Genomic DNA, 71,510 nt, shown 5'->3' with positions numbered 1-71,510 from the left:
AAGGTCCTACCTGAAGTTTTGCCCACTTCCCGAATTAGTCCCAGCCGCTGGGAAGTTTGTGGTTTTAATGAAGAACAGTTGAAGTACGTGGATACTGAGCGCTTGAGCTACAGGAACTGAAAATGAAATCCTTCTGTGGTGGGGCTGGAAGTGGGAGGGGCTCAGGGGAAGAGCAACTGTGTTTGTAGGGAAAGCATCCACAGTTGTGTAGCTGAAGAAGGCAACACTCAGGGTTCCCATGTTGGGGAAGAAAGTGTTGAAGGGTGGAGACCGGGAGTGAAGCGGAAGGTCTCAAACCAGGCTGCGAGTTTTGGGTTTAGTCAGATGGTTGGGGAACTACTGAAGGGTTATAAAAGGGAAGACACGCTTAGTTATGTTATGGTTAAACTCACCTTCAGGTGGAAAAGGTCAGAGAAAGAGCTGACGGGGCAGAGGGACTTTGACTGTCATCAGCGCCATTTTGGATCAGGAATAGATGTGGGTGGTGCGAGGAATCCAGAGGACCCAATAAGGGAGCAGGGCGGGAACCAACAGCCTGCTCCTCACAGGAAGCACCTCCCGCATGCACTCAATGATTGGCTCAGTGTTTCACAGTTCTATTAGACCAAACTGATAGGATGAATGCGTCTCAAAAGAGGATTTACTAGATTGACTTCCACAGCCCGGCCTTAGAAACAATGGCCATCTTTATACTGAGAGGCTAGTGCTTAGCCTCAAGGAAGCCTCAGTAGCCCTCATCTGCGGCTGAAGGATTCAAGAGCTGCTTGTCATTAGTTCAAGCCGGCAGGGTGAAGAAGCCGAGTCCTGGTGGCAGCAAAGAGCTGTAGAGGCAGCAGCCAGAGCAAGTGCATTTCCAGGCAAGAGGCTAAGGCAAGCAGGCAAAGATCAAGAGTTTTCCCCGGGGATCTCCTGGTATCTGGGCTGCTACTGGAAGGTGCTGTCCACAGAAAGGGAAGGTTCTTTCCTTCAATTAACCTGACAAGGAAAGCCCCTCATGGGCATGCCCAGGGGCAAACATAATGTAGATAGTCTCGCAGGTGTGCCTGGGGCAGTGGTTCTCAACCTGTGTGTCGAGACCCCCACAGGGTCGCATATCAGGTATTTACAATATGACTCATGACAGTAGCAACATTACAGTTAGGAAGTAGCAACATAAACAATCCTGTGGTTGGGGGCTGCCACAGCATGAGGAACTGTACTGAAGGGTTGCAGGATTAGGAAGGTTGAGAACTACTGGCCTAAAGGCTTGTCAAGTCAGCCATTGAGGTTAATTACCACAGTGCTGGAAAGGGCTTCTACTGAGCAAGGGTCGATTCTATAAGGGGGTTGTCTCCACTGAGACTTCAGGCAGCCTTTTACTTTCAAGTCTTTGTAAAATGAAAAAAAAAAGCTTAAAAATGATTCCAATATACAAAGGTATACAGTAAACATCCCAAAAGGGAAGAATGGGCATAATAAGAATGGGCCAAAATAAGACTAAAACTTGTTAGGAAAAACACCAAACTGAAAACGGAGAGAAGCTGCACTTTTGTTTCCTGGCCTCCCAGACACGAATAACCACACAAAACTATATTAATTACAACACTTTTTGACCAACAGCTCAGGCATATTCCTAGATAGCTCTTACATCTTAAATTAACCCATTTCTATTATTTTGTATTTTACCACGAGACTTGTGGTTTGTTACCTCACATCTTGCTTCTTGGGTGACTACATGGCATCTGCCTGACTCTGCCTTTTTTCTCCTTGCATTCAGCTTAGTTTTCCCATCTAGCTATATTCTGCCCTGCTATAGGCCAAAGCAGATTCTTTATTAACCAATGGTGGTAAAACATATTCACAGCATACAGAGGGGAATTCCGCATCACTAAGCCCTCATGCCAAGTGTCTGAGCCATGTAGTGTTCTGATGTGAACTCCTATGAATTTGGGTAACCCAACTCCTACAGCCCAATCAATTGAAGTTCACAGGGAGACTAATAAGTCGTCCCATTTATTGCTTGTTGGTTTCCTTGGCAAATGTCCAAAGTTCCTGGTATCTACTATCTTAGGATTTCAACTGCTGTGAAGAGGCACCATGACCACAGCAACTTTTATAAAGGGAAGCATTTGATTGGGGTGAGGTTTTACAACTTCAGAAGTTTAGTTCATTATCTTCATAGTGAGACATGGCAGCATGCAGGCAGACATAGTGCTGGAGAAGAAGCTGAGAGTCCTACATCTTGATACCATAGGCAACAAGAAGTAGTCTGAGACACTGGGCATAGTCTGAGCATAGGAGACCTCAAAGCCTACCCGCACAGTGACACACTTCCTCCACTTAGGCCACACCTCCTAATAGTGCCATTCCCTGTAGGTGGACTTTTCTTTCCTACCTGCCAGTTCCCAAATAACCAACACAAAGATTTAATATTAATTATAAATGCTTGGTCAATAGCTCAGGCTTGTTACTAGTTAACTCTTACATTTAAATTAACCCATATTTTTTTTATCTATACCTTGCTTGATACCTTTTCTTAGTACAGCATGTTCATCTTGCTTCTCTCTGCATCTACTCATGACTCCTGATTCTCTTCTCCTTCCCAGCATCCTCAGTTTGACTCTTCTTCTTAACCTTATCCCGTCCAACTATTGGTCAGTCAGTTTCTTCATTAAATCAATCATAGCAATATATATCCACACAGTGTAAAGGAACATTCTACAACTCCTTAAGACCTTACAGGGGCCAATCACATCCCAACTACCACATCTACCATTCTGAAGTCTCTATGACTGCTAAGCTTCACCTTCAAGGGTCATGCACATTCTATCCAGAGTCACCTTGCTACATATTTCCTGGCCTAACAGAACTTTATTTGGAAGTGCAAACCTTTAGGTCCCCATTACTTTGCATTATGTACAAAACCAGTGCCTACTGGGCTTGGAGAGATGACTCAGAGTTTAAGAGCATGTACCGCTGTTGCAGAGGGGCCGAATTCAGCTCCCAGCACCTAAGCTGGGTGGTTCATAACCACATGTAACTCCTCCCTCAAGAGGTCTGGTATCCTCGTCTGGTCTCCTGGGCAAAGGTAATTAGCCTAATTACCTAATTCACATTTCCTGAACATCCCCCTCCTACTTTCCACTGATTAACCAAACACATCTGATTGTGAAGTTGAGCTCCTACAAGAAGAATTAGATGTAGATACTACCTACACAAAAGATGAAAGATAGGCATTGTCATGGTCAAGTCCATTTGTTAACCCATTTTGGGTTTTGTCATACCTTTCCCAACCCCCAGAAATAACTGCCCTTTTGAGCTAATTCTGCCTTGTTTGTGGATATTTTCACTTTTGTGTGAAAACTGAGATTACTCTTTGTTTCTAACAGCTGTCAGATGAAATAAACCTGTTTGTCCCCATGTTGATTTTCGTCACAGCAACCGTAAGTAATATGGAAGTTGTTGCCAGCGATTGAGTGGGCTGTGACTGTGAAGATCCTGAACTTCCCTGGTCTTTGGAGAAATGCGAGCATTCTGGAACTTTGGACTAGAAAAGCAGTTGAACATTGTAGGTGCGGCTTATGGGTCATGAGTTTTGAGGATGTGGAGGTTTTATGTGAACTGCTCAGAACTCTCTGATTCCAAGGCAGGGGGCAGGGAAGGGATGGGGAGCCACTGATATCCTTTGGTGTAAGTCTCATTTCCTCCGGTGAGAAATTCTGGTACCCGGAAGTCTGTTAGCTAGAGACTCACAGACTGTGTGTCAGGAGGCTGCCTGTCAGGACTGCTGTGGGTATTACGGCCTGGGCAGCAGCTGGCCCTCAACATCACACTCTCACAAACACGGGCTGCTAAGACGTTTGGCCTGTCTACCCTGTCTTCCTTCTCTCAAACTCCAGTAAAATGTCTCTTGGGTTTCCTTCCAAGCACAGCTGCAAATTTTACAATCTACTAAGACTAAGGATCCACACAGGGAACTTGGATTTCTCGCCAATGTATTTAGGTGTCAAATCATCTAATTCTTATAACATTATTTACAAAAATATAGTGTTGCTTAGCAGTTATCCCAATGACAAAATCAGCCCATTGTAACACTGATAAACTATGTACTCCAACAGCAGGCCCAGAAAGCGTGTGGAAATATCGCTTCATAAGTTTGCCTGGCAAAAATCAATTTAGAGCCCAGGCATAGTGGTGCACACCTTTAATCCAGCACTCAGGAGGCAGGAGGATTGCAATAAGTTTCAAGGATAGCTTGATCTACAAAAACCAAACCAAAACAATAAAGACAAAACCAGTTTAGTGATTTTTCTAACATTTAATGTAAGAATATTTTAATAATCCAACCAGCCTTTAAAATTGTTTATTTTCTTGGTATTAGTGTTTTGTGTCATATATCTGTGTACCATATGTGTGTTCAGAAGGGGACATAAAATGCCCTGGAACTGGAGTTACAGATGCTGTCGTACAGATGTGGGTGCTGGGAATCGACCAGAGTGAGTGTTCTTAACCAAGACAGCTCTTAAGCCTGTAATCAGTCCTTAATGTAAGGTATTTGTTTATCTCCTTTTGATAAGACTTACAGAAATCAGTCTTTAAGAAAGTTACTACATGCAGAGCAAGCTGGAGAGATGGCCTCTGATCTCTGTGAGCACCTGTACTCACATGCAGTACATGCAAGCAGACATATATACACCTATACATAATTAAAAATAATGAAAATAAATCTCTAAAAAGTTATTATTTGTAGAGATTATATGTCCTGTAATTTTCATTAAAAAAGGAACTTTAATGTAAAGATCTTGGATGCATATACCTATTGCTTTATATATTAATTAGAGCTGTGTATTTATCACTCATATATTAAAAGAATGAAATGATAAGCAATAATCCAAATAACAGATTTTTAATTAAGTTAGAGGTAGTTTTTTTATCAACATAAAGCATTTGGTTGTCATTTGATTTGAAGTTTATCCAGCTTTTGTAATTTCTCTAATAAGATTTTCTCTCCCCATCTCAGTTGCTTGAATCAACACTTAAAAGCACCAGCTTCAAGCATTCCCCTAGCAGGGAATCTCATGATTAACTCTTCCCTTGGTTAGTATCTTACACAGGCCGGCCTGAAGTTCAACTTTTCTTCTAGCTTCAAATTTCCTCTTGCCTTCCAGCTGTCTTCTCTTTCAAGGGGAACCCTCCATCCAGACGCCGTGGGTTCTTACCTAGAAACACTCCAGGGCTTTTTTTCCCTATAAATTGCTTTTTTTAAAAAAAAAGATTTATTTATTTATCAAGTATACAGTGGTTTGCCTGACTGCAGGCCAGAAGAGGGAACCAGATCTCATTACAGGTGGTTGTGAGTCACCTTGTGGTTGCTGGTAATTGAACTCAGGACCTTTGGAAGAGCTGGCAGTGCTCTTAACCTCTGAGACATCTCTCCTGCCCCCAGGGCTTGTTAAAACACTTAAGGGTACAACTCCCCCAGGAGACGCTAAGATGGCATTTTTCATGGATGCAGAAATCATGGCACCAATCTCAAAATCCTTGATTCCTTGTCTCAAATGGTTCTACAGAACCTAATGGTCCAAGAGTCCCAAATCCTTTCCTTTCACATCGCAAACACCCCATGCAGTTCAACGAAGCTACAGATTTGTTCAAGAGAGCTTCCAAATTGAGAGAGCCAGACACACCAATAGCATGGTAGCTCAAATAGTTCAACAAGAGAATTTTCAGAGACAAAGCCAGACACCAAATGGCAGTTGCCAATGGTGGTTCAGATGAATCGCAAGTTGCTCAAAAATCTACTTGAGTGTGCAGTACCACCGCTGGAAAAAAAAATCCAACAAAACAAAACAAACAAACAAACCAAACAAACAAGACAAAACAGGAAAGCAAAACCTGGGGTGCTCCGGCCACGGAGGGACTTTTTCCAAGAATCCGACTTGCCCAACTCAATGTTCATCTCTGCATGGCTCAGAGATCCCATTCTTTGAGATAATAGCTTTTCCTTAAAGGGCCTTCAGAGCTACCATAACAACATTGACTTCAATAGCATTTTAAAGCTGTTTAAGATGTCCAAGTGTCTGCCACTATTGACGCTGCTTCTTAGCAGGTTCAAGTACTGGCTGCTAACAGCATTAGCAATGGAGTTCTACCTCTGGGACCCAGGGTGGAAGGAGAGAGCTGACTCCCATAGGTTGTCCACTGGTGTTTACATGTGTGCACAGCCCCTGCCTCTACTAAACAAACAAGCAAACAGCTAAATAAATGTAATGTAAAAACTAAAAAAAAAATTGCTCAGAATCTTCACTGGTTCATAGATGGTGACAAGGGGGTGGCTGAGTGGACAGAGGTCTGGTTGTTCTGCTCTCCCATGTAAACTAGAGTAAGTCTACTTTTATTCAATTGGAGTTTTATGTAATATTTTTATTTTTTAACAATGTTAAAATATTTTATGTATACAAGTGTCTTGCCTACATGTCTGTCTATGCACCATGTGTGTACCTGGTGTCCACAGAAGCTAGAAGAAGGTACCAGATCCCCTGGAACTGGAGTTACAGAAGGTTGTGAGCAGTCATGCAGATGCTGGAAATTGAGCCCAGGTTCTCTGGAAGTGCATCCAGTGATCATAACTGCTGAGCCATCTCTTCAACCCCAATATTTAATATTTTTAGAACAAAAGCTATTTCTACAAATAATGAAGGGGAAATTGGCCAGGCATGGTGGCACATATCTTTAATCCTAGCGCTTGGGAGGCAGAGGCAGGCAGATCTCTGTAAGTTTGTGGACAACTTGCTCTACCAAGAGAGTTCTAGGACAGTCAAGGTTACATACAGAGAAACCCTGTCTTGGGAAAAAAGAAGAGGAAACTAATTTAGAAAACCTTAACCCAGAAAAAAAGGATATGTGTGTGTGTGTGTGTGTGTGTGTGTGTGCATGTGCACACGTGTGTGCACCAAGATGGCAAATTAAAAACAGCCTTTGTGTGATACCAGGATTGAGAAAAACAAGGGAAACAAAGGCTTGTCTATACTTGTATATACTGAAGAGAGAAGAAACTACAAAAGAGATCATAGTGCAACTGAAGAGTTCAGAGAAATAGAAAAGATAATGAGTTGAAACTTGGAACCAGTCTACCTTGCTCCCTTGCTATCTTCCCCTGGATGGGGAAGCCTATGCTCTTCCACAAGGCTCAGATAACTGAGGAGACTGATAGCCTGGAGCGGAGGGACAGGGTGCCTCAAATTCCACAGCTGCTTCTCTGCCACGCAATTTTCTCTATGCATGGTCAAGGACTATGGTTCAGGTCTGGTGGATGCTCTTGCAGCTCTTCCCTCCCGCAGGGCGTTAAATGCCCAGCATGGTTAGAGCCTTAGATGGGTCCTCCAGTAGCTGATCTCAGTGCTGGCGCACCTGTTCCAGCATACCACAACACACACAGGAAAAACATCCTGGCTCAGATGTTAGCGGCCCCAGTGCTAAAATCAGAGTCTCCGAAGTGAGTGTTCAGGAGCGACTCCCCGTGTGCCAAAAAGGGAAGCCCCCGAAGGCGCAGCACTTACTTAAATGAAGGAAACAGAAGCGTCTCCACCCTCAAATGACCACCCGTATCCCTGTCAGGATCTTAGAGAAGCCGGAAAGAAATTTTGTGAGTGAGCATGTGCCTGTGTTTACATGATTCTGTCCTTCGTGTTTTTCCTTTCGTTATACTCTTATAGTGCTCTTATTTTAAATGTAAGTTTATACATTTCATTTTTATCTTAGGTTTAATTAGTTGAACTTGTGTATTTTTCATTGTGCATTTTTGACCATCCATCCATCCATCCATCCATCCATCCATCCATCCATCCATCCATCCTTCCATCCATCTACCTACCTACCTACTTACCTACCATTTATTTATTTTTGAGGCAGGGTCTCACTATGTAACCCTGGATTGCCTGAAATTCAATCTGTAGACCAGGCTGGTCTGGAACTCACAGGAATGCACCTGCCTCTGCCTCCTGAGTGTTGGGATTAAAGATATTGTGAATTAAACCAAACCAAACCAAACCAACCCAAAACAGAAACTCTTTTTTTCTTGTCTTCTTCCTACAGTGTTTATACCTTTCCTTTTCCTTCCTCCTTGTAATTTAGGTTCTTGGTTCCTTTCCTCCTTTCCCTGTCCTTCTTTTATTTCATACAGTTTAAATTTTTATTACATTCAACACTTCTTTTGCGTGTGTGGGCACATGCATGGCACAGCATGTGTGTGGCACTCAGAAGACAACTTGCAGGTGTCTGGTCTTTCCTTCCACAGTGTGGGTCCTAGAGATTGAACTCAGGAGTTCAGTATTAGCAGCAAGCGCCTTTACCCCTGAGTCATCCTGCCAGCCCTTCATTCCATTCTGGATCAGGCCTCTCTTTTATCTTACTGTTTTCGACACAACCACTTATTGTTGGGACCCACAATGGCTCCAATATTAAATTTCCTGCTGCTCTTTTCTCTTTAAATTATGCATTTTGTGTTTCCTTTCACCTCACTTGCTCTTTTTCACTGTAGACCTGCAAAAGTGTAATTACCAAGAACCATGTAACAGGGTCCATATCAGACTGTTTGGAACTCTCCTTCACTAAGGAAATTAGTCCATTGCCTTTTAACTTAGCTTCAGATAAGTTCTTAGCACAAGGATACAAAGCAGCCATATTCTTTGCCAAAATATCACAAGAATGGTCTCTAGCTCAGTTGCTAATGTTGTTCCCCTCTTAAACCTCTTGCACTGGGCCTCCACAATCCACATTGCTTTAAGAGCTATTGTCTTCTGAGCATCTATGGGGATGGCCCATTAAGCTCTGCTTTCAGCATTCAACTGCCTTCCTAGTCCAAATTCTCAGTCTTCCACAATCTTTCAAAAACCAGCATGATCAGGCCAGGCACAGTAATAGCTCACTCCTCTGTACCAACTTCTGTCTTGATCCACAACCGTATGACTGTGTGTGTGGGGGAGCATCAAGATAGCACTGGGAATGGAATGAATCTTTTGAGAACTCTAGGCTGCCCCCAGTGGTACACCTCCTTGAACAAGGTCATATCTCCAAATCCTTCCCAAACAGTTCCACCAACTGGGGACCAAGTATAGGGGACACTCTCATTCAAACAACCACAGCTGGCCAGCAGGAATGAAATATCCAGGTCAGTAAGAACTTGATTTCTCTATTTCCTATAATTCAAGCATATGGTGTCCTCAGCAATAGGGTATTAACATCAAGTTCTGGAGCAATGGCAATAACAGGAAATATTTGGAAGGACTATGGGACCCTCTGACCAATAACTTGAAAAGATGTAACATATACCTGGCAATGGGCTTCTTATCTGATAGCCTATGGTATCTGGGCGGGGTTTTCCTCCTTACAGGGTACCTCCATTTAAACCCCTGTTCTTTTTTTTTTTAACTTTATTTATTTTTTATTTAATGTACACTGGTGTTTTGCCTGCATGTATGTATGAGTATGCCAGATGCCCTGGAACTAGAGTTACAGACAGTTGTGAGCAGTCATGAGGGTGCTGGGAACTGAACCCAGATTCTCTGGAAGAGCAGCCAGTGCTCTTAACTGATGAGCCATCTCTCTAGCCCCTAAACCCTTGTTCTTATGTATGTATGTATGTATGCATGCATGTATATATGTATGTATGTATGTATGTATGTATGTATATATATATATATATATATATATATGTGTTTTAAAGAGTCTAGCATGGTAGGCTGCCACATGGTGTTCCTAAAGTCTCTAGTGTTAGCTATTCTTTCTTATACTCCTTCCTTGACCCTCTCATTCCCCACCTCATTTAACTCCTTCTGTCCCCTTTCCTCCTTCATACAAATTGCATTTATTTCCCCTTCCATTGAAATTGCCTACCCACTGGTGCTTTACTAGTTTCTTGCCTGTTATGGGTACTCCAGTTTAAAAATATATATCTACAGATGTAAAACTAGAATCCACATATGAGAAAAAAATGTGTGGTGTTTGTCTTTCTGGGTTTAAGTTATCTCTGTCAGAATGACTATTTCCAGATCCATTCATTTACCTACAAATTTATTTCCTTTTATAGCTTTATTTATTTCATACACACACATACACTTTATTTATTTATTTCATATACACAATACGACAACCACATTTTCAATGTCTATTTATCCATGGATGGGCATGTAGGTTGTTTCAGCTTCCTGGCTGTTGTGTCTAGAGCAGTAAAGAGCGTGCATGACCAAGTGTCTCTGTAGAAAGATGTAGGATATATTCCTTTGGGAATATGTTAAGGAGTGGTATAGCTAGGTCATATGGTATGTTTAGTTCTAGCTTTTGAGGAACCTCTGTTGACTGAGGTTTCTGTCCCACCTGGTCCTGCACTCATTCAGTCCCAAATAAACACACAGAGGTCTACAGCAATTATAAACTGGTTGGCCTATTAGCTCAGGCTTCTTATTAACTCATTCTTACATCTTAAATTGGCCCATTATTCTTGTCTATATTAGCCACATGGTTTGGTACCTTTTTTAGTGAGGCATTTTCATCTTGCTTCCTCTGTGTCTAGGTGACAGCTGCAGACTGACTCTCCTCTTCCCAGAATTCTCCTGTTCTCATTGCCCACCTCTACTTTCCACCTGCCTATACTTCCTGCCTGGCTACTGGCCAAACAGCATTTTATTAAAATACAAGTGACAAATCTCTACAAAGTATAAAACCATTCTCCCACAGCACTTCTCCTCTTTTTTAAAGCAAAAACTCTGAATCTAATCACCCTTGTTTAGCTTTCTTTATGACCATTATCCATAACAACTTGTGTAACATGAGGGGCCAGCTTGTTGATGTTTCTATCCTGCCGGTACCCCACAGCCGGCATGCCCCAAAAAGAAAATCACACAAAGTCTACATTAGGTTATAAACTGATTGGCCCATTAGGTCAGGCTACTTATTAGCTCTTATAACTTATTGTAACCCATTATTCTAATCTATGTTAGCCTTACATGGCTCCGTACCTTTCTCAGCTGGGCAAGTTACATGCTGCCTCTTCGGTGGTCTGCGCAGGAGTGACAGAGGGAACTTCCTCATCCCTAGCCTTCTCCTTTTCTCATTGTCCCACCTCTACTTCCTGTCTGGTTGACCCGCCTATACTTCCTGCCTGGCCAATCAGCGTTTTATTAAAATACATGAATGACAGAATACAGATAATTCTCCCGCACCAAACTTGTAACCAACATTCAAAACAAAGACAAACATCCATAATCCATTTTTTTGGGAATGTGGGTTTAGTTTTCCAGGCTACTTCCTGCTGATTGGGAGCAGTGATAATCTTATGGGGACCTAAAGAAAATTTAGAATTATGATCAAGTCCTGACTGGAGTATTCTGTGAGGCTTGATCATCTTAGTCAGCAGTCTTAAAACTGTTCTGGATGTAGAACTCAGATATCTGGGCCATCTGCTTCTATTGGAGATTTCAAGGGGGTCTTCCTTAATCAAACCTGATTTTTCTTAATCCAGAATGAATCCACAGCCTCTCATTTTCTGTGGAAACAAAAGTAAAGCCTCTTTTCCAAAGTAACATATCTTTTGACTTATATTTTAAAGTCAAGGCATTTTCAAAATATATATGTTAGATTAATCCAGTAGCATTTATAATCAAATGTCTTTTAGCAGCTGTTCCTTCCTCAGCTGTCAAGCAGTACAAAGACAGCACAATAATATATAGTATCCAGACTCTCTGTGAAGTTTCCATTTTTATGTGGCTTTATTTTAAACTCTGTTTTTTTTCTTTTTAAATTTTGTTTTTTTGAGACTCGGTTTCTCTGTGTATATTTGGCTGTCCTGGAACTCACTCCATAAACCAGGTTGTCCTTGAACTCACAGATATCTACCTGCCTCTGCCTCTGCCTCCTGAGTGCTGGGATTAAATGTGTGTACCACCACTGCCTGGCAGCAGTTGTCTTCTTAAAGGAAGGCATTGAACAGAACTAGAAAATATTTGTAATCTCTGCTTCTCTTTTTGTTGTCTTTTTAAAAGATGTATTCTTTGTGGCTCATTCGATCTGCTTTTGGTCACTACTTAGTGCTAGGTAAAGTTTTGAGAATTTCCACCTTGTAGGTGATTTGAAAGTGTTACTGTTCTTGTGTGTCTTGATTTTTCATCTCAATGAATGAAGGGTTTCCATAGAGATTATGAGGTAACTATTTATCCAATTTAATAGGTTTTCATTTTGCCAAACTATATGGAAGTTATCACTTTACAAACAACTTCATCTGGTTATTTTTAATAGAAGAATGAATATACATGTATATATATATATATATATATATATATATATATATATATGATCTTTTGCTTTTTGTAAAATTATTGAAATATTTGTGAGTTAAAAACTGAAGGCAATTCAACCCTTATAAAATAAGTTATTTTTTTGTATAATGTAATTATATCCTTTCTCATTTCCTTTTTCTTTTCTTTAAATCCTCCCATATATCCCTTCTCATTCTTTTTCAAATTCATGGCCTCTTTTTTCCCCTTAATTGTTGTTACGTACATAGACGTCTAGAAAAACAACCCACAGAACAATTGGTAGTCAGATACGTCTTAAGGAAAAAGTAAAACCAAATATTTCGTTTCTTTTTAAATATAGGTTTACTAATTAATCCAGAGGGTCGACAAACCCACATTCTCTGATGAATCCGTGTTGCTTGGGGCCTGTTTAGAAGTTGCCATTTTGAAAACCACACACATCAAGGTGAGGACTCCGAGGCCAAAGCTGAAAAGAAAATATCCATTCCTAAATACATAGCTGCAACCTGCTCAGTCCGTGTGATGTCACTCGTATGTACATGCTTTCAGGGCTGACTGGTGCTGGATAACCAACTGGTGTGCCCTTCCCTGGGGAAGGCTGTTTCTCCTACTCTCAGCATTCGCAGTTGCGTGTGGTTCTTTGTGTGTGCTGAAGCCTTGAGCAACTCCACCCTCTCCCCTCACCCACGTTGGCTTGTGTGTATTGTTTTACTTACTCAGCACACATCCGGGCTGTCATGGGTGTAGCTTCTGACATTCCTAGGAGACCCAGTGTCATAGCAAGTTCCCTGTTTTTCTGCCTCTTACAATCTTCCTGCCATCTCTTCTGCACTGCCATCTGAGCCTTAGGTTCATAGTTGTTTTGTAGATGTATTCTTTGGGACCGGGCCCTATAACTCTGCATTTCTATTGCTTGTGGTTTTCATTGATGGTCTCTGTCTGTAGAATAAAGAAATTTCCTTGATGAAAGGTGAGACTTACACTTAATAGACGGAGACTGCACTTTTGTTTCTTGGCTGCCCGGACCTGAATAATAACACAGAAACCCTATTAATTACAACACTGTTTGGCCAATGGCTCAGGCATATTCCTAGCTAGCTCTTACATTTTAAATCAACCCATTTCTATTAATCTATGTATCACCATGAGGCTGTGGCTTACCAGTAATGTTCTGGCATCTCTTTTTTTCCTTTGGCAGCTACATGGTATCTCTTTGACCCCCGTCTACTCTTTCTATATATCTCTCTTTGGATTTTCTGCCTGGCTTTACTCTGCTAAGTCATTGGCTGAAACAGCTTTATTCATCAACTAATACAAGCAACACATATACAGAAGGACCTCCCACATCAATACTTATCTGTAGGCATAAAGACAAATATTTAGGGTGTAGTTAGGGGTTATGTCTGTTTAGTAAAATGGTAGTTATTGTAGGTTCTCCTCCAAAATCCATGATGTCACTAGCCCTGGGTTTCCAGGACCAGGCAGAATTTACCCCTTGTTGAGAGGTTCAACCTTTTAAAATTAAAAATGCAAGCCCAGACTATTTAAAAATTGTCATTTATTCTCATTTTTTATTTAGTCAGCATTCTGTGAAAGGGGGAGAGTTAGGAAGATCTGAGAAGGGTGGCTGCTCAGGTGTGTGGTTTTTGGATCTGGGAGGCTGTCGGAGGAATAATTTGTACTCTTTGTACAATATTTGTTGGAGACTTGGGAAGAACACAAGGCAGTCTGTACCTATGAATTGCTACATGCCATATCCTGACATTTTGAAATTTAAATATGTCATTTCGATGATGCAGTTGACTTTTTCCATACCTCTTCCAAGAATTTGATTGACCTTGAGCCAAGGTTTAGACCATGTTAGACAATAGTGAGAGAACTTAATACTCTCTTCCCACATTTCAAAGATACAGATTGAAAAATTAGAATTAAAACCTAATTTAGGTTTCTAAGCCTTTCCTGTATTCTCAGAGTCGGAGTTCTTCTCCGTTAATGTCTAACTTGTTTGCTTAATGCTTTCAAAGTTGTTTTTCACTACCTTTGTCACAGACACTTTGACAAAGGTAATAGAAGGAAAAAAGAAGTTTAATCTGCCAGATGTGGTGGAGCACGTCTTTAATCCCAGCACTCAGGAGGTAGCAGCAAGAGGATCTCTGTGAGTTCAAGCTCAGCTTAGTCTACATAGAAAGTTCCAGGTCAGCCAGGGTTATATAATAAATCTCAAAAAAAAAAAGTCTTTGATGATTCTCGACAGGTCAAGTCGTTAGAAGTATGCAATCCTCGTATTCAGAAGCACAAGGTAGCAATGGTTCCTAGTCCCTAGCTAGTGAGAAGAGATGTCCTCATCCTCTCACCAGTGTCATTTCTCTTCTGGTGTTCCTGCAGAAGCCACGTGGGATGTGGAGATGGAGAAGTGTGGCTCCCTCACGAAGGTGCTATAAACTAGCGTGATGTGTCTGACTCTTGACTTGTGCCTCAGTGAGATGTGAATTACTGCATGTCACACTTCAAAGAACTGGAAAGCAGACAGTAAATCTGTGATGCCCATGATAAAAATGTGCCAAACCCTACGTTAGCCTGAGTTCCTAGTGCTTCCCTTCCGTCTCTGCTTTTGTCCTCGACACGAGTCCAAGAAACGTCAACTTTCTTTCTTTGCTGGATGCAGTTCATGTAAAGAAACTCTTGTTGGTGTTTTAATTCTGTAGTACATTTGTGTGTCAATCAGTAAAGCAGAGGAAGAGAAAATTTAAGAAAGTCTACCTTTCAAAAAGGTAGACTTCTTACAGGAGAGAGTGATAGTTTGGAGTGGATTTTGAAAATTAAATCATGTTAAGATTTGAAGCCCCATACAGCTCTAAAACCAGGTCCAATAAAGTTTCACGTGTGAATAGCTTCATGTGTGTAAAAAGGAGCTTTGTTTATTTTTAAATTTACTTAAAAATTTTAACTGCATGTACACGTATGTGTTTGAGTGTAAGCAGGAGCACGTGAATGTGCTGTTGTAGCCCAGGCGAGAAAGTTACAGGTCTCCACGCATACAGGGCAAATTAGAGTCCTTTATCTATGCCGGTGAGCAGGAATGGGCTCTTTCCCCAGTGAGACTCAGCACTGAGCTCAGGGGTACAGTGTTTACAAGAGTAAAAAGCAGAAAGACATTACTGTTAGGGGTAGCTTGGGGGGCCGACTGACATTTGTTTTGGTTATACTTTCAGCAAATATTTTGGTTATTCATCTGGACCACAGTCAGGGTCATGGAAAGTCTTGAAAGCGCTGCCAAGGAAGGCATGGCTGCCCAGGGGTTAGGGGTAAAAAATCTCCTGAGCAAACGTAAAGTGGAGTTGGGGAAGAGCAGGACAAGATGGCGTCACCTCAGTCACAGTACAGGTCTGTGGTGTTGGATCTCCTGGAGCTGGGCCTACTGGCAGGTGTGAAACTCCCAGTGGAGGTGCGGGGAATTGAACTTGAGTCCTCCAGAAAAGCAGCTGAGCCTTCTCTCCAGCCCCGAGTTGTTGTTCTAGTGGATCCTTAAGTAAAATTCATCTCAAACCTCCTGTTCCTTTAAATCAAACCATTACTTTGGATATGGATTTGCCAAGTGGTATTTATAGCATAAATAAATAGGAGGGAAAGAATGAACATTGGTGTCTTTGAAATTGGAGTATTCTCTTGGCCTGGGTCCACCCACTGCTGTGCAGCATGGGATGTGCACTGGGAAAAGACATGGTAGTTTGTAGGGGATGTGTGCTGGCTAGTTTTATGTCAACCTGTCACAGGCCAGAGTCATTTTAGAAAAAGGAAGCTCAACTGAGAAGATGCCCCCACTGGGGAGAGCAGTTCTGTTGTTTATTTACTCTTGCTAGAATGAGATATATGATTAGCCTATTATATTTTCTAATATTGCTTTATGGAGTATTATATTTTGGAAAATGCCAAGTGGAAGAAACAAGATTTCTTCCATTCCTTTCCCTCTTTCTCTCTTTTGATCCTTCCAAAATGGATTAGTTTAACTAATCTTATGGGGTATTAAAACCAAGATGACAAGATGTAAGGTGAAGGGCAGGGGTGGAACATTCCAGGAGTAAGGGGGCAAATGGCTGGTGGGTTTGGCTGCAAAACATTATATATGTGTTTGAAAGTCTCAAAGAATAAAAAACAAAACAGAAAAAGCAATTGAATCAAATGAAGTCTTTCACTTTCTAAAAACTGTACAGGATTCTTTGGTTTAGGTCAAGTAACCTTTTATAATGGTTTTATTATATCTAATTAATTTACGTGTGTGTATGTGGTGGGGGGCATGCACATGGGATTCCCAGGAATTAAACCTTGGCCATCTTATTTTGTGGTTGCTAGCAGAAAAAAAGTGGGAAATTTGGAATTCCTTCATGGAAAGTTTAACCATTGATTGGGAGATTAAGCCTGGTAGAAGTATAGAACACCACACACACACACACACACACACACACACACACACAAACAAAATAAACCCTGAAAAAACAAAAAGCCACATCTAAATGTCATATGAGTAAACTTTAAAATGATTTTGAAATGTTTTTCTCACATACTTCTTAAAAAGTTATCTTATTATTATTAATGTGTGTACATCCACACATGTGAGCACGTGTGCCACAGAGTGTCTCTGTAAGTCAGAGGCAAACTCTCAGAAGTTGGTTGTCCCCCGACCTTGGGCTCTGGGTATTGAACCTTTTAGGGCTTCAGGGACAATGATTTTGCTTGCTGGGCTGTTGTCTTCTTGGCCCAATTTCTTCTTCATAGTGTACTTCTACTCTAACTTGGCAGGAAGAAAATATTTGATTAATATTTTATGTAGTAAAGATTTATAAAATCAATTAGACATGCATTTTACGCACCTTTGCCTTTGGAGCTGTCCTATGTCACACTGGACAGAAAGCACTGAGAAGCCTGAGAAACACTGAGCCGGCTCCGTGCAGTGAATTTGCATTGAGGAACCTTCTTGAAATGAAGGATGACCTACAAATTAAAATGTTTATTTATCTAGATGAGAGCCCTAGGATTACATAATGCAAACAGGATAGGATTTAGGGGTCAGAGAACCTGGGGTTTAACTCTAGCTGTGACCTCATGGTAGATCTTTGGAGCCTGTTTTCCGGCCACCTGCAAGTATCACGTAAGTCATTATGTGAAGTAGTTAGCGGTTCTCAGTCCCGATGGCGTCACAGAATCATCAGGAGAGCTTTTCAAAACCATACCCAAGCCTGTCATCGCCGCTCCAGACAACTGATCTCAGGTATGTCAGGGTGGAACGCAAGCACCAGTATGACTCTTTCTGAGACTTATGATCTGCAAATCTCCTTCCTTTATACGAAGGATCCAGTTATCTTTGTGGAGACCTAGAGAACTGAGCAAGCATCACCACACACGGGAAACACACAGTTTTCATCACCTCCGTTCGCTGTTGCTCCCTCTGTCTGCTTCCAGCCCCAAGCAGCCACTAGACGATAGATTAGCCTTTTCTAGTAATACACATTGGGATTTCTTTTCTTAATATTTATTTTTAAATGTACTTTGGGGTTTTGCCTGCATATACGTCTGTGTGAAGATGCCAGATCTCCTGGAACTGGAGTCACAGACAGCTGTGAATTGTCATGTGAATGCTGGGAATTGAACCTGGGTCCTTTGGAAGAATAGCCAGAGCTCTTAACCACTGAGCCAACACTCCGGTCCCCAAGATTTCTTTTTAAGCTCTCAGCTTATTTTAATAGGCAGCCAAGGTGGAGGACCTCAGCTTTAAACTTGGCACGAGCAATCCTATGAATACTAAGCCCTGTGTTTAGTAAGGGATACTGCACACATTTTTACATTTTTGACCCCGCCCAGCTGGGTACAAGGATTTCTCACCAGTATGACCAAGATCATGAATTTGATAGTGGAGCTTATTGGACAGCTCTAGTTCACCTTTATACATCTTAGTATCATATTTCAAATCATCTCTCATTCTCTTTCAAGTGCTTTAAAAATATCTCGGGAATGCTTTCCTGGCTGCTGGTAAGGTAGATGGCGCAGCATTTAAGAGTTAGGTTCCCAGCACCCTTGTCAGGGACTGATAACTGCCTGCCACTCTAGTTCCGTGGATCCAATACTCTCTTCCGGACTCTTCGGAAACACACACACACACCGCAACCCCCCCCCACCCCCCACTCACACACACTGCTACCCCCCACCACCACACACACACACACACACACACACACACACACACACACACACACTGCTACCACCACCACCACACACACACTGCTACCGCCACCACCACACACACACACACACACACATACACACACTGCTACCACCACCACACACACACACACCACCACCACCACCACCACACACACACACACACCACCACCACCACCACCATTACACACACTCACACACACACACTGATATCACCACCACATAGACACACACACTCACACACACAAATGAATCCTTTTAAGACTACCTAGCAGTCCTGGAAGGCATATGAGGAACATTTCTGGCAACTTTTGTAGTAGTAGTCTCTGAAATGAGTGTGGTGTTGCTGTTTGCTGCCTTTGCCCACCTCCACTCCCGTGCTTGTGTGTGTGCCTGTGGTGTGTATGTCCTTGTGGAAGCTGGAGGCTGGACATTAGGTGTTCTCCTGAGTTGCTCTCCATCCTATTTTTTTAGACAATATCTTACTGCATCTAGAACGCTCTAATTGAGCTATGCTGGCTGGCCAGCATGTGCCAGGAATCCTCCTATTTCTGCTTCCTCTGCTGGGATTACGGGTGTGTGTGCTTCCATGCTCAGCTTTTTATGTGGAGTCTGGGGGATTGAATTTAGGTTCCCATGCTTGTGTGTAGACTGTAGGCTGAGCCATCTTTCCAGGTTCCTTGGTGCAGTCTTAAAGTGATATTTCTCTGAGTCTCTTTTACTTTGAAGCTTCTTCGCTGGGTGTTTTGTTAATCAACTTCTTTGCTGAATATGTTTTTGTTTTATAGATGCATTAATATTTCTGAAACTTTCTTTAAAATATATTTCTTTTTTTTTAAAAAATAACAGTGCATGGACATCTACTTTCAAAGTCATGTGGATAAAGGCAGCATTTAACTCTTTGTGGGTCCTTTGCTTTTTAAAAATGTTAGAATAGGGGCCGGATGGTGGTGACACACGCCTTTAATCCCAGCACTCAGGAGGCAGAGGCAGGCGGATTTCTGTAAGTTCCAGGCCAACCTGATCTACAGAGTGAGTTTCAGGACAGGCTCCAAAGCTACACAGAGAAACTCTGTCTTGAAAACAAAATTACTTAAAATACTAGAAAAGTTAAAAGTAATCTTCCACATAAAATTATCACAGTTAAGACTTTAACTGAATTTATATTAAGATTTTAACTGAATTTATATTGAGACAACTTTCTGGACATATTTTTTATGTGTATATGAAAATGTGCATATTTATTATGTGAGTGAGATTCCAATCTATGTACTACTTTGAAACTTACTTATTTTTCTCTTTGAGAACATTTATATTTAAGTACTTATCATTTTAAATTTCATTATATAGAGTCTTGATTTTTATGGACACCGTTGTGAAATATTTTAAGATGTATTATATTTGCTTATGCTGTGGAGCATTTGTTTTAATGATGCATAAGTGTGTTGCATTCTTTTATGTTGCATTTGTGAAGCTGTGTTACGTTGCCTGTCTAAAACACCCGATTGCTCTAATAGAGAGCTCAGCAGCCGATAGCTGGGCAGAGAAAGGATCGGTGGGGCTGGAAGGCAGAGAGAATAAACAGGAGGAGAAACCTGGGGAGAAATAAAGGAGCAGAAAAAGGAGGAGAAAGGACCCCAGGGGCCAGCCACCCCGCTACACAGCCAACCACCAAGTAAGAAGTAAAGAAAGGTAAATAGAATAGAGTACATGAAAGCTCACAGACAAAAGGTAGACGGGATAATCCAAGTTAGGAAAAGCAAGCTAGAAATAAGCTAAGGTTGGGCATTTATAAGTAAGACTAAACCTCTGTGTGGGATTTATTGAGGAGCTGGGTGGGTCCCCACAAAAGAGTACAGAGTGAAAAACAATCAACAACAGGACACCTTGTTTTCTTGTGGCAAACTGGTGTACCATGTTAGGAGTCGCTCTACCTTGGGGTTTTTAAAATAGAAGTTACTGAGTTTTGTGGTGTAAACTTGTAAAATGTTATAATTTCTTATCTTCCTGGCATGTCTAGGATGACTTTCCCTATGAGAAAATTAAACAAGACCCCCTGATAGCTTAATATTTTGAGAGTTTTCTTCTTTATTTACATCTCTGCTGTATCTTATGGCATATTTTTCTGTGCATATTGTTCTGCATACTAGTTATGTGCTTCAGTTCTTTAAATTTTTAAATTGCGTTTATTTACTTTGTATGTGTTTGTTCTCTCTCTCTCTCTCTCTCTCTCTCTCTCTCTCTCTCTCTCTCTGTCTCTCTCTCTCTCCCCCTCTCTCTCTGCATGCCATGGTGTGCATGTAGAGTTCAGAGGACAACTTTTGGGAGTCAGTTTTCTCCTTCCATCACGTGTGCCCTGGGGATTGAATCCAGCATTAGACCGGGTAACAAGTGTCTTTCCCCGCTGAGCCATCTCACTGGCTGGGCTTTGCACTGCTACACTTGTGTATATATAGTCATCCTCAGACTTACACTGTAGATATAACTTGTCATATGTAAATGTGCTCGGCATGTTTGTGGTATTGATGTCTATGGCTAACAGTATTGCCAGAGACCTAACAGCTTCTACCTGAGATATAGAAGCAAAAGAATAAGTTTAAGTTTACACAGTGAGTTTGAAGCCAGCCTGGGCTACGTGAGATCCTGTCTCAGGAATTAGAACTGCAAACAAACAAACAACACGATAACTTACTAGCTTAAAACAAATGGGTATAATAGGAATTGCCTCTCAGAACTTGAATTGGCAGGTTCAGAAATTAGGACACGGCTTTGCTGGGTACTCTGCTTCAGGATTTACAAGGTGGTGGTTAAGGTGGTGTTGGAGGTGTGGCCACATATGAAGCTTACTGGGGAAGAAAGAATCCATTTCCAGGCTTCTGTGCTTGATGGCTGCATCTGCTTCCAGTGGGTTGTTGACCTTGGTTGTCAGTTTTTAACTGGGAAACAGTCAGAGGGCACCTCTGGTTTCTTGACCTCTAAGCTACCTACAACATGATTACTAGAATCCTCAAGTCAGCAAGAGGAAACCAATGTCTTAAAACCAACGTTCCATTCTTATGTGGCATAGTCACACTTACGTAGTCACATGTATGGGTCATCTTTGTCTCATTCTTCATTTGGTTAGAGGCTGTTCACACCAGCTCCCACCAAGAGGAGGTCAGAGGAGGCTGGGAATAGTAGGAGGCCTGGGTAGTGAGGAGCCACTTCATGCTCACACAGTGAGTGTGAGCAATGCATTGCTGTGTGAAGCCAAGAGGAGTGGCTAATTCCCTTAGGCTTCAAATCGATCCTCTGCATACTTCCCTGTTCAAGACTGAGAAGGCAAAGGCTTCATCTTTGTTTTCTAGCATTCCTAAGAGCAAAACCAATCAATTTTCAGTTGAGCTGAGTTTTATAAGCTAGCTGCGATTTGGCTTATACTCCCCTTTGGTCTGTCTCATGAATTTAATGAAACTTGTACTTTCCACCTAGAAAAACAAACATTTCCATGTCTCATCACCTCTACTCTGGCAAGTTCTAGATTCCACAATGCTTTTGCACGCTCTTCCATCTACACCTAAGGGTTTACACCATTTGTTTGTTTGGTGTTCGAGACAGGGTTTCACTGTGTAGCCCTGGCTGTCCTGGAACTCACTCTGTGAACCAAGCTGGTCTTGAGCTCACAAAGATCTGCCTGCCTCTGCTTCCTGAATGCTGGGGTTAAAGGCGTGTGCACCTTTTGTAAAGGATAATTACAGGACTAGACAAAGGAGTCATGTCATGGCCTTTTCATTTCTCTCCCTCCCTCCTTCCCTCCCTCCCTCCCTCCCTCCCTCCCTCCCTCCCTCCCTCCCTCCCTCCCTTCCTTATTATTTTTCTTTCTGTGTATGGCAAAGTTCTTCCTCCAGCTCTGGGTAACTTGGAACTAACCATGCAGTCAAGGCTGGAATTGCGCTTGCAATCATTTCAACCTTTATCCGCGGAAGCACTGGGATTCCAGGTTTGTCACCATGACTGGTGACATCTTGACTTTTAAAATTCACAACGTCCACAGTGTGTGTGGTTAAAAGTCTGCCCACTTGTTTCCTCTCCATATCGTTTTTCTTCTTTTGCAGGTTTCTGCTTTGGGAGCCGTGAACAGAAGTTGCTGTATTTCCCACTCCCGGTTGCTGTTATCAAAGACAGAAATTCGAGGATTCCCTCACTGCTGAAAATATGCTTCCTGTGTATCACGAGATTCTATTTTGCCCTAGGGATGTGTCAGCTGGGTTTAGTAAATTAGTTTCTTGGTGTATAGTGTGTATATACAGGAGGAAGAGAAGAAAGCGAAAGCAGAATTCACAGGTTAAAAATATTTTGCTTCAAGTTTGTGAACTAGTAAATAGTAATATCCTTCCAGCCTAAGATGGCCCCTTCTAGCACTGACAGGCATTAGTAGTTCTTGTCATAGTCACTTACCTACAGAGCCATTTACATTTAGTCAGTGTTGGATCCCTCCCTCCCTCTCTCCCTCCTTCCCTCCCTCTCTGTGTTGCTCTGTTATCTGGATCATATTTAATACTTTACCTTCTCTAAATTTGTGAATTGATATGTATCTCCTAAATCATATCTTAGATCTTACTCCTAAGACTTTAGAGATTCCAAAACATCAATCTTTCCATGCTTCTGCTACCAATAGGAAAGCAACCAAGCCATTTGTAGGAAGACACCCAATGCCTGAACGAAAAGTGTGTGTTTCCAATATGACTAATTAAGCCACCATTACATGGTAAGTGTTTGCTGAGAGATGGCTCCAGCCACGTGGGAGACACAAACGGGCCACCCAGAGGGAGGGGGAATGTGCTGAGCTCACTGAAACTCTAAATTCAAGGTATTTGTTTCTTTGCTGTGTTTCCCAATGTTGTACCTGTATCCTCTAAGAAGAGAGGAACATTTTTTAAGGAGGGCATTTTTTTACATTCAAAAATCTAATAGTGTGAGGTGATAGATGTGTTAATCTTCATTGTGGTAGCCATTTTACTATATCCACACATAAATCCCATAGCATGGAGTTGGAAACTTCAAGTCAATACACTTAAACATTTATTTCTAAAAATACCATGCTAAGAACAGAATTCCATTTGCTAAGGTCAAATTGAAGGAAAAGAACCGTAGACAAAAGATAAAATTAGGAAATGTTCATGGCTGAAAATGGAAGGTTGTAGAAAAAGCTTGAATTAAACAGGTGGACGCATCCTCAGCTCTTTCTTTCTTTTGCTTTTCAAGCCATCCCCTCCCTGTGGAGCCACAGCATCTCTTTGTTGTCTACAGAATGGAGCTGGGCCTAGAGTCAGAACCGGAAGAAACAGCTGGAGCAGAAGAAAGTGAACTCAAGACCAGAATGGAAGGACATGATCCAGGGCAAAATGGAACCCCAGCAGGCTTGTCATGAGGGATAGGGAAAGCCCACAGCTACAGCACAAAGGGGTTGGGTGGTGGGGGTGGGGGTGGTAGCATGGGTGTGTGTGGAGTAGACAGTGAGGAGCCCATGTTCTAAGGACTCAAGTAGAATCCACATCCTGCGATGATATGTCATTATGGCGTCCCACAGCAGAAAGTTTCAGGAGACTACTGGAGTCCATGTTTGAAGCGAAACATTCAGACTGGATGTCTGAACAAGATAGTAATGTGTAGGTAAACCTTGAGAAGGTGGTTTCAGGACAGAATGAGATTTAGTAGGCCCTGAAGTCAGGTAGAAGAGGGGCATCCTACTGATGGAAAAAAGCACGAATCTAAGCATTAAATGTCAAGAGCAGAATTGAAAGGCATCGTGCAAGTGAAGGACCCTGAAACTTAATCTCTGCTGCCCTCCAGACAGCTTTGCCTCGGCTGCTGGGGGCAGAAGAATCTGCTCAGTCTCGACTGTTTCCAGACAGCTTCCTGGCCTTCTCCAGAGCTCAGTTTCTCTCTGTGAAATAGGGATTTTTTTTCCCCTCTAGAGTGTTACTGAAGACTTAAATAAAAGAATGCATGTGAATGAGTGCAACACCTGCCACAATAAAACTGCTCAAACTGATGGCATTCCACAGTCCTGAGTCTGGGTAGGGATGGTCATTGTAGTTAGGACTCCAGGAAGGTGTCTTTAATTGATTTATATCTCCCAGTTATCTGCTGAGTGAGGGCTTGTTCCTAGACTTTAATCTTAAGTTAGATGACAGCATTTTGCTTTCTGAAAGAAGCTTTGGTGGTGTCTAGACAATAATTCGATGTTTGTAATTGGGAGAATAATAATCTTGGGATGACCATGCTGCTGGGAGAAAAGGATTGTGGGAAGCATAAGTAAGTAGAAGGAATGTTCACAGCCTACCTTCTCTGCCTGAGCCTGGGCTCGGCTGTGTAGCAGGACTCAGAGCTGAAGAAAAACCTAGAGGGGAACCCAGTGTTTGTTTGTTTGAGACAGGGTTTCTCTGTAGCTTTGGAGCCTGTCCTGGAACTAGTTCTTGTAGACCAGGCTGACCTTGAACTCACAGAGATCCTCCTGCCTCTGCCTCCTGAGCACTGGGATTAAAAGCATGCGCCACCCGCCTGGCTGGGAACCCAGTCTTATTCTCTCCCTTTACAGGTGAGAGACAGGCCCAGGAAGGCAATGGATCACTCAAGGTTACACTTAGGGTCACATCCAGGACAATTCTCATTGTACAGCTCTGCCTCCCAGGCTAGCTTCTTATTCTTTTAATTTAATTTCACTCTCACCCGTGCCTTTTCATTTTACCCTTCTGCTCTCTGCATTGGCTATCCTGCACAACTCTATTCTAGTGGTCGGGATATTGGGCTATCCTAGGCTTCTCTTGGTCTACTACTCTTGCTTGATGGGTTCCTCCTCCTCCTCCTTTTCCTTCCTTTCTTTCTTTGACAGGTGAATATCCTAGGTTGACCAGGAACTCATGATCCCTCCTGTCTTAGCCTCCTCATAGCTGGGATCACAGGGGTGGGCCACTAAGCCCACCTTCGCATGATGAATTTCTTGACAGAGAGAAACCATGAATGCAGTTGCCTCTAACCTGGCAATGAGAACGTGGCATGAGGCAACTGTGGGGAAGTTTTAGATGCCAGAGATTGACAGGGATGTCAGGATCCTGGACAGCATCCAGAGACAAGCAGTCGGAATTTGGTTCTGGTGGGAAGAGAGTTCAGGAGAAGTAGAAAGGACTGGGGCTATTTGTCTTAAAGAAGCTGAGGTGGTTTTGAAAAAGAATCCAGCTGTAGAACATCCTCCTGTAGGGGACAGAGTGAGAAATTAGCGATCAGAAGCAAGATTTGGGATGCAGAGGTTTTCAGACTTAGCTGCCCAATAGAGATAGCTTTTTTTGTTGATTTGTCAAGTTGCAGTATACAATATTCATCAGATTCTTTGGGAGTGACGGTTTCAGTAAAGTCTTCAACCCATCCCAGGAGATTCTGATGGGTAGGCAAGCTTGAGAACTGATATACAGTAGGTGATGACTATATTTTTCTTAAATTGCTGAGAATTATTATTATTATTATTATTATTATTATTTAGATATGGTCAGTTAGTGTAATGAAATGCCCGAGATAAACAACTGAAGAAGCAGGAAGGTTTACTCTGACTTGCAGCTTCAGAGATTCCAGTGCATGCTCCTTTAGCCCTGTTGCTTGGAGCCTGTGGTGAAGCCACATATTCTGGAAGGATTCATGCTGTGCTGCAACTTGCTGCAACTCACTGCAACTTGCTCTCCCCCATCAGCCAAGAAGCAAAGGGGAAGAAGAATGGGAGCCCTAACAGTCCCTTCAGGGTGTGTCTCCAGTGTCCTGACTCCCTCCTCCTAAGGGTTCTGCCACTTCCCAATAATGCTAGAATGGAAAATAATCTGCTAACATGCAGGCTTCAGAGGACATTCAGGAGCCAAGCAATAACAGTTGCTGAGTGGCAAGTGATCTCACTTGGAAAGGGTGCAAGTGCACCTCTCCTAAGTGCTTAGGCCTTCAGAGGCAAGTACTGAGGTGCTGGCGTTCTTTGACGGCCGTGGATATCAACCTTGGTTGTGCATTGGGCCTTAAGATGTCTCCCTTGCTCTCACCCTAGGGATGCTGAATAGAATGTGAGTTGTGGTCCAAAGTATAAAGTCATATATTGGTTACAAATAATGTGTAGAGATAGATACATTTTCTCAAGACCTTTCTGGGTGAGTCCAGTGACTGAAGCACAGTTAACAGCTCAGGGTCAGAAACTGGGGTTTAACCTGAAGATCTGAAAAGCAAAACAGCCAGCCACTGGTTCTTACCTCAACCTCAGTCTGAAATAGCGATCGTGATTCCTGGACTCTCTGTGTGTTGAGAGCTGTTTCCTCCCATTTTATAATCCTCTCTAGGGCATACACCACCGTCATTAAAGGCCTGAACCACCCAGTTTCTATGGCAGCTAGTGTTATGGCTACTGAGATGAAAGGTGTGTGTTGCCCCATAACCTAGTCTGTGAAGCTGACCAATAGGACTGATTTACTCTCAGATCTTCAGGCAGTCTTTATTTATTAAAATACAATTGAAATGCCACTACAGGTGACCGTCATGCAGAATCGCACTCCAAGGAAAGGCTACAGCTTGCTGCTTTCCTGGGTGACCTGTGCCTCCCTGGTGTCCTCTGAAAGGCACTGCAGGTGACAGCATTGCCTCTGAGATGCTGGGAGAGGTAGGTGTGCTTGGGAGGCAATACATGCTCGCCTTCATCCCTTCCTTTCCCAGAATGCACATCAATGCGCCAATTCATAGTAAAAATCTCATGGCCACCAGCCAGTTGGCGTGTACTGAGCTCCTATGGTGTGCTTAGTTCTGCTGTAGCCTTTGGGGACAGAGACACCGAGATTTTCTTTTTCTTTTTTTTTTTTTTAAAGGTATTCACAAGGCAAGACCACTACAGGCAATCATGGCTTCCGGGTGAAGGAGGATAAATCTTCTCTAGGGATGAGCTTCCTGGTAGGTTATGGAATCCCAAATGGTCAACCCTAAACACAAAGCGGATGAACAACACCAAAAGGTCTTAGCAGTTTACGTGCATATACATATGTATGTGTCCGCCATTGGTGATTAAAGAAGAAGCAAACATTCTGAGAGGGGATGGGAAGAAATGGAAGGAGTTGGAGTGAGGACGAAGGGGTAGAAATGGTGTAAATACTGTACTCATGTAGGAAATTCTAAAAACAACGTCAAGCTCTCTTAATTAAGAAATTGAAAAGGTTCACAGGCTCCCACATGGCCAGCAATTGAAGAGCAAGATGAGGGAGGCGGTCAGATTGTCACAGTTCAGCTGACAGCACGGCCAGCACCGGCTGAATGGATGACCGAGCGCTTCTCAGAAGTGGGGCTTCGGCTGGTTCTTGGGAACCAGGCAGGATCCGAAAAGACAGCGCATGAAGGAGGGCATGGAGGTGACATGCGCACAGAGGGCCATATTTTAGAAAGACCGTGGGAAGCAGAGCGTAGGGAAGACAGGAACCAGACTCCCGGGCTTGGCCAGCGACGGAACCTAACATCTGCAGTAAGGCAGGGAGAGTCCAGGGGCAGGCGAGGCCGCGCGAAAAGCAGAGCGGTAGCAGAAAAGGCCAAGTTCCAGGGTCCATTGGGAGACAGGGCTTCTTCCAGACTCCCGGAGAACACTTATGACATGATTATGAAAGTTAAAATCATTTAGTTTTATGGAAGAATGAAGAGGAAATGGTCCAGTAATGTTAGTCTGGTCTAGAACTTTGCTGTTTTAGTTAAGGAATGTGGGTAAGACAACAGGAGTGAGAGAGTGGCTTAGTCTGAGGAGAGAAGAGAGGGGCCAGAACTGGGGACCCGTGTGCATCACCTTGAGTCATAGATTCTTCTTCCCAGAGGCCGACTGAAGGGCTTTTATCAGTGTGTGTGGTTACTGTGCACGAGAGAAAGGAAGCCCCCACCAGCTGAAAGCTAGATCAATGCTGTTAAGGCCTCAGTGGTGTCAGGAGCTGATCGGACATAGTTGGATCCAGTCTTCTAGTGAATATAAGCCATTTAATGTTCTGTGGTCAGGATGGATCAAGATACAAACAAGGCCATTCTGTGACCATGAGTGAACAGTGGCAAAATGTGAACATTGTTGAAATACACACACACAGATACATACACACACAAACATACACAGACACATACACAAACACACACAGACGCACACAAACACACATATAGATATATACACAGACACATGAACACACACATAGATACGTAGACATACACACAAACACACACAGATACACACAAACACACACATAAATATATACACACACAGACACACACAAACACACACAGACATATAGACATACATAGACACACACAGAAATACACACATACACAAACACGCAGACATACACACACACACGGACAACTTAAGTAACTGTTATTCTTTCTAATCATATCTAGTTTTCTTTCTTTCTTTCCTCTCAGAAGACCCATTGAGAAACCCAAGCTTACAACTACCCTCACTTCTCAGCAGCATTCAGTTCAGAGCACAGCCCTGCTTCCCAGCAGCTCCTCAGAATCATCCCACATAAGCCCATCCTGAGATAAATCCCCACCAGCCCCTCCCCTCTCCGCAGACCATTCTCTGAAGTCCAGAGGAAAGGGAACCAGAGAGAAATATGGCGATATTGCTCTTACCGGTCCTGGTTTCCTCAGACAAGAGCAAAAGACAAAATGTGTTCAGACTGTGTGGGGTCTCTGTTCACCTGCCAGAGGCCGGCACTGACACCCATAGGTGAACGCTTCAGGCTCTTTGTTACAATGAAGGTTGAGGGTAACATGACGTCAGCATATTTTTAAATATGTCTCTCAGCCGTAGTCCCTTCCCGTGACCCATTAGCTGGTCAGGGTATAGGGGCTGCGCAATGGCCTTGCTAGCTTAAACCAGCCAAGAGCTTCCCATGGAGGCTGTTGTGAAACTTTGTAACTCCCTCTCTGAGCTCCGAGAATTGGGTAAGAAATCAGGAACCAGGGAATAGAAGAACTGGAAAATACAGTTACTCTTTTGGCATTAAGAGAAAATGTATGGTTTTCCTCTTTCACTAGAGAAGGCAGAGTGCTGAGGGGAGTGGATTATAGACTACATGGGACATCAAAGGAATTTCTAATGAGATTTAAACTTTTAAAGTTACATTTATCTGTTTGTTTAATGTGTGTGCATGTGCAAGCACCTGCAAGCATGCATCAGAACAAGAGTATGGAGGTCGGAGAACAACTCTGGAAGTCATTTCTCTCCTTCTACCATGTGTCTCCTGGGGATTGAACTGGGGTTGTCAAGCTTGGCAGCAAGCCCCTTTATTCACTGAGCCATCTTGCCAGCCCTCTAGTGAGGTCTTTAAACTACTCTTCAAGTCTGAGTAAAATTTCCAGCAAAAGAAACTTTTTTATTTCTTCTTTCTTGAAAAACTTATTTTTATTGACATGCATGCACATGACCATGTCACAAATGCAGTCTTGAAAAGGCCAGGAGAAGATGTTGGGTACCCCTCAAAATGGAGTTAGAGGCAGTTGAGAGCTGTGGATGCTGGGAACTGAACCTCAGACTTCTGGAAGAGCAATAAGCGCTCTTCACCACTAAGCTGTCTCTCCAGACCTGGGAACATTTTTCCTGGCATTTTATCTACTCACCTCTTTTCCAAAGCCAACACAAGGCTTGCATTTTACCCTCCCCCAATATCATAAGAGTTCTTGTGACGTGGTAGGTTATAAATAATGGTTGTTAGATCCGCAGACCTGAGTTCAAATCCCCGCTGTCATCATTCACTAGTTGTGACCTTGAGTGAGGCACTCAGTCCCTAGACCTCCTAAGCCATCATCAACTATGCCTAGCTGCATCTTAACAGTAATTTCTGTGTAAGGGAATATATCAGGATGTTCATATCACGTGACATAGTGCCCTGCACACTGGAAGTATTCTGTGAACAGTAGTGGTAATGATTCACAGTATTAACGTATTTTTCATAAATTTTGGTTCTTTGAGATCTTGTGTTTATAGGATTTAGACTAACCCTATTTGGAATCAAACACAACACATAGAAAAACCATTGAAACTTTCTGTGGTACCTGGTGGGTTCTGCATGTAATATACCAGAGTTTTTCATTCAAGTCACACACTTGGACTGCTATAGCCAAGAAGTGAAACCATCTTAGCTCACACTCCTTAAACTTAAAACCCACTTTAGATTTGAAAGTTGCAAAAACAGAGAGAAAAATCTGCATACGTCCTGTGCTCAACTTTTGCTAATATTAGCATCTTATACAAACGCGATTGTCAGAAATGGGAGATTAATATTGGTGAAGTGTTACTAAGCGATTGATCTTATTTAAATTTCACTGATTTTTATGTTGATGACTCTTTCTAGTCCAAGATCCTATCCACACTCCAATTCAGGATTTCAAGTTGCCACAATGCACTTTTTTTTTTAAAGTTTCTTGCTGCTGATTTGAAAGTGGTCCCTACAGGCTCTATAAGGAGAAGTAGTCTTGTTGGAGGAAGTGTCACTGTGGGGGGTGGGCTTTGAGGTCTCTTTTTCTCAAGCTTCCCTCAGTGTGACAGTCAGTGAACTTCTGTTGCCTCTAAGTCAAGATGTAGGGCACTTGGCTTTTTCCCCAGCACCATGCCTGCCTGCGTGCTACCGTGCTCCCCGCCATGATGGACTGAACCTCTGAAACTGTGAGTGAGCTATCACAACGGCATGTCTGTAAGAGCTGCTATGGTCGTGGTGTCCCTTCACAACAACAGTAACCCAGCTAAGACCCTCCTGCCTCCTAAACTCGTCTATGCAGCTTTTCTTGTTTCTCTGTGGTGACAAAACACCTCACCAAAGCACCCAAGGGAAAGGTTAGTTTCGACTCGCAGTTTGCAGAGACAGTCCATCATGGCTGGGACGTCAAGGTGGCTGCAGCTGGAGGCAGGTGGTCCCATTGCAGCTGCAATTAAGAAGCAGAGGAGGGTGCATAAAAGTGTTCAGTCTGCATTCAGGGCCAGTTTTCCCACCTCAGTCCTCCTGATCTGGATAATTTCTCACAGGGAAGCCTGTCAAGTTGATACTCCACATTAATCGTCACAGACAGGACAGAATGAAGACCCGTTGCGTTGAATGTCCTTTGCTTGGTGCTCTGTGCTGATCTCTCATGATCAAGTCGAATTATTGGCAGAGCACCAGCGTATGGTGCCTGCGCTGGGGTGTGAACGGTACCCGTATGTTCTGTGACTAGGGATGCTGCATTTGGTCACTGGCCTTTCTACCAGGAAGTTAGTATCTTTCCCTTTGTAGGGAATAAATATTTGGGGGAAATTACTAAGAAACTATAAACATTCTACTCTTCCTCAAATTTTTATTCACAGGTTTTACTGGTGCCATGGTTGCTACTGTTGTTGGCCCAATGGTGATTTCCTACTCCTGTCATTCCTTTTGCATTTATTAGCTATATCTATATTAACTATAATTCTATATATAAAACATATATATAAAACTATAATTCTATTTTAGGGAAAGGCAAAAGGCATATTTTTCTCTCCCACTCACTTGATTACTTTATTGTTTATGTAACCATAAACATGAATGACTTTTCCTTTGATCACCATCTGCTGATATCTTTATTCATTTTGTCTCTTGGATTTCTACCATCTCAGCAAGTCATTGCTGGGGGTCGTTAGGTGAGTCTACTCGCTCCTTTCTTCCCGTCGGTGTCATATTTGAAAAAGGCTCAGGTCATCCGCGAGTGAGCAGGAGAAGATCTGACATGTCTTCTGCCGCCACTTTCCTGCTGACATCGCTGCTGCTCAGAGACACTCTCAGAAACAGGCCGCACATCTTAAAGGTTCTTCTGCTCTTGTTCTGCTCCTAGTGGAGACAGAAAGTGCCTGGGAGAATGGATCGTGACACACAGGCATTAAATATGCCCAGAATGAACTTAGTACCAACCACCAAGTTTTTCCATGAGCTCATTTTGCTTCACCCGGTCCTGTGTCGGTGACACCCAGGACGGGAAGTCTGAAGATGGTCGCTGAGGGTTCTACCAATGATTCTCAAATTGCTTCTCCATCACTTGACTGAGCAGGGCAAAATATCAGTCACAACAGGATATAAATAAAAGAACCCGAGGAGTAGAAGTATTTGGGAAGGAATAAAAGAACATGGAAAAGGAAGTGCAGCTGCTGTTATGTAAAGAGGCTGGAGTCGGGATTCCTCCGTGTCAGAGCAACCCGAGAACAACAGAAGGTGACTCTGAGGATGCTCTGATCTCTGCAAATGTTTCCTAAAAACGAAACCTGTCAGTGTGCGTGTGAGGTCACAGAAATCCAAGCAACACTGCTGAAGGTTGTGTGGTACCAGAATTTCTTAGGGGATTGACTTAAGTCTCAAGTAAACTCCAGCTACCTGGTAATTTTAGAGTACAAAACCTACCGCTCATAACGCTTAGTAGGCCACTTCTTAGGCTGCTAGTTAGCATCACTTAGCACAGCCTAGGAAGTCAATCATTGCTTTGGATTTTTAGTTCAGATTTGGAGCCGATCTTTGAGAACACTTTCACCTCTTTTTTTAAACCTTGAGGTGAGATGGAAGGTTAGGAAGGAAGGAAAAAGGGACGGTTGAAACACGAGAATAATCTCCAGGGGCTGGAGAGATGGCTCAGTGGATAAGAACACCAGCTGCTCTTCCAGAGGACCAGAGTTCAATTCCTAGCGCTCACATTAGTGGGCTCACATCTGCTTATAAGTTCAACTCCATGGGGTCTGGCATGCTATCCCTGGGCACTGAGGGCACCCACATGCTTGTACACAAACATACATAGAATATACATATAAGTAACAATAGAAAAATACAATCTTATTTTAAAGGATAATCTCCGTGAAGCTCATTGTAAATACTTGTTTGAGAATAAATTAGCAGCCTCAGTTATTGTTGGTGGGCTTGCTACATTATTAGATGCATTCTCTCCTGAAATCTCACACCATTTTCTAAGGTAGGCAACATTTTCTCCATTTTATAGGTGTGAGAATAAGAGTCTCAGAAGTTGAATGCTCTGTTCCAAACGTCAAGCTCGAGAGTGACAGATGCAGCACTCGGCCCCTGCACTGCCTGGCATCAAAGCTTCTGCAGTTTCCCGCTGCACTGCCCTGGAGCAGGTGGCAGGGCCCAGGCTGTGCTCTAGTCTTGCAACTCGCAGCTGAACCAACAGCCGGCCACCTCCTTGGGTCATTCCTGCCTGGAAAGAAAGTCCCGCTGACTGGCTGTCTGCCTCACATTGGCAAATCTTCCATGATGACTTCGTTTTAAACCTAGATACTTCATTGATTGCAGTTAAAAAAAAAAGAGTTCTAGTACATTGTCAAAGTATTCAGATAATACTGGAGCATCAAAAAGAAGAGAAAATCTCCTTTGCTACTGGTCCCTAAGTCAACTCTGTTCTGAGTGCAACCACTATTAACTCGTGAACCTTTTTCAAACTTTTCAACATTGTATGTGCACATACGTGTGTGTATGTCTATAAAATGGGGAGAGGATCCTTGAAATACTAACATTAAATATGTGGATAAACCAGGGCAGCCAATGTAAGTAAATTGTGTGTGTGTGTGTGTGTGTGTGCGCACGCGCGTGTGTATGTGTATGTGCATATGTCAGAAGTTTTACTGACTTCTCTCGGTTCAGTGATTTCGATCCCCCACCCCCACCCGCATCATTGTCCCTTCAGAATGCGATTTGGAATCAGATAAGATCAATATACCTTTAAATTAATCCACCTCATCAAATAAGCACCTAATATTGATTCCCAGGAGCCCTTGAGTTGTGGAAAGATATGGTAACTCGTTGATCCCCTTAGAGAGGGGCCATAGTGTCAGAAAGGACGGGCACGCAGGCTATGTGGAGAGAGTATGCTGTGGTAAAATCACAAGCAACTGGCTGAACTGCTAGTGTGCACACACAGTCTCCTGGCCCGGCAGTCACTCATGTGCAGATTGTCTGGTGGCTGAGGGGAGGGGAGAGCACGGGACGGGGGAGGAGGGAGGCAGGAGGCGGAATGTGGGCCGGTCAAGTTTAGGATTACAGCCACCATAGGGCGGTCTCCTGCCACGCTTTAAATAGCTAGCACCTTCCTGGCCCCCTCGAGAATTCTCCGACGGGACCTCAGGCAGAAACTTCACCAAGGTTCGGAATATTTTCTGCTCTCTCTCTCTTTTGCTTGTTTCTGAGCCTCAGAGCGTAGGTTGGTGGGATCCATGAACTGACAACCGAAGGGCTTTTGATGTCCCCTGACAGCTCTTAGGTGTGCAGGTGCAAACACCTCATACGATTCTCCTGACTGAAGGGGGTGGCTTGTGACTTGAGGGGCGACAGGAGTAAGAGACAGCAAATCCTAATTGGAGAGGAAAGTCGTGGAGTTTAAGTTGTGAAGGTATAATGTATCTCCGCACGCAAGCCTCACAGCGCGCCTATGCCATCATTACCACTTTCTCAGATGAGCAAACTGTGTTACTCATTAACCTCTTTGGAGGCGGGCAGTGGTGCTGGAAATGGGTAAGGTCTGAACCCAGCTCACGAGAACCCACAGCCTATGCTCACTCAGCTGCCCCTGAGAAACTACTTTCATGGGGCTGAGGGAGAGGAGTACTGCTTGATTGCTGGGACGGAGAGGAGGCCAAGTGGGGATGGGTTTGCCTGTCTGGAAGAACCCCAAGATGGTTAGTTAGTTTGTTAGTTAGGGGAGGCCTGAACAGCATGAGGCCAAGAAGACAAGTCTGATCAGCAGAGAGACTTCTTGCCGCTCAGCTGACTTTGAAGAACACTCCCTAGCTTGTCCTATAATCAGAGGTGGGTTCGACTCCCTGCCTTTGGGGCTGACTTTTCCAGTCCTTAGGTCTGGAGGCAGAAGCTAAGGGAAGCCTGTGACTTGGAGGGGTTCCTAATGAAAACGTTCCACTAACTTGAATTTGTTTTTGGGTTCGGAGAAAGCTCACCTGCTTACTTCTCTAGGAAGGGGCTGCTCTAACCCAGTCATGCCTGTATTCCGAGCACTTAGGAAGCTTGAGGCAGGGGAATCACCTGGAGTTTATGATCTGTAGTGAGTTCTAGGACAAACTGGGCTACAGACCTTGTCTCAAAGCAAACAATCACCAAACAAACAAACAATAACAAAAGCTAAAACAAGAACCAAAACAAAAGGGGCCACTGTGTAAAACGAGGAGGGAATCACTTGAAATACTAGCATTAAATATGTTGATAAAGCAAGGCAGCCAACGTAAGTGAATTCCAGGGAGTGCAGGCTGGTGTAAGTCCCATACAGTTTACCACCGATGTGGCAATAGCGACTTGATTTCATCTACAGCGACTTCAGGTACTTAGCACACATACACTCGATTTTCTCAACAAGAATAGGTCTGGTGTAAGAAATGAATGTGCGTGAAATGCCTAGCCTAGCCTAGCCCATAGTAGCTGCTCATTAAACTTAAATCACGCCTGAGTTTATCTTCAATCTCAGTATCAGTGTAGAGCAGGGTGTTTCTGGGAGTCAGAAGTTGAGTAGGACTTCTTTTTTATGTCACCGTCTCTAGGGTAATAGTTTGCTATGCTGTTATTGCTGAAGAGAGAAAGGGAGCAAGGGAAGGAGGGGAGACGGGAGGGGGATGGAAGAGGGGGCAATGATGGATAGAGTGAAGGAGAGATTTTTTTCCATGTATGTTGATTCAGGAAGAAATGAAGGACTGAGGAATGGATTCTTAGAGAGCGCTGTTCACTGCATTCAGTCACTGGTCTCATTCAGTATCCTGCTGGAGACATTTCTTTGGTCAGAATGGTAAAGATATAAACTAGGGATACATTCCCATATGCTGCCACTAAGAAAGAAACATCGTGGTTGACGTCCCAATCTTTCAATGTATGTAAATACTCTGAAAGGTGTCTGGCAAACATGATCATTCTATATACACTGATCTCATTTTCTGTAGCACACAACCCTTTCTTTCAATAGGCATTTTCCAATAGCGTAGTTTTTTTAATGATTCTATAGAAGCTCATGATACAACTACCATACCTTATTAATACACCTTCCATTTTTTAGCATGTATATTCTCTCAATATTTTTTGGTTGGTCTTACGAGCATTTAACATCTTCAATACCAGAGCTTTCCCCCATGGTCACAGTCACTTCCCTAGGGTAAATTTCGCAAGGGACATCCGTGGCTTTGACAATATGTCAACTGTCATCCTCTTTGTTGTCCTAGGCTATAAAGAGAGTGAATTTCTTTTTAACGCATCACAGTTGGCTGTGAAAGGCGAGGGAAAGTGCACACCACCACAGACTATGAATTCAGAGAACATGCATCACAGAAGCAAAGTCGGCTCTACAGGGTCAGTGCTTTCTCCCTCAATGTGAAGGGAACAGGGAGTCTTGGGAGCTGTTCCCCAGCTCTGCCAGTGAGGGGCGCTAAGAAAGAACGGACTGAAGGATCGAGAAGGAAGTAATAGAAGAAGAAATTCTCTTGGGAAATTCCTGACGAGGGGAGACTTTCCATGTGGGGTGACACATGACATGTGGGGTGACACATGGGAGGTGACACATGACATGACATGTGGGGTGACGTGACAGAGCTCTCCACTTGCTTTCCAGGTGGGATGGATAACAGGGTCTCGGGAACAACCAGCAATGGAGAGACAAAGCCTGTGTGTCCAGCCTTGGAGAAGGTGGAGGAAGATGGCACCTTGGAACGCGAGCACTGGAACAACAAGATGGAGTTTGTGCTGTCAGTGGCGGGAGAGATCGTTGGCTTAGGCAACGTCTGGAGGTTTCCCTATCTCTGCTACAAGAATGGGGGAGGTGAGAGTCACTGTGCCACACAAGTCCCCCCAGGAAGGAGGACGTCCCTCTGGGAAGTTCTATAAAGGCACAGAACGCTGGCGTTGAAGGGCCCTGACAGGTCACTGGTGACGCATGGCAGGAGGCTGAGACCTAGATAAAGCACACGAGTGTCCTAGGGCTTTCTCTCTTAGCCATGTGAGTACAGGCTCCCATCCAGATGGGAATGGATTCAGGCTCTGCTCTTACTCGATGTGATCTTGATCAAGTTCCCAAAGTCCCCAGAGTCTCATCAGGTGTTCCTGCAAATCAGGATAGTAGTACCTGTTTTTCAAGGTTGTTGTAAGGCCTGGCAACGCCATCCATAAAGTGTTCAATAAATAGGAGCTACACTGATGCTGCTGCTGATACCAAACTCTTCTGGGAGCTTGAGATTCTTCGGTTTTGGTCTTGTGTCGCCACCCACTCCTCAGCTGGTACCATGACATTCCCAGTACCATCTTGTTTCCTAACTCTCACTACTATCATCTTTGACCCTCATGGCTTTTCCTTTAAAGTTTTTTTCTCTCTCTCTCCGCTCTCTCTCCTCTCTCTCTTCTCTCTCTCTCTCCTTCTCTCTTCTCTCTCTTCTCTCCCTTCTGTCTCTCCTCTCTCTCTCCTCTCTTTCTCCCTCTCTCTCTCTCTCTCTCTCTCTCTCTCTCTCTCTCTCTCTCTCTCCTCTCTCTCCTCTCTCTCTCCTCTCTTTCTCTCCCCCCCCGTGTGTGTGTGCACATGTGTGTGTGTGCACGTGTGTGTGTGTACACATACTTCTGTACTGGCTTCTTATTCTCCTGCCCAGCCCTCTGGGGTTATTGCACTAATCCATATTCAGGGAATGTCCACACCTTTATGGGAAGCCTTGAACAGAGTCCCCAGATACTAAAGGGCTTAGAGTTGACCTGTGTGTTAGGAAACCATCCTGTTCTGTTGATAGACAAAGCTTCCAGGGATTGGAGGTCATGGGTCTGTTTTTGTAGGGAGGCTACATCCGGAGCCGGAGAAATGCAGAACACAGAGGTAGGTCACCAGGGACAGGACAAGGCCGAGGGGAGGACACCTACCTTTTTGCAGGGGAGCAGAGGCCTCCAAACTTAGCAAGCTCAAGTCTTTCTCCTGAACAAATGGTTTTGGAGAGAGAAGACACACAATCTAAGGTGGAGAGAGGAGGGGACTGGGAGCGACCAAAAGAGAGGAGCTCTACGTTCATGCTGTCTTCTTCCGGGCTTTGTGGACTTTGGAGACTAGCTGTGGGGTTGGAAGTTAACTTGTGTTTTTCCCTAGAGGAATGGGGATGACATAATATGTCCTTTCTCCCTAGGAATTCTGGCTAGTGGCCTGAAATTACAAGGCTTTGCTCAGTCTGAATTGTGGGCGAAGGAGGGAAGTCTGCCCGCTCCTCATCTAGTACTAGATACTTCTATGTTTGATGAGGACTTCGGGCCTGAATGCCTTCTCTTTAGAGCATTAGGTAGAGGGATGTGGCTGGTTCAGGGTACAGACAGGAGCAAGAGTCTAAAGCTGTACCCTGGGACTCGGAACCAATCACCAGCTTAGCTTCTCATGTGGCAGAAAGATTATGGGGTAGGAAGATTTCCCCAAGCCTCTCTGGAATTGGGTAAGGGTTGAGGCAGTGATTGCCAAGCTTAGTATAAAGCCACTGGGGGTGAATGGGGGGTTGAGGACTTCGTGTGCTACCTCCCTATTTACTGATGAATAACAGCAGCCCGGGAGTGGGTGAGGGGGGTGACGTTCTGGAGGACTTTGGATCTAGAGGCTAAAACCCAGGTTTGCTCTGAAGGGCACGAGTCACCCAAGGGCTACTGGGAGATTTCAATAGCAAATGCTAATGAAATTCGTCACACAGTCACTATTGTGCTTGGGGTGGAGGAGGGGAGGAGAGGGCAAGGGTAAGTGCTTTGCCAAAGACCGAGGATGCTATTGGAGGAATCCAGAGCCTTTGCCTCCGTGTTCTCCGCAGTTCACGCCACAGAAAGCAGATTCTGGAAGAACCTTAGGATGGGTTACTTCCCTTTTTACATCTCCTTTTAGCCAGTGGATGACCTGATGCCAAGGGGACTCATCGCTGTTGATTTGGGGAGTAAGGGTGAAGAAAAGACACACTGAGAGCTTGTGCATTGATTTGACCCTTTTCTGTTGCCCTAGTGATTTTATTTAAGCTCTCTGACTGAGACTTGGGCTCCTAGGGATGCCAGGCGTGTTCTGAGTAGGTTCTGGGAAGGATGCTGGGTGCTCTGGGGAGGTAACCATTCTTAGTCATGTGTTCTGTCAACTTGCTTCTGGACTCTTCTCTGAGGCCTCAGTGTCACACAGTCATTATTGTGCTTGGGGTGGGGGAAAGTGGGGGAGGGCGAAGGTAAGGTAAGGACTTATATTAGTAATACATTTGTGTGGCGCCAATAACAAGCGCAAGGAATCTCTTCAAAGCTTAGTGATGTCTTCTTAGGTTTCAGCTTTAACTCTTGGCGGAGCTAATTCAAAGTGAGCTCCGCATTGGGGGAGGAGCTGAGGTAGCTAGCAGAATGGCTAAGCAGCTGAAGTCTGGAAAGTCACAGAAGCAAAGAGAGCTCTGTGATAAAGCCCACCAAGACCTGGAAGCTAAAATGGCGTGCTCAGGGACATTGCTAGGAGGAATGCCTACCTCTGTCACCTAGGCAAGCCTCTTGCTGTTATCTAGGATCCATGGTCCAATCTTGGCATCATTACGAAGGTTTCCTAGAGTTGCCAGTATGTCACTTGTGTTGGCACACAGACAAGGAAGTTTTGACTCTATGTCATTCAACAATAAATACTGAGCACCCTGCAAATTGCTCCAAGTGCTTGGGATACATTTGCAAATGCACCAGATCCATGCTCTGTCCTCATGGGCCTTGTATTTAGGAGGAAGGAAACACAGCAAAGCAAAGTTTAACAGTAAAAAACTTACAGAGTATCAGAAGCTAGCAAGTCCTACGGAAAAGAACCAGAAGAGTGGAGTAAAGGGGATTAGGAGTCTGGGTGTGGGCTTGTGGCTGTTTTAAGTAGGGCGGGGTGGAGTGGGAGGGGTGGGGAGTGTCATGGTGGATTGCACGGAGAGCATTTGAACCAAGGCTTGACAGGAGTGAGAGGGATGATCATGTGGTCATCGAGGTAAGCCTGTTGTAGAGAGAGGAAGCCAAGGTCAAATGGTCCCAAGCAAGAGCCCGCCTGGCTTTCTATAAAGGTAAAGGAGGCCTATAAGCCCAGAGCAAGAGCAGTAGCTAGACGGTGCAGTCAGAGAAATAAGTGCAAAAGTCGCTGTTGCACGCCTTCTGTGGATGCGACAGAAAGGAGCGACTGCTCACCATAGACTGGACACCAGCGGCAGTCCCGAGAACAGACTCCCCACCTGAGTCTCCCTTGGTCGTTTATAGGCGTAGGGGTGACTCAGGCAGCTGTCACTAACACACCCTCCCCAGCATGGGCCACGCTGCTGCGTGACTAGAGCAGGCAGCCCAAGCAGAGGCTCCCTCTCAGTGTTCATTCGCTGTGTTGCTGGCTTAAAGAGCCGCCTCATGATTCTTGTAAACTTCTTGAACTTTCCAAGTCTTGTGATCTTTTCCACTCCCCAGAGGAGGGCACGTTTAGATTTGGAGCTATACAATATGAATGCAGATCACGAAGGGTCTTGCTGGCTACTGTAAAATGCTAGCTTTGCTCTAGTGACATGGAGAGTCAGGGCAGGAGTAGCGAAGGTCTTGTACTGGACAGCCCAGTTATGAAACTAAAGTTTCTGGATCAACCCCTGATTCCTATGATGGGTAGGGTTGATTGTCAGTCTTACAGACTCTGAAATTGCCTAGGGAGCAGGCCTCCAGGGCACCTGTTTGGGATAGCTTAGATCAGATTTGGGGTGTCAAGGGATAGCATCAGGTAAAGGGCACCTGCTGCCAAGCTTGATGACCTGAATTCGATTCCTCTGCCCTCCACCATGTTGTCCCTTCACCTTTCTGTGTGCACTGTGGCACCAAGATTCTCCCATACAGACATCCACACAAAGAGAGCATGTCTGTGAGAGACTGTCTGGACTAGATTAGTTGAGGTGGGGCAATCCATCCTAAAGGAACGGGCTGCACCACTGTCTGGGGTTGGGTCCTGGGCTGTATAAAAAGGAGAAAGTGTGTTGAATAAGGGCGATCATTGCTTTCTTCTTCCTGCCTGTGGATGCAGTGCCACCAGCTGCTTTAAGCTCCTGCTGGCTTGAAGACTCCTCACCGCGGTGGGCTGTACCTTGAACTATGTGCCAGAATAAACCCTTCTTTAATCATCTTTTCTCAGGCCACAGAAAAGCAGCTAAGACAGGGACCTCTCTCCTAACTATGGATTCTACCTAAATATGTGAGCCAAATGTTTCGGGACCCAGGCCTTCAGATGAAGCCTCTCTAGCTCTCTGGACCCTGGCTGCCAGCAGAATGAATTTCTCAACCTCCAGCATATCTTAGACTGTGTATGTGAGATATGCGGAATCTGAGCCCTTGACGCAGTTCCTGTCGCCGCTAACCCCCGTCTAAGCAACCCGAGACTTTTAACCTGAAAAGGGTTACTCTTCCTGAGACTTGAAAGGCTACAGGTTTTAAGAGAAAAATTAGTGATTGGGTTTGGGGGAGGAACGCTGACTTGAGATACCTTTGGCACATTCAAGTGGATGTGTCCTTGCGGCAGTACAGTATTTGAGTTTGGAGTCTGTGTGAAAGATCTGGCTGGGAATACACATTTAGGTGTCACTATCAATTTGAAGGCGTAAAAAAAAATAAGAAAGAAAGCAAGCAAGCCTAGCCAGGCGGTGTCAGCACACACCTTGAATCGTAGTACTTGGAAGGCAGAGGCTTGCAGATTTCTGTGAGTTTGAGGCCAACCTGGTCTATACAGAGAGTTCTCTGAGAGTTGGGGTTGTTAAATAGAGAAACAATGTTATGAGAGAGAGAGAGACAGACAGAGAGAGACAGAGAGAGACAGAGAGAGAGACAGAGAGTGAGAGAGAGCCCAATATGGCAGTTTATATCTGTAATCTCAGGAGGCTGAGGTAGGAGGATTGTGAGTGTGAGCTGAAGGTCAACCTGGGCCACATAGCAAGGCTTTTTGTCTCGAAAGAAAAGAGAAACACACACACACACACACACACACACACACACACGCATTCACGCGCACGCACGCACGCACGCACGCAAAGCCAACCATTAGAGCATGTGAGACGAGAAAGAGCCTGCAAAGAGACAAGAGAGCGCTGACTCAGACTGCAAAGCAAGAGGAAGGCAGCTGACGATGCTGGGGAGGAGAGAGAACACAGTGGATGCTGCAGAGGGGCCGAGAGGGGGACGGGTGGGCACGATCGCTGGACCAGCCAGTTTGGCAAGGAGAATTTCAGTGGCCTGCCTGTCAATCTCAGCGTGACTAAAAACTGACTGTCAGCCGCTTGCTTTTGATTTCTCAGTCTCAGATTGAGTGCTGGGAGCCTGGAGTTTTGTGTCCACACAGCCGAAGACTGTTTAACTCAGGGCAGGCGCTGCCCCCCCCCCCCCCGTCGCCTTTCTCCAAGTTTCTTCTAATCCTCAGCCCTCATACACACAAATCCTGGATGCCTCAGACCTGAGCTCTTGATGCGATCTCTCTGGCAGAATACCCAGGGTGTTTCGGGATTCCTCAAGGGACCCCAGATGGACCTCTTGGGAGGGGTGAGCTGGAGGCCAAGGCTGAAGCAGTCACTCTAGGCTTTAGGCCTAGGCAGAGTGCAGCCCAGGGAGAGCCAAGTGGACAAGAAGAGGCTGGCAGCCAGGGTGCTGTTTGTAGCTACAAAAAAAGAAAGCGAAATAAGAAGCAATTGTTCCCCCGCTTTCTGATCTTTATGTTTTTAACATGTTACGTGTGTGTTCATGCACAAGTTACATGCTCCACTGAGACATGATCCCCGCAACTTCTCTGCTCTCATTAGTCTTTCTCATCCCCCTAGAGACTTTTGCTTTTATATTCATATCAGACATATATATGCACATATAAATGCAAACACTAGTAATTTTATGTGTCTCTATATAAGAGCTAATGACTATTAGCTAAAATGAGATAAAACTTAGAATACCTCTTATTCTGAGCCTAGCTTAATTCCCTTAATGTAAATGTCCCCAATTGTATTGTTCACTTGTAAACCACAGAACTTTGTTCTTGTTTATGTTTGAAAAAAAAAAGTAGCTCCATTGTGTGTGTGTGCGTGCGCGCACGTGCGTGTGTGAGTGACATTTTAAAAGGTCCATTTCTCTGTTATGGGACACCTAGGTTTCTCTGTAGCTTAGCTGTCAGCAGCAGTGCTGCAGGAACATGGATGTGCGTGTCTCTGGGACGTGTTCACTTGGAGCCCTTTGGTGAATTCCCAGGAGAGATGCAGCTGAGTCAAGTGGAAGATCTGTTGTTAGTTCTGCTTTTTGAGGAACGCCTCACTAAGTCCCACTGTGGCTGGACTAGTTTGAATCCCCACTAGCACTGTGTAGGGTTCCCTTTGTCTGCATCCTCACCGGCATCTGTGGTTATTTGTCTCCTTGACAACCGCCATTCTTACTGGCGTGAGATGGGATCCAGTGTACTTTGCTTTGCGTTTCTTTGATGGCTAGTGAACAATTTTTTTAAGCTTATTGTTCATTTGTGTTTCCTCCTCTGAGAACTGTCTGTTTACTTCATTGTCACTTACTGGTTGGGTTCTCTGATTTCTTGTTGTTTAATTCTTTATATTTTCTAAATATTAATCCTCTGCCAGATGTATTGCTAGCAAATACTCTTCTCCTGTTGTGGTTCTCCACCCAGTTAACTGTCTCCTTTGTTGTTATGGTCACTTCTTAATTACACGAGGGCCCATCCTCGGCCGTTGGCCTCATTTCCTTGGCTCTTGCCTGTGTCTCCATCTTTAATTGTATTGTAATTTTTAATTTAATTGCAATTTTTCTCTAACATTTTTCTAACATTTCATTAATTTTTCCCTGTTTTATTTTTACAGTAAGGCATTTGATTCACTTGGAATTGAGTTTTGTAAAGGACGAGAGACAGGGGCTTAGTTTCGTCCTTCTGCCTGTGGATATGCAGCGCTGGGGGTCGAATGGAACTGTCTTTTCCACAATGTGTATTTTTGGAGTATTTCTCAAAAAACCAGGTGGCGGTAGCTGCATGGATTTGGAACTCAGTTTTGTGTTCTAATTCATTCTGTGTCAGTGTCGTGCTGGTTTTGGTACTGGGGCTCTGTAATCCAGCTTGAAATCAGCTACGGTGATACCTCGAGCGTTATGTCTTTGCTCAGGGCTGCTTTGTCTATCTCAGGTCTTTTGTGAGAAGCAGCTATTTTGGTAGCACATGAGTTACTCCATGCCCACTTTGGTCAGGCTGGCATTCATTATAGCGTATACCTTTCCGTGTACACACTGACTTCTGTGGCTAATACGGAGCATAGTTCTTTGTATCTTTAAAAAGGGGCGGGAACGTTGCAGGTGACATCATAGAGTGTGCTCCCTCGGAGAGGGGTGGCTCCTGCACCGCTCCTTTTATGGTCCCTCCCAACTCATGGGAAGTGGGCAGCACATTTCAGAATGTTGTGGGAGATTTACATGGGTGAAGTGTGGGTGTCGCCAACTTTGGTCTCCCTTGGCTCTTCCTGTTTCTATAGGGTGTCACTTTGTAGGTTGGCCTCATGCTTACCAATCATCCTTCCTCGGCCTCCCAGGTGCAGGTGTTAAAGGCGTGTGTCTCTGTGCTGGACCCCGTCCTCTCATGGTGGTAAGAGGACCGAAGGGAGGTACCCCTCAGGACTACCTGGGTTGTACTCAGGTCTCTCTTGATCAGCATCTGGTCACCAGTCCCTTCCCGCTTCCACGCTTCCAGAGTAGAAGCTTCTCTGCTGAGTGTGGACTTTGTCCACGCGCTCAGGGGCAGAGCTGACCATGGGCCTGCAGTTAAACATTGGCTTGGTCAGTTAGGAAAGGGCAGGCAGCAGGTTCTTGAGGCTCACTTTTTTTTAAAAGTCAACCTAAAAGTCTGAGTCTTTTAATCATTCTATGTAGATCATTTACATTTAGTACAGCTTACCATAGTAGATTAGTTCTGACTTCTTACTATTAGTTTTATATTTGTACTATTAGTTCCTTGTTTCTCCTTTCTTCTGTCTTCTGTTATATTAATTAGATTTTTTTTTATTATTCTACTGCTTGCATTGTTCTTTTGTTGGCTTACTGTTTGTAACTCTTTCTTGTATTAGTTCAGACTTTGTAGCCTTCATCTTTAATTCATCAAATCTTATTTTCTAAGGGTATTTACTCAATGGGGAGTAAACCCAGCAGGCACAGATTCAAGATGTGCAGTGAAGACAAAACACGGGACATACAGTTTTCAGATAAGAGTCTTACGAACCTGTTTGTCTCCTGAGCATTGTACTTTTGCTACATATTTTATTTTTCTATTTGTTAGAAATTATTTACATTGTAATTTATAATAAATCGATTGCATTTTTGAATCCTGTTATAATTCGTTGACAATTTCATGGCTGCATAAATCTTGGTCATTTTCAGTTCCCTCAGTACACGCTCCCATTTCCTCCCCTTCCCACGAAACCTTCTTCCCAACAAGGCCCCTTCTACTCTGACGTCTTCTGTTTGATGCTTGACTCACAGGGTTCTGTTACGGTTGTCCTCATGAGCATGAACAGGGAATTAACGATTGGAAAATAGCTAACTTCTCAGTGACACCGCATTGAAGAAAGTGACACTGTCTCCCCACAGTCCCCACAACCGGTACTGTCCATAGACCTTCAGGGAGGGGCGAGGCCTGAGCAACGCCTTTCCTATGCATGATGGGTTGTTGACAGTCCCCATCTTGTGCAGGTCTGTGGAGCTAATCACAGCTGGGGTGAGTTCATGACAGCAATGCTTGTGTCGTGACCGGAAGACATTGTTCTTCAATTGCTCTCCTCATCCTGGGCTCCGATGAAGAATGAGAGACGTGCCAATCTATGTAGACAGAAACATAAATGTTTGGAAGGCAGCTAAGTCAATTATATCTTATTACTTTTTTAGGGAGGAAGTCAGGGGACAGGATCTAAGTAGTATCCCTCGTTGGTGTTGAACTCTCTGTGTAGACCAAGTTGACCTTGAATTCAAACATCCACCTGCCTCTATCTCCTGAGTGTTGGGATTAAAAGTGTGCACCACCCTGCCCAGCCCAGCTGTATTTTTGACAATGTAGTTACTCTTTCTAGAGTTCTGTATTCCTTTGAGGATATATATTGTTTGTGGCATAGTCATTTCCCTCTGCCTGAAGGATATCCTTAACTTTTCTTGTACTGTGTGTCTTGCTGGTGATGGATTCTTTTCATGCTTCGAGAAGTTTTTTTCATTTTTGTTTTTGAGCAAACATTTTCTGACTGTAGAATTCCAGGTTGACAGATTTTCTCATTATTACTATAACACATTTGTCTCTCTGGCTTGCTTGCTTTGCTTCCAAGAATTAGTTTGATGCTTTCCTTCTTTTTGTTCTTCTGTATTTATGTGTCGTTTCCCTCTCTGGTTATAGTTAAAATCTTCCTCCTAAAAAACAGGGGCGTTTAAGTAGCAGGATTGTGATGTGCCTTGGTTTAAGTTTCTTTACATTTCTTTTGTTAGGGGGAACTGAAATTGTCCCCAGTGACAAGGAACACATACACTATCCAGTACCAGGAGAGTCTCAATGCCTGTGTATGGTCAGTGGGATCAGGCACTGTATGAGCATTGTTATCTTTAATCTTTTGAAATGGTTCTTTTTAGTGTAGGGCCATACCACCCGAGTGTGCCCAACCTCAGCCATACTATGCCCAACCTCAGCCATACCACCCCAAGTGTGCCCAGTCTTATACCACCCTGAGTGTGCACAATCTCAGCCATACCACTCTTGTAATAAGGAGGCCGCTAGTTAGTTCCCGGCCACTTAGCCCCAAAATAATCACACAAAAATTATATTATTTAAATCACCGCTTGGCCCATTAGCTTCTTATTGGCTAACTCTTACATCTTAATTTAACCCATCTGCAGTAATCTGTGCATCACCATGAGGTCATGGGCTACCAGCAAAGTTTCAGCATGTCTGTCTCTGGCAGTGTCTCCATGGCTTCTCCTTTACTTTGCCCTTCTTTCTCCCAGCATTCACTTTAGTGTTCCCCACCTAGCTCTTTCTGCTCTGCTCTGCTGTAGGCTCAAAGCAGTCCTTTATTAACCAATGGTATTCATAGCATACATAGGGGAATCCCATATCACCTCCCGTTTTCTGTTTAAATAAAAAAGGAAAGTTTAACTTTAACATAGTAAAATTACATATAACCAAACAGGTATCAAGCAAGAATTACAGTTACAATATTTACATCTACTTTATCTTTTATCATAACCAAGGAAAACTATAAATTCTTCAACTCCATCAAAGATCTCAGAAGGATATAATATTACCTAAGTAAACAGGAAGTACATTGTAAGCTAATTCCAAAACTCTAGAACTGACAGAGACATCTCACTGTCTGAACAGTCACCCAAAGTTCTTCTGTACTGTTGGAGCATCCATCTTCAGCCTACAGGTCCATAGTATCTAGCAGACTTTTCCACAAAGCAGAAAATTTCAAAGACAGTTCTTCCTAAATTGGCAGCTTGTAGTTACTTTCTTCTGTGTCCTGCAGAATGTCTGGCAGACTTTTTCATGAAGCAGGACCCTCAAAGGACTGTCTCACCTTTAGACAAGGTCAGCAGTCCTCTCTGTGGGTCCTGCATGTCCAGTTCGTCAAGCAGTCCAGACAAGAGCAGTTTCTTGTCTAAATGGCTAGCAAACTCCATACGAAGCCCCTTCAGGGCCTGTATTCCTTTTGAAGTTATTGGTGCTGCCAGGAGCAGATATGTCTCATTGCCATGAAAAGTCCTAAGTTATTAAAACATTTTAAATGCCATATTCTGAAGGTCTTTGAAAAATTTGAAGAATACCTATCCAACTGGAATACATCTCTGTATATCTAGAAAATCTAACTAACGTGACTACAAGCTTGACTATTATAGATGATTATCTGTTAACCTATGTTTCTTAATTATACATTACATTTTTAAATGAGCTGCACAAACACAATACCTTAATCAAGAGCAGAACTATATATGCACAGTATAACAAAATTGTCCTTAAAGTTGTAGCAATAAACCAAGATCCATACCAATGCAAATCTCTATAGCATATCCCCCTATAAATGTAAACAAACATTTATAAACAATATTTGGGAATTTGGGCATAGTTCTCTAGACTACTTCCTGCTGATTGGGGACGCTATTAATCAGGTCTTTCATGGTGTATCCTATGTGCTAGTTTCATCTCAGTCAGCAATTGGGCGAAGTAATTTTTGGGGAGTGTTCACGGAAACCTTTCAGAGGGTCTTGGTCCATCAAATCATATTAGTCTGGAAGCAACCCACAGGTTCTCATCCTCTGTGGAAACAAAAGAAGAACCTCTTTTCCAAAGCAACATATTCTTAGATCCAAAATCTGAAGTCAAGATACCTTTATAATATACATGCTGGTTTAGCTTCACAGTCCATACAATGAAATGTTCCTCTGTACTTAGCTCCTACATAGTCAAAAATTCAAAGAAAACACAATAATATACACAACCCAGACTCTCTGTGAATTTTCCATCTTTATGTGGCTTATTTTTCTTATTCTTTTTAATCTATGACTGTCTGTACTCTGTCTCTTTACAAACTTTTTTTTTGAAAAATGATTTATTTCTTTTCCAGCTCTCTATATGCCTTTTCTTCTCTCTCCCAAGCCTACATACAATTATCCAACATTGTGACCCATTTAGAGGTCTTATTTAAATATAGATTTGTCTTTATTGCGTATCTGTAATTATTTTCTGACTAGAGTGCTTCTTAAAATGCTAAGTGCTTAAGAATCTAAGCTGCAGCATTGCTAGGGTACTTATGGTATTTTCTGCTTGCTCCACACAGTCCAACATGACACATGAAGTCCATTCACAGCCACTGAGCTGTGCACATGGCCCCAGAGTGGGTCTATGTTGAGCCATTAAGCAGCTTGTAACACACTGCTTAAAAACCCCATTTAAATGCTTAGTCTCCTGAAAGAGTCAGAGGCCATGCTAGCAGCACAACCCAGAAATCCAGCATTTTAAAGCCCTGTGGATTTTTTTCTGCTACTGCTGAGTCAGGAAAACCTCTCTTAAAGGAGCTGCAGCATGCCACCAGCAAGCAAAGTCCATTCGGAAAAAAAAAGTGAGGCTACTTTGTGTGTGTGTGTGTGTGTGTGTGTGTGTGTATCTAGAATTCCTTTACAAGCCCTCTCAGGTTTTAAGTAGATTTCAGTTGGCCACATGGGTACCAATCTGTTGTTGGGAGGTCCCTTATTTGTCCTGACTGACCAGAACTGAAATAACCATACAGAAATTGTATTATTTAAAACACTGTTTGGCCCATTAGTTCTAACTTCTTATTGGCTAACTCTTACATCTTAATTTAACCCATATCTATTAATCTGTGCATCACCACGGGGTCTTGGTCTACCAGCAAAGTTTCAGCACATCTGTCTCCGGTGGTGGCTCCATGGCTTCCCCTTTACTCTGCCCTTCTTTCTCCCAGCATTCACTTTAGTTTTCCCCACCTAGTTCTCTCTGCCTCAATCTCATTTGAGGTTCTTTCTTTCCCCTCAGGTTGTTTCCTCTCTCCTGCCTCAAGTGGAAGGTTCTAGGGCTTCTGTTCATGTGGGCCTCCCTTTCCTGACTGCTCTCTACTGTGAATCTTCCTGACAACTTTGGCCGTAGGTAGAGATCCATGCAGAGAAAATACTTCAGTCTTTCCTTAGCCAATGATTAGGAACAAAGAATAAGAATGATTACCAAAGGAAAATTTGCTTTTAGTATGATAAAGGCCCCTGCCTATAATCCCAGCACTTGGAAAGTCATGGCCATGGGACTATGAACTTGAGTACTGCCTGACTATCTAGCAAGATCTTGTCTCAAAACACAAATCTTTAATAAAAAGTCTGAAATTAGTATAATAATGTCTTTGAGAAGAGTTCAGAATTTTAGTCTCTGTGAGGTTTCTGGTTATTTAGTCATTTAGTGGTCTCCCTGCCATTTCCATGAGGATGTGTGACTAAGGCAGTAGCTGATGCTCAGTGGGGAGTAAACCCAGCAGGCACTGATTCAAGCTGTACAGTGACGAGAAAGCATGGGACATACAGCTTCCAGGTAATTTGGTGCCCCTTGATCCCCACTGTGGTTACAGATAACATAGCATCACCTGCAGTTTGTATGCTCTCTGTCTCTGGGGTTCTGATCAGCAGTGTGGGGTGGTACTGAGAGGAGATGGATGTGGACTGTGAAGAGGAGAGTGCCAGGTAATGGGCACCCCATTTTCTACCCACAGGTGCCTTCTTTATCCCCTACCTCATCTTCCTTTTTACCTGTGGCATTCCTGTCTTCTTCCTGGAGACAGCCCTTGGCCAGTACACCAACCAGGGAGGCGTCACGGCCTGGAGGAAGATCTGTCCCATCTTCGAGGGTGAGTAACTCTGTGTCCCATTCCATGGGCATAGACTGGTGCTTATAATCCATAGCCCTTGTTTAGAATGTCTGAGTGATGAACAGCGGTCCAGAGATTAAAACAGGACCCGAGTCTCCATATTAACCTCCATTTTGTCTGTGAGCTGTAGACTCAGGCAGTTATGCAGTTCACCAGACAGAATAGTGATAATGGATGCGTGAGGCAAAGGCTTTGGATCAAGTGGGTGAACGGGTGGAGTGCAGTGCTATTTTATTGTATGTGTTTTAAATATGTAACAATGATTTACTTTTAATAGGACATATTTAATCAACTAGAAAACATTTTAAAAGAGAATTTCATTTAAAAATTTTATTTTTATTTTTTATATTGATGTTTTGCCTGCATATATGTCTGTGTGAGGGTGTTGGATTCCTTGGAATTGGAGTTACAGACAGTTGTGAGCTGCCGTGTGGGTGATGGGAATTGAACGCAGGTCTTCTGGGAGAGCAGTCAGTGCTCTTAACTGCTGAGCCATCTCTCCAGCCCCTTGAAGGGAAGTTTTAAATAAGGAGAGTATTTCATCAATTAGTCTGCCACTTTGACATAATAACTTGAAAATTTAGACTGCTTCATTTCACATTTTATCCCTTTATAGATTAGATTCTAATGTATGCTTTTATTTTGAAATAATTATAGATTCACAGAGAGTTATAAAGATAGCACAGGGCAGTCTTGTGTGCCTTCATCCAGTTTTCCCCAGTGATGACACTGTGCAGAGCCATAGGATATTACCAAACCCCCAAACTGACATTGGCATCACCCGCAGAACTTATTCACATTTCTGGGACTTTCATAACCTCCTGTTATGCGTGTGCCATTCTAATTTTGCCACATGTTGGTTTGTTTGACCATCACTACCACCACCAAGAGTCCCCGTGTGACGTCATCATGCCCATCTCCACCGTGTGGCCACACGTACCTTTCCCCGCCTCTACTCTGGCAAACCCTATTCTCTTTTCTATTCTGTCATTCTGAGAATGTCATTTAATGTCAGTATGAGTGATTTTGTGATTGGATTTCTTCCTCAGTGTGCTCTGCTCTGCATCCAGCAGGGTGTCCAGGCTGTTTGTATATTAATAATAATGCTTGTCTTCTCCTTGGTTGGGTTGTATTCCATGATACCAGTGTACATCTGGTTAGCCATAATTTACTCATCAAGCAACATCTGGGTTGCTTCCAGTTGGAGTGGGGTTCTATTTCACTATGTCTACTTTCCATGGCACTCATGGTGCTCTGCCGTGTAATGTACATGATTTAGAGTCTGGTTTTTGTTCTCCGTTTTCTGCACTGTGATCATCAGATGGTTTGTAAACTTCCATCAATTGAACATATGTATCATAATTTAGAAGTTATGATTGAGATGATAACTATTTTAAAGGTTGTTCATCCAGTGTTTGTATTTTCTCCTGTGTGAACCGCCTGTCTCTACTCTTGTGGTTTTGTGCTGTGTGCCTGGTATGTGCCTCTGTGTGTGCATGTGTGTGTATGTGTGTGCGTGTGAATGTCAGAGGTCAATCTCAGGTCTTCTTTCTCAGGCACTGTCCAGTTTTTTTTTTTTTTGAGTCAGAGTCTTTCTCTGGCTTGGAACTTTCCAAACAGGCCAGTGAGACTGGCCGGGGAGTCCTGAAGATCTGCCTGTCTGTGCCTCCCCAGATCTGGGATCAGAGGCTCATGCCACCACATCTGGCTCTTTTCTTTTTAAATGTGGGTTCTGGGGCTCAAATTCAGGTCCTCATGCTGGCAAGGCAAATATTGTACCAACTGAGCTATATCTTCAGCCCTGAGCTCATATTTTTATTTTGAAAACAAATCAGATTAATTCTGGGGAAATGAACTATTGTCATGGTAGAGTTAGTTTTTATTTTTTGGGAAACAGGGTCTCATTAGGTAGATCACGCTGTCTTTGAACTTGTGGCTATCCAACTGCCTCGGCCTCTTGAGTGCTGAGATTACAGTCATGTGCCACTCTGCCTAGCTCCAGTCTTAGGTATTTAAAAGGTATCCCAGAGCTTGAAAAATATCAAAGTTCAGGCTTAGTAGCAGAAGACCAAAGTGCTGGACCAACCCAAGAGACCATTAGAACTTAGAAACTGTACTCCTTTGGCCAGGAGGCTAGGCTTATCATTTCTTGCGATGGGCCCTGATAGTGGCTTGCAAGTCCCTTCCTGCACAGGGGTGGGTGGTGGGTGAGGAATTTCGCACTATCCTGGCCCAAAGCTTCAGTCCCCTCTCCAGGCATCGGCTATGCCTCACAGATAATCGTCAGCCTCCTCAATGTCTACTACATCGTTGTCCTGGCCTGGGCCCTCTTCTACCTCTTCAGCAGCTTCACCACCGACCTCCCCTGGGGAAGCTGCAGCCATGAGTGGAATACAGGTAAGATCATTGCTGAATAGCCTGCTTCCTTCTCCTGCTTGGCTATCAGGAGTGAGGATCAACCAGGAGTGAGATCATCACTGTATCCTGACATTCAATCTCTAGTTCATCTTTAGGACTCAGAACCAGTCAAATAGATTACTTATGCCAATAGAAAGTATTGTCAGTGGCAGACAACTGTTTGGTGTGCGAGTAAGGCCCTGGCTTCCTCATCCAACACTCCCCTTCAATGTGAGATTTCACCAGCCTCACAAGCAAAATGTCATGGACTTTAAAAAACTTGATATATTCTATTTTTGTACTAAGCAAATAGAACCGATGTCCTTTTCTGTGTTTCAGTCATTTATTGGCTTCTATCTGAAATATGGCCTGTTTGATACGTCAACGTATGTATTTGCTTTTCATATCTGGTAAAATTTTAAGTCTTTCAAACTTGTAATTTGTCTGTGCTCAATCAGTTCAGCAATGAGCTGTTCAGTCCATTATCAAGAAAATTCATAATAGCTATTAACTTCTGTGTTTGTAAGACCACATGAGCAGCCTAGATCAAGAGAACTGATTTTTTTTCGTGTGTGTGTGTGTGTGTGTGTGTGTGTGTGTGTGTGGTTTTTTGAGACAGGGTTTCTCTGTAGCTTTGGAGCCTGTCCTGGAACTAGCTCTTATAGACCAGGCTGGCCTCGAACTCACAGAGGTCCACCTGCCTCTGCCTCCCGAGTGCTGGGATTAAAGGCGCGTGACACCACTGCCCGGCGAGAACTGATGGATGAGAGGGTCTGATGTATTGATAGCCATGACGACAGCAAAGCTATCCAGCGTGGGACGCCTCAACGGTCCCACCTCTGAGGATGGATGTGTTCTGTGTGCGCTTCACATGTTACTGAGCACCTGATATGTAGCCAGGGTGTGTGAGGAACAGAACAGTGGAATTTACACTTTGCATGCCAGATGGCCTAGTGGCTGGGCAGCACAAAGAACATGCTGGCTGATGCTTTGCTTGGCATCTCCTTGCTACATGTCACGATAATTGTCCAAGTGTCTTTCCGTGCTCGTCTGTGAGAGCATATGAAGGAGCAAGGGCCATGATGCATGCATTCTTGTACAGAGAAGTCATTGGCTCTAAGCTGGAGTTCGAATCTCTGACGTGCCAGGTTCAGACTGGCTTTCATTACTCTGTCAGAATCTGGCATGTGCCCAGTACTTCATACTCCCTTCTCAGGCAAGTCCTTGCCCATCTCTGGTGCCACCTACATTCTGCCATCTTTTGTCAAATGAAAGTCAGATCTTAGAGGTATGCTTCCCAACACCCAAAGATTGCAATAGGCTCCTCCCAAATAAACTGGTGTCCTCACGCTGACCTTTGGCCCTACTTGGGCACTTTTCTTTTTGCTGCTTACTGATGTTGTCCTTTTAGCTGGAAAGGCAATGGAGAAGGTGTTTTGTCCTAGCACGAGCTGGCTACCTACCTTATAAGATATCAAGAAATGCTGAGGGCCTGGGAATATGGGTCTGGTCTAAGCCCTGCAACTGGCAAAGGAGGAAAGCAAAGAGCCCTATCCTCCTGGAGCGGTCACCAGCTGACAAAAGACACTGTGTCTCAGTTAGGGTTAGTACTGCTGTGATGAAACACCCTGACCAAAAGGGAGGGAAGGGTTTATTTGGCTAATGTTTCCACATAAGCCTGTTCATCACTGAAGGACAGGAACTCAAGCAGGGTAGGAGTCTGGAGGCAGGAGCTGATGCAGAGGCCTTGGAGGGGTGCTGCTTACCAGCTTGGTCTCCCTGGATTGCTCAGCCTGCTCTCTTATAGAACCCAGAACCATCAACACAGAGATGGGACCACCCACGGTCCCTCCCCCATTAATCACTAATTAAGAAAATGCTCTAAGCAATGGTTCTCAACCTGTGAGTTGTGACCCCTTTCAGGGTTCGTGTTTCAGATATCCTGCAAATATTTACGCCATATTCATAACAATTGTCAAATTACAGTAATGAAGTAGCAATAAAATATTTTTATGTTGGGGATCATCACAACATGGGGAGCTGTATTAGAGGGTTGCAGCATTGGGAAGGTTGAGAACCGCTGCTCTATAGACTAGCCGACAATTGTGTTCAAATGGATGGAGGCATTTTTTTCAATTGCAGCTCCCTCCTCTCTAATGACTCTAGCTTGGGTCAAATTGACACAAAACCACCCAACACACACACACTGTGAACAACATAGAAAGGAATGCAGAAAGAAGTGGTATACATTATCAGGCCTGGCAGCAAGCGCCTTTACCCACTGGGTTATCTGCCTTTGTATTCCTTAAGATTATATTGATGTTAAAACGTTAAAAAGAATGTCTGCATTATGAGAGATTCCAAAGTGCTGCGCAGGTCGTGAAGAGCCACCATATTCACTGCTTCACATTTATGTTTCTATTTGCTATTCCACCAGCCTCATATCAATATCTGTGTTCTAAGATCAGAAAAGTGATACGTGGGTATCAAACTGTCACTCACCCAAGGCCGCACAGTCGATACCCGCAGAGTCAGAGTCAACGCTCTTTGACCTTGTTCCTGCGACTGTGTTCTTGGCTGCTTCCCTATGTGACTTTCTTCGAAGGTGTTCTTACCATTCCTCCAAGGCTGTGGCTCCGCCTGGGACAGTTCGCCAGGGATGGCTTATATTTCGAATCACCTGGCACACAGACTCTTTCCCCAAGTGCAGTTGGCCACACTTTAATGAGACTCCGTAGACAAGCAGTGGGCAGTCCACAGTGGGAGTGTGTGAGAGGGGAGGTTGCCTCGTGGAAGGCTGCTATGTGGGAGAATGTGTGGCTCGCAGGACTCTAGCCTAGAGCCTTCTGGCCTCCTTACTTTGATCCTGTTATCTTTGGTCATGCCCAGTGTTGACTGATGAACTTCCTCCTTCCTCCCTGGGGTTCATGGGTAGAAAACTGTGTGGAGTTCCAGAAGACCAATGCTTCCCTGAATGTGACTTCCGAAAATGCCACCTCCCCTGTCATCGAGTTCTGGGAGTAAGTGAGACCTCTCTTCCTTTGGGATGTGGCTCTGCATTCGAAAGAGGGACCTGGACTGGGGACTTCCCTGGGCAGCGCCTATGTGGTTTAGCTCTGTAGTACCTTTACTATGGTTAATGCAGGATTGTTCTTAGACGGGCTTTAATTCTCATGTCAGACAGTGTCATATATGTGTACCTATACTAACCGCCCTCTCCTCTGGCTGAAGGTACTGCACCTCATCCAAACCCTATCCCGAATGTCATTCACCCAAGGCTTGATCCCTGACATCAAGCATTCTCAGATGGATGAGAAAGTTTATGTCTACTTCCCTTCCCCCGGGCTCAGTGAACCTTCCAAGCAAACTGAACTGGGTACAGTGTGTGTTAGCCACACTTTAGGTCTGTCTCCATCTCTGTGCAAAAGAGACAAGAGCGTAGAGGTGTCAGTCTCCTGCCCACACGTGTGCCCTCAGGGTTAGGGTGGTTGCCTAGCATGCTTTTGACTCTGGGTTCTATCTCCTATACAGAAGAGAAAACCCCACAAAACCAATAAAAAACCCCCAATAACACAGAAGGGAGGGAGAAGAAGGAAGGAATGAAATCCAAGCAAAAGGCCAGGGTACACCTTCTCTCTTAGGAGGCGAGTCCTGAAGCTCTCAGATGGCATCCAGCACCTGGGGGCGCTGCGCTGGGAGCTGGTCCTGTGCCTCCTGCTTGCCTGGATCATCTGCTACTTCTGCATCTGGAAGGGGGTCAAGTCCACGGGCAAGGTTTGTGCTGGCAAGTTCCTTCTTCCTCCCGTCCCAGGACAGCCTGCCTTCCGTAGGGACTGTCACCCTTGGTTTAGCCTAATTAAGACAGGAGGGGGTGACAATAGCAATTTATGTGGCTTCCTGCCTTGATTCTGTGCCTCTAATGGGTTCCATCCGTGTACTCCTGGGGGGTGAATGGAAGGAGAGAGGGAGGAGGGGCAGCACCAGAGGAACTCCAGTTTGGAATCTACAGTGGGTGTGAGCACCTTACAAATCTAACGGAGTCATGGGTCCCCATTTCATAAGAGTTCAGTGCACAGAGAATGCTGTTAGACCACACACCTCTGATGATTCTCAGCCAATTCTAGGATTTTGGCCTTTCTTTGCCCTAGAGGCCGAAGTGGAGAGGGTGTGTGTGCATGCACATGGGCATACACGCAAGCATGCGCTTGCCTCCTGAGCTGTTCTGGATCCCTGCCCTGGAGGCCTCTCATAAGTCTTCCTTCCTAAGTGACCCCCTCCACCACTGGAAGGGGTCACATAGCACAGAGATTTGCATGCCAGACCCCGGTGCTGTCTTTCTAAGCACTTGTGTGGGCAAAGGCTTGTGTTCACACAGCCACTCCACAAACACTGAACGGCAAGGAGGGTGGGGCTGGAGGGAAGAAGAGGTGAGTTGTGGTCCGAGGTCTGGAGAGATGGGACTGAACAGCTGCGAGGCTGAGGGAGGGGCAGGAGGGGAAACTCCCTTGGCCTTTGCTGTGGGCTGGGAGCTCGCTGTCAGACCCCATCCCCCTATTAGGGAGTTCCAGTGCGCTTAGTCTAGGGCACTTAACTCACTCTGTTCTTGTTTCTCCTCTGCTTGGCCAGGTGGTGTACTTCACAGCCACATTCCCTTACCTCATGCTGGCAGTCCTGTTGATCCGAGGAGTGACCCTGCCTGGGGCAGCCCAAGGAATTCAGTTTTACCTGTACCCCAACATCACACGTCTGTGGGACCCCCAGGTGAGAAGCTACTACAGGGCCACCAGATGACTTTGGGGGTACTTGAACTATACGGAGTACCTCAGCTCCCCAATGGTCCCCCAAGTATCTGTGATGACGGTGGTTAGCATGGTGGGAGTGGGCACGCTCCCTTCTGCAGATGTGGGCCAGCAATTGCTTGTGGTCATACGGTGCCTGCCACTGTTCCTTCTTGGTCTACAGACGCCCAGAGGACTTGGGACCCTGGGAATCATCCTTAGGGACTACAAATACCACTAAGCACTTTTATTGGCAGACTGCCCCCTTCTCCCTTTCTCGCCCTCGAATTCCACGTTTCCTTTTGAGCTTTGTCCCTTGTCGCCACCTCAGCCTGCCATCCTCTGCCCTATGGTGCCCTCTCTCTGGCCAAGTGACCTGACTCTTTAGTGTCTGCTTCCTGCTCCTCCCACAGCAGCTGGGCTGGTGTCAAATTTCCTGTCAGTTGTCTCTTTTTCATGGGCCTCCCTTTGGGGTGTCCATGCTCTCTCCCTCCACTGCCTACAGCTTCTCCGTGTCCGGGGGTGGGGATGCACTGGAGGGTTGTGTTGCTTTACAGTGAGGGAGTACGAGGTGCCCTGATTGTGAATGCCTGCTTCTGACAGGTGTCCTCTTGGCAGCCATTTTGAAGGCCGGTCAAGCAGCAGGGATGTGACGGCTGCTACCCAGGGTTACATGCTGCCTGGACTCAGAGGGGAGAGTGTGTCTAGGTCAGCGATGTTCCTCTTGGTTTTGGGGGGGGGGTTCTGTATCAATGCAAGGACCCCCAGGGGATTTGAGGACAAGTGGTTCCCCACAACTAAAGGACTGTTGGATGGCCTTGCATGGCACAAGCCCTATCTGTGAAGTTGTTGAAAGTTAGAAAGGCGAGGAATGGTCACAGGACTCTCAAGACCCCGCTGGTCTGAAGCAGTAGCTCTCCTTTGGGCAGAATTGGGGTTGATTCAAAGCTGAGCCCTTCGCAAATCTTCAACTTCATCTGGGGGAATTACAAGTCTTCTCTGGGTAGCCTGGCTCCCAGCAGGCAGGCCAGCCTCAGTCAGAATCTCCTCACAAAGCAGCCTTGGTCCTGAGTCTTCCTGAGGGTTGTGAGTCTGGCCTTCTCCTCTCTGGGTTCTCACAAACCACAGAGATAGAGGCTACTACTAAATGGCCACATGGGACGCTGGGACTTGGTCAGGCTATGGAGTTAAGTTATAGGACTGGAGCTGTTGAAGCTTCCTGGAGCTTGGCCAGCAAAGCTGTTTCACCACGCAGAGAGGAGGACCGCGGGCCCAGGCGTATGCAGTACTTAAGTGATGTTTCTGTTCCGTGATTTGGAAGCCTTTTGTACTTCCTGGAACCAGAGGGTTGTGGTGGACAATGGACAGCAAGCGGGCTGCTCTCGGGCAGCAGTGTCGGCCGGTAGGTAAAGGCAGGCTTGGATTCACCTTGCAGAAGGGGCTCTGAAAGACCGAAGGAGCCCAATATTGGTACCTTTGTCCTAATCAGTCATTTGCAGCTGGCAACTGACACATCCCTCGCACTATTAAGAGGTTTCCTTGTCTTATTTCAGCTAGACCTTCCAGCATATTAATGAACCACTCCTAACTTTATAGATAGAGAGACAGGTCTAGAGGCCCTTAAGAGCTTGTGGTATTGGATATGACGGCAGAGTGTCACGCGTGCCAGGCCAGCTCTCAACCCCAGGGTTTTAAGACTGTCTGTCTTCACGTGTGCAGCTGGAAACAGGTCAGGATGATGACAACCCTACAGACTCTTCTGGAAGGCAAGGAGGCAAGGTGTCTGCTCATCCTGGCTTCTTCTGCAACTCCCTCACTGCAAACTGTACTGGGCTGCATTCTGTGCCAGGCCCATTCTAGGAGCAGTGTGTGGTATATAAGTTCCCAGAAGTCATTGAGCATGGGCCAGGCAAGCTTCAGCTCCGGGGTTTAATGAAGTTGTGTCTGCCTCAGAGAGAAAGGCTCCCGCTGCCGTCCATCCAATCCCCAGGCAATTGTAGACTGCACAGGAAATGTGCCTGTTCCATAGGCTTTGTGGCTGTGGGCAGGGAGCATGTTCAAGGGCAGTGGGGTTGTAGTCCCGTGTTGAAGGTAGGTGGCTGTCACCTGTGAGCTGAGTAGTGCCTGCAGGGTGGGACATCCTGCTAGACCCTAATTGAATGTAGTTGGCACTCCCTGGGGAGTGTAATAATCCCAACTGGTGTTTGCCTGGCACTTGAGAAAGGTACAGAATCCCCGCTAGGTTACACAAAGACTAAAGGCATCTCTCCCGCCATGAGCAGAGGCGGGAAGCCAGGGGAGACTGCTGGGTTCCTCTCTCATTTCCGCCTCTCTGCCAGGCTTGCTGTGAGCTGGCCAGGTTCCTGCCTTTCCCAGGCTCCAGGGCTCCTGCTGAGAGCTGGCTCTTAGGAACACAGCAGCTGCTTTGCTCACACCATGCCTGTCCCTCATGGCCACCTCTTGTTCTACTGAACTTCAGCTGATGAGTAAGGGCAGGGAGTGGGGGGAGTGGGGGTAGATTGTCTGAAGAGCCCTGTGGGAACTTTAAAACCCCCACATGTTGCAATTCTCATGAAGTAGGGTGTTTAACTGCGGACCAAAACTAATTCTTTATTTTGTTTGTTTTTGTTTTTTGAGACAGAGTTTCTCTGTGTTGCCCTGGCTGTCCTGGAACTTGCTTTATAGACAAATTGGACCTTCAACTCACAGAGATCCGCCTGCCTCTGCCTCGGCCTCCCAAGCCCTGGGATTAAAGGCGTGCTCCACCGCCGCCCACCAAAACTAGGTCTTTATTTTGGTGTCATCTACTGGGAGCTGAAACGACAGCGGCTCACAACTGCTTATCTCTGGCTGGGCACGAGGCTCAGGGCCTGGCAAGGGCAAATTGTTCCAATCACCAAACATCCCGAGTCAGGTATTGGCGTCATTTTATAGATGGAGATGTGAAAGCTTAGAAATTGAAGACTTGTTGAGACGCAGAAGCTAGTACGTGAGAGGGGTAGGTTTGGTCTTGAGTACTCTTTTTTTTATATATCTTTAATATCTTTTTTAATTTTTATGATTTTATTGATTTTATGTGCATTGGTGTGAAGGTGTCAGATCCCCTGGAACTGGATTTTCAGACAGTTATGAGCTGCCATATGGGTGCTGGGAATTGAATCCAGGTTCTCTGGAAGAGCAGTCAGTGCTCTTAACCGCTGAGCCATTTCTCCAGCCCCATTGAGTACTCTTTTAAACAGGGATTCATGTAGTCCAGGCTGGCCTGGAACTTACTTGGTAGCTAGGGATGCCCTTGAATTCTTAATCCTTCTGTCTCTACTTCTCAAACCCTGGGATTACAAGGCATGTGCCATCATGGCCGTCTGAAAGCTTATAGATTATTTGAGTTCTAAGGACCACTTATTTTTTTTTTATTACTTTAGGGTAGGGAATTATTAACATTTATTTATGTATTACGCATTTTGTATTCATTGTTTTATTTGTTGTTGGACTGATTTTTTTTTTTTATGAGAACAGTATGGGTCAGAGAGGTAAATCAAGCACCAGTAATGGGTAGAAGTGGGGCTGGAGCCTCAATCTGTTTAACTGTGACTGTTTGTTTGACATTTGACCATTGACAGCCATTGCCCTTCTAAGAATAGCAGGCATTTATCCACAAATACAGAGTTTGAAGACGCCGTTCCTGGATCTGCGCTCTTCCTCTCTATCCCAAAGGCCTCTTTTTGCCCACACTCCAAGTGTTTTTCATACCCTTTTTTTTTTATTCTGGGTCAATCTTCTGGCCCAGCAGGAGACACATCAGAGTTCTGTTCTGAAACCCAGGGGGCGTGGAATGATGAGGCAGTGGGTCGCCTGTGGTGGGAACAGAACAGCTTGCTGTGTGTTCCTGAAGCCCCCGCCCCCATCCGGTTCCATTCCCCTGACCCAGCAGGTGTGACAAGCTGCAGCTGCACCGAGCTCTGCCAAGTTCACAGCCAGAGGGCTTTCGTCAAAGTCTGCATCTGACCCTTGAGCTTTGAACTCTCGCCCTCCTGGGTGGCAGTTTCTCTGTTCTCATTGACCTCTCTCCTGCCATGGTCCATTCTGCTCCCCTGTCCCCAGCTCCTGCTAGGGGAGGCAAGCAGCCAAGTCATGGTTTTTCTTAAGACTTCTTCCCAAATCCAAGTTCACAAATATGCATGGTCACAGGATGGGGCCACCACCTGCCTAGGGGCCATCACAGTGTCTCTGTAGGCACACAGGGGGTGTCCTTTTAACACAGGGCCAACGCATTATGAGGTGGGGCAAAAGTTCAAGGCTAGCGAGGCTTTCAGGCTGTACAGCTAAGGCCTGGATGTCCTATTTGGGAGAAAGCAGCTGACATCATGACAACTGTGCCATGAACTCAGCCCTCTCACCTCCAGCCCAGGGACACACTCTCTGTCCAGACTCAGTGTTCCTTGCTTCAATGACCTGCTGGTTAAGTGGCTCAGACCCTATGGGGTCAGGAACGAATCGAACAGAATATGAGAGGTCACTATGTTCCCTGAGACGATTAGGACACTTTTAGGAGGGGACCTGGAACGTCTTGAAGGAAAAGTCGCTTGGGTGGCATCACTCTCACGTGTCCTTGCCGTCCCGTCCCCTTAGCACCGCCCTCTGCTGGTCACTCCCACTGCTTTTCCCCATGGCAATCTCCCCTCATGATTATCTGGTGCCTTCTACCCCTGTGCTGTTGTCTGGTGACTTCGAGCCCTTTTCCCAACCTCAACTATGCTTCCCACTGCTGCTGGCTTTTTCCCGGGGGGAAGTGCTCAGTGGGCAGAGAGGATAGACGGCTGCAGACCTTCTCCCCTTCTCTACCATATCTCTCTTTGGTCCCTATGTCTGTAGGGACAGAACTACAGTAAGAGGAGGGGTAACTGGCCTGCATCTGATGCATCAGTTTCTCAAGGACTCTGTCAGTGAGTGATCCCATAGTTGACTGTTAGTATCACCAGGGAGCTTGGGAAGGTTCTGGGTTCTCCTCCAGCCTGCGAGGCTCAGTGTCTCAGCCGTGGATGTTGGCTGAGGAGCAGACGTGATTCTAGGTGGTCAGCTAGCTGCCCTTGGGTCCCCTAGATGCCCATTGTGGAGAGGAAGATTGGCACTTGAGTAGGAGGAGCAAGTGGGGGGTGGGGTGAGTGCAGAGCAGAGGGACAGAGGGTGAGGGTGGTGGCTATAGCGAAGGAATTAGGGAGGGGCAGGAAGGGACTGGGGAGCTGTGGGGCTAGCAGGGGTACTGGAGGTTGCTATCTGTGGAAGGAAATGAGGGGAGGTAAGAGGGCTATGGCCTCCGGAGCCTACCTCCTGCAACCCTGAAGAATGGCTTAGCCCCGAGCCCTGGTGGGATATTATTCTAGCTGTTCGATCGAAACCACAGCATGCAAGGCTGGGTCAGCCAGCTGAGATAACAGTGACAGCCTCATTGAGGTTTAGATGGGGAATCTTCGGCTTTCCACTTCATCCTCTGGAACGCCCGCGAGCGGGGAACTATTCTCTTCGCTTTTAAGACATAAAGGATTGTGGAACAAAGCTACGGGCTTGAAGTGGCTTTGATATTATGGACCCACATCCCTAGAAATGCCTTCACCACTGGTCACGCTGCTGTGAGACTTGAGATAGGAGGACACGGGGCAGAGCCAAGGGCTTTGTATTCATGGTTGAATACCTGATATTAAGCTCCAGATGAGGAGCATCCTCGAATCTTCCCCACCATGCCTCTGCTAGTCTTCTTTGAATGCCCAACATCTGTTCCATCCTGTGGCATCCTCAAGAAACTCCATTTAGGGGCCCAAGATGGAGAGCCAGGATGTGAGCAGCGGGAAGAGGGCTGCCACCATGGCTGGCAGAGCCTGGAGCGTGCCCTCATGCTCATGTGGGCATGACTCCCATGGGCTTCCGTACCGTTCAGCTTCCTCCTTTCCCTTGTGTAGGTGTGGATGGATGCAGGCACCCAGATCTTCTTTTCCTTTGCCATCTGCCTGGGGTGCCTGACAGCCCTGGGCAGCTACAACAAGTACCACAACAACTGTTACAGGTGACTCTCTCATCTCTTGGCAACCCAGGTCAGGATGGACTGCACCAGCTCATGCCCCTGGTCCATCTGCATCCTACCTTGGTACCCCAAGGCCGTGGAAAAGTCAGAGAAGCTGGCAGGAGCTGGGCAAAGGATTGCTTTTCAGAGGGTAGGATAGCTGTGATTGGCTGGAAGACCCTATCAGGCGCACAACCTTCCCTGGCTTATTAAGAGGCTCATGGGTGCAAGAGCTCTATGCCAGCAAAGATAGTAACTGCTGATGTCGTGCAATAGTGGCCCGGTCTTGGTGACTCTACCTGGCAAATGTGTCCTTACACATTCTCGCTTCACTACCTGGGCCTGCCTCCCGGACAGCCCTTGCTTGTGATCTCTGTCTCACGCTGAACCTGGTTCATACTCAAGAGTTTCAGCCCATCTTAATATTGTCTGAAATACTGCCAAAATTTCTATTGTGTATCTCAAGATCAAATTGAAATGCCTAAGAGTTCTTTGCTATTTGTTATTTTCTATGTCGAGAGTACATGCGCTCATATGAGAGTGGCCGTGTGCCCAGATGTAGGAGCAGTGTGTCAGGGCGGAGGTGACAGAGCGCAGGATCGTTTAGTGTTTTCCTTCCACGTGGTATTATTCTTTCAGGACCACCATGGTTTATTCTACATATGAGCTAGCTAGTCAGGGGTCAAAGGACTAGAGGAGGGGTGCCCTTGACCAATCTAATTCTGCCAGGGAGCCCCACCCTTGGCCTCTGCAACTGTGGGAGAAGCTGTATTCCCCAGGATTTCTGTTAGCTCCCGGACAGAAAGCCCAGGCTTTTGGCAGTTCTCTCCTGACCTAACCGGATGCCTCCTTATGCCACCTGCACCCCACAGGGACTGTATCGCCCTTTGCATTCTCAACAGCAGCACCAGCTTCGTGGCCGGGTTCGCCATCTTCTCCATTCTGGGCTTCATGTCTCAGGAGCAGGGTGTGCCCATCTCTGAGGTTGCTGAGTCAGGTGAGTGTCCTGGGGGAGTTGAAGACAGGTTCACTCTTGGCAACCAGGATCCTGAGTTAATGCTGAAAAAAGTTTCCGATTTTGGAGCATTTCAAATTTTCAGAGTAGGGTCCGTATAAATGTTCCCAAATCAAAAAAAAGCAAAACAAAACAAACAAACAAGCATTTTCAATAAAGGACATTGAAGCAGTATATGGCACATGCTATGTAGAGCGTCTGGCTTGTACCATGAGGTGTAAACTATGTTAAACTGATACCAATACTGTCCTGGCTGTTCTAGAGTGGGAACAGGGTCCAAGGTCACAGAGTACCCTTGGCTTTTCAGAGGAAGCTTCCTATGGCTTAACCAGGCTTTGGCAGGGAAATTTGTTCTTGCCATTTGAATAACTTAAGGGAGCAGTTATTTGACAGTAAATGTGCCAGTGGGTTCTTTTACTTCTGGGTCACTCATGACGGGGACAGAAAAGTCTTCAGGGCAGCCACAGTGAATTGCAGGTCCAGACCAAATCCAGCCTGAGCATTTCCTTTACTACGGTTGTCAGCACAGGAAAGCAAGCATCCTCCCTGTCCTAGATGGCAGCAGACCCCTCCCATCTTTTCTTACTTTCCTCAGGTCAGCTTCACAGGTTTGTTTGGCCTGCCAGTTCTTGGACCTCATTCTTGGCTTGAGACCCTTGGTTTGAGGCAGTAGATCTGGGCATCTAGAGCCCTTGTTAGACCCGAATTTCTTCATTGCAGGGTCTCTAGCCTCTCTTCTTGCTGTAATAGAGTGGGGTTGTGCCAGGGGCACTGGGAACCAAGTGGATGTTTGGGTGACTCGTGTCAGTACGTGCTAGTGATGACAACTTTGGGGGCAGTTTCTTCCAGCTCTGTTATTCCATGGCCCCATCCTGGGAGGCCCTGGGGTTGCAGAGGCCTGGAGCTGGCTCAGGCTCTGGGCTGTGTTCCTCTGCTCCTGCCGTAGGCCCCGGCCTGGCTTTCATCGCCTACCCTCGAGCTGTGGTGATGTTGCCCTTCTCACCATTGTGGGCCTGCTGTTTCTTCTTCATGGTTGTTCTCCTGGGACTGGACAGCCAGGTATCAGAGGCGGCCCTTCCGAGTCTGAGGCATGAGTGGGTGTGGAGGGCGCTGGTTGAGCTTTGCAACCTGTGAGACCTTGAAGAGTTGGGGGACTGGGTGGATGTCTGAGGTGGATACCATTTTAGGGACCTGGAGGAGCTTTCAAGGTGGTGTCCCCTCACACTCACATACAGGGATATCTGCTCTCGGGGTTGGCGCGGGAGGCTTCTGGCCGGAAGGAAGCTGGAGCTGGCTGGTGGGGCTTGCTCTGGGCGCTCCCTTTTCCCCTACTTTCTCTTATCCTCTCATTCAGTTTGTGTGCGTAGAAAGCCTGGTGACAGCGCTGGTGGACATGTATCCCAGGGTGTTCCGTCGGAAGAACCGAAGGGAGATCCTCATCCTTATTGTGTCTGTCACCTCCTTTTTCATCGGGCTGATCATGCTCACAGAGGTGAGACGCTGGGAGTCTGGATGGGGACCTGACTGGGAGTCAAACGGATACTGACACCTGCTGGGAAGGACCACAGGGTAGGCTTCCCGGCTGGGGGAGCACCACCTCCCTCTTTAGCCCCCACAGAATGAGCGGTTGAGGGGTAATTTGGCTCCAGGGTAACAGAACATAAGGCAGGATACATGGGGAATCTAATATTGGAAAAGCTGGCTCTCTGCTGGGGTCCCATGCTTTCCCAGGGATGACCTCAAAGGGAAAGAAGTACCCTGGGGATGGGTGGCCCTCTGTCCGTGTCACCCTGGGGAACACAGGTGACAGAACCCATCAGCTTGAGGAATCCAGTGATGGCTATCTTTCCTCAAAAGACTGTACACTGTCTGGAGCTTTTGGGTCTAACCCTGGACAGCCTCAGGGACAAGAATAACAGCTCTCTGATGCTCTTCATCTTCTATCCAAAAACAATGCTAAGAAACGGCGATTGCTTTTGACTTCTGGGACTTCGGAGGTTAAAGCTCTCTTGTCTTATGCTACTGTCTGTGGACCCCACCACCTCTGCCCTGCGGGATACAGGGGTCATGGGGTCAGCCCTTCTGCGTCCTCCCAATCATCGTCTCCCACGCAGGGTGGCATGTACGTGTTTCAACTCTTCGACTACTACGCAGCCAGCGGCATGTGCCTTCTCTTCGTGGCCATCTTTGAGTCTTTCTGTGTGGCTTGGGTTTATGGTGAGTGGCTTCCGCCCTGGGCCCAGAGCCTGGCACACTCTTCCACGCCGGCACTCTCCGAGAGAGACAGCTGCTGCTCACACTCCCTTTTCCTGTCTGTCATAGCCTTACCGAAAGCACCTGAAGGGTTCACGTCCTGTCTCGTCCAAACCCTTTAACCCTTCCCTTTCCCTGATGGTGTGTATGCCCGCGATTCCTAGCCAGCTGCTTTCTCCCAGCCATGGTTCCAAAGGCAGCCTTGCCACCTGTTTGCCCATGCCCATCCTAGCCTGTTTGGCCCCATCCCAACCCCTCACAGCCTGAAATGCATCTTCTGTCCTTCTTCCTCCCTGCCTGACAGGAGCCAGCCGCTTCTATGACAACATTGAGGATATGATTGGATACAAGCCATGGCCTCTTATCAAATATTGTTGGCTCTTTTTCACCCCAGCTGTGTGCATGGTAACAGAATTCTCACGGGGTAAAGGCACGGTGCAGGGTAGAGGGGCATTGTGGTTGCAGTGGAGTGGAGGCCCCTGGTTGCCTTGGCCTTGGACACTGTCTTAGATTCGTTCATTCTCTCGCTAGATAACTTAAAAGGGTTCTGCTCACCACAGGGGCATTAATCGAGGTTCAAGGCTGTCAGATGAGCTGACGACCATTAGTCCAGTGTGAGGCTGATATCCCAGAAAGGACTGACATGTAATGGTAGGCTGCTCAGAATCTTGCTTGTGAGCACAGCAGCAGGCCCCCAGAGTGCTCGCCACACACATGCTGTCTCAGCGACACACAGGAAGAGTGTCAGCTCTATATCACTTTATAGACAGGTGAGCACTCACACCATCTAGGATGGTTCAGAGAGCTGGGATTCGGCAGCTCCTGGAGCCTCTATCGTGTGCCTGGCATGAGCGAGGAGGCTGGAAGGAGACTGGAGTCCCTACGCCTGACTCTTGGTGCAGGAGACGGCACAGAGTTATGTCCTAATTAGACCCGACTGAGGAGAGGGACCCAGGGGCCTGGCAGTGACAGGGGATAGACACTGAGAATTGCTACCCAGGAGTGGACTTGGAGTAGAATGTGGGTGGAGCTTGGAGGCTGACTGACCTAGATAAGCAGCACAGCCTTCTGGGAGAACAAACCCTACCAGGCAGCTGTGGGGGTGGGATGGAGGGGGGATGCCGATGGCACAGAGCCCCAGCACCAACCTCTTTGTCTTCCATTTCCCTCCAGGCAACCTTTCTGTTCTCCGTGATCAAATATACACCCCTGACCTACAACAAGAAGTACACATACCCGTGGTGGGGGGATGCCTTGGGGTGGCTTCTCGCTCTATCCTCTATGATCTGCATTCCTGCCTGGAGCATCTACAAGCTTAGGACTCTCAAGGGCCCACTCAGAGAGGTAGGCGGAAAGCAATGGGGGATAGAACCTCACTGGATGAATAGGTCTTGGATGGCAGGTGGGTGGCTTCCCATGGAGCTGGTGTATAAAGGGCACCCCCGCCCCGCAGCCTGGCGTGGGTGCCAAGGTTCCAGAGAAAGAGTACTTGGGGGTCTTAAGAAAGGGACACAGCACAACTGTAAGACTTTTGGTCTGTGACTGTGGGGTTGGCAGCTGGAACAGGTTTACGACAGGGAAGGCAGACAGACGTTAGTACCAGCAGGCATCCTTCCTCTACCGCGATGACTATCTCTGCTCTCCTTCCAGAGGCTCCGCCAGCTCACGTGCCCGGCTGAAGACCTTCCCCAGAAGAACCAACCAGAACCTACCGCTCCTGCTACGCCTATGACATCCCTTCTCAGGCTCACAGAATTGGAGTCTACCTGCTAGGGCCAAGGTCTTTGACATGCCTGTGAGCCTGGCTCTGGACAGCTATAGGAGCAGAGGGCAGAAGCCCCCCTCTGTGCTGGGGGAGATAAGACAAGAGGGGGTATTTGGAAGCCACCGTCTGAACTGGGTACCTCCTGTCTCAATTCCCCTCTTCCAGAGTGGTCCAAACCTTGTAACATGTCCACATCAGTAACACCCCTTGAGGCAGCTTGGGAAGCCCAACAAGGGTTGCGGAGGTTAAAACCTGGCTGGTCGCTGGGCCCCCTTCCCTCCATGCCATTAAATTCGACTTCCTCCCACCACTGCCTGCCAGTATGCCTGATTTCTGCCCTGTGTTTGTGCCTTGCCCCACCCCCACCTTCATTGTGGAACTGTGGCTCTCCGGTCCTGCTTCCTGCTAACTCTGTCCTTACTGAGTTTGCCCTGAATCACACAACAGGCATGGCTGCTATGCTGGGACAGGGGAGACAAATGATGGGGCTAGACCAATGTCCTCCATCACACATTCGGATTGAAGAAAGCTTCCCCCCCCCGTGCTTTCCTAAGGTCTCATGTGGTCCAGCATTGTCCTCTCTACTTCTTGCCACCACTTCACCCTATTTCCATCATAGGACTAACAAGGGAAGAAAGGGAAGGACAGAGGGGACCAGGCTCTGGTTACAAGATGGAAGAAGACAAACGGGTTACAGCTTCCTCCTGCCCACACGACCCTTGCTGTGTCCCTACCCTGCTTGCCAACACTGTCAGCTGTGGGTCCCCATGGACTGATGCAGGCTGAGAGACTGGCTGCCAGCTGGGCCTGTGCAGATCCAGACGGATGCAGAGGGGTCTTGCAGAGGAAGCCGTGCCCAGACTCTGCCAGCAGAGGGATCCACTTCCTTCAGACAGCCTCATTCTCAGCTAGCAAGAGGTTCTGACACAGGATACTGTCACTTCCAGATGTGACCACACGGGGGTGGCACCGTCATGTGCTCAGCCCCGCGATGAACCCTTAAGGCTAGGTTTCAAGAGAATCTGACAGAAGGCTGGCAAAGCTCTAGGATGTTGCCTGGAGGTGAAGCAAGATCTTAGGCATACCTTAGCAACCAGCCTCTAAGGGGACGGGGAGGGGGCGCCTGATGCTGCTGTGTGCTGTCAACGTGAGACGAACGTGTATGTCTTCCCATCTAACGCAAGGTCTACCTGGGGCCTCTGGTGCTCCTTGACTTGGCTAAATGTCCTGTGGCTGTTCAGGCATTCCCGGTGGCTTCTCGGCTGTTGACATGTCAGTTTCAAGGGAAATGTATTGAAGTCTTTTCCAATTCGAGTTTCTTCTGTCTTGTGTCTGAAAAGTCTGTAGAAATTAGGGACAGTGGTCCTCCTGTGTGGGGACATGAATTCTTTCTCCTAGGTGTCTTGGACACAGGCTTGGTCATATTCTGCAGGTTTAATGTGCCCAAACCCAGGATTCTACTGTCTCGATTCTCCGTCTACCTGACATATTTCTAGATGGCTACAGCACCACGCAATATTTACCACATGTATGGGCAGAACCGGAATCCAATACATTTCCTTTTTTGAGACAGGGTCTCACTATGTAGCCTTGGCTGGCCTGGAACTTGCTTTGTAGAGCAGGTTGGCCACTTGCCTCTGCCTCTGAGTGCTGGGATTAAAGGTGTGCACCACTGCCTGGAACAGAAGCAGTTTCCTGGACAAACAAACAAAATGTTTTGAGAGGGAGTCACAGAAGGTGACAACCTGGGTAGGCCATACTGACTGCCGGGGAACCTGGGTAGGCCATGCTGACTGCCGGGGAACCTGGGTAGGCCATGCTGACTGCCGGGGAACCTGGGTAGGCCATGCTGACTGCTGGGGAACCTGGGTAGGCCATGCTGACTGCCGGGGACCGGGGTAGGCCATACTGACTGCTGGGGAACCTGGGTAGGCCATGCTGACTGCCAGGGGACCGGGGTAGGCCATACTGACTGCCAGGGAACGCGGGTAGGCCATACTGCCAGGGAACCTGGGTAGGCCATGCTGACTGCCGGGGAACCTGGGTAGGCCATGCTGACTGACGGGGAACCTGGGTAAGCCATACTGACTGCCAAGGAACCTGGGTAGGCCATACTGACTGCCAAGGAACCTGGGTAGGCCATGCTGACTGTCAAAGAAACTGGGTAGGCCATGCTGACTGCCAAGGAAACTGGGTAGGCCATGCTGACTGCCAGGGAACCTGGGTAGGCCATTCTGTGTGTATGCTCTCTCTCTCTCTGTGTCACCTTGTTTGATCAAAGTTTTATAAATCTGCTGA

General features: G+C 45.7%; 1 protein-coding gene across 4 annotated transcripts; it reads left to right on the top strand.

Annotated features, from left to right (window-relative positions):
• The first annotated feature begins 34,535 nt into the window (after nucleotides 1–34,535).
• Slc6a13 (solute carrier family 6 member 13) lies at nucleotides 34,536–69,519 on the top strand. Of its 4 annotated transcripts, none has more exons than XM_048444326.3 (15): nucleotides 34,536–34,669; nucleotides 37,128–37,334; nucleotides 50,794–50,928; nucleotides 53,206–53,346; nucleotides 56,282–56,366; nucleotides 56,988–57,120; nucleotides 57,973–58,107; nucleotides 64,079–64,182; nucleotides 65,052–65,176; nucleotides 66,141–66,253; nucleotides 66,549–66,686; nucleotides 67,309–67,411; nucleotides 67,752–67,852; nucleotides 68,621–68,791; nucleotides 69,098–69,519. In XM_048444326.3, exons 2-15 carry the CDS (start codon nucleotides 37,133–37,135, stop codon nucleotides 69,218–69,220), a joined length of 1,809 nt encoding a protein of 602 aa, XP_048300283.1. In that variant the 5' UTR covers nucleotides 34,536–34,669; nucleotides 37,128–37,132; the 3' UTR covers nucleotides 69,221–69,519. The 4 variants fall into 4 exon arrangements, with proteins under 4 accessions (XP_048300283.1, XP_085543186.1, XP_048300284.1 ...); XM_048444327.3 differs by lacking the exon at nucleotides 34,536–34,669 and adding an exon at nucleotides 35,145–35,332; XM_048444328.3 differs by lacking the exon at nucleotides 34,536–34,669 and adding an exon at nucleotides 36,845–36,868.
• The last annotated feature ends 1,991 nt before the right edge of the window (nucleotides 69,520–71,510 follow it).

This window comes from Myodes glareolus, chromosome 3 (assembly GCF_982192425.1).
Source record: "Myodes glareolus chromosome 3, mMyoGla1.1, whole genome shotgun sequence".
NCBI classification, from domain to species: domain Eukaryota; kingdom Metazoa; phylum Chordata; class Mammalia; order Rodentia; family Cricetidae; genus Myodes; species Myodes glareolus.
This window is presented reverse-complemented; position numbering and strand designations above follow the sequence as displayed.

Excerpts from the sequence above, each read along its gene's own strand:
- Slc6a13 (XM_048444326.3), top strand. The coding sequence starts at position 37,133 with ATGGATAACAGGGTCTCGGGAACAACCAGCAATGGAGAGACAAAGCCT. Across the intron at positions 65,177-66,140 it reads CTCTGAGGTTGCTGAGTCAG|GCCCCGGCCTGGCTTTCATC; the intron begins GTGAGTGTCCTG and ends CTCCTGCCGTAG. Across the intron at positions 68,792-69,097 it reads TCAAGGGCCCACTCAGAGAG|AGGCTCCGCCAGCTCACGTG; the intron begins GTAGGCGGAAAG and ends CTCTCCTTCCAG.